Source organism: Xenia sp. Carnegie-2017, unplaced genomic scaffold, assembly GCF_021976095.1.
Source record: "Xenia sp. Carnegie-2017 unplaced genomic scaffold, XeniaSp_v1 HiC_scaffold_24, whole genome shotgun sequence".
NCBI lineage: Eukaryota > Metazoa > Cnidaria > Anthozoa > Malacalcyonacea > Xeniidae > Xenia > Xenia sp. Carnegie-2017.
This window is the reverse complement of record NW_025813487.1, coordinates 7,312,741-7,384,829: the sequence shown is the minus strand read 5'-3', so window position 1 is coordinate 7,384,829 and position 72,089 is coordinate 7,312,741. Positions and strand designations below refer to the sequence as shown.

Sequence of the window (72,089 nt, the reverse complement as noted above, 5' to 3'; positions counted from 1 at the left end):
TATTGTTTACAACTAAAGCAAATATTAACGATATTCGATAATAACGATATTAACGATATTAACGATATTTCGTTCGATATTAACGATATTACTGCACTTTCTAGAGTTCATTCATAAGATATCGAAGTTTTTTGAATAAGTCCGACTCATACAACTCGTGAAGTCATTCTGCATAATAAATCGACGCACACTTTCAAACATCCGCCAGTTTCCTTGCAAACTTTTGGTTGATACGATTGGGCAGTTTTCATGCGATCAATTCTTCACAACGAAGGGAACTCCGCTCCACTGACGTAACAAATCAGCAAATATACCTCAAAATTTCAAATTTTCATGATGCAATGTGACGTCACAAATTTTGCAAAGCGTACATTAACGACACAAACTACAATATCTTGAGAACGAAGTGTCATACGAATAAACGGTTTTAGAAGAAACGCTATCTATTTGAACGTTATGTTCAATGAAAATATAATCTAAATAGCACAACTTTCGTGTCGTGTGCACTTTAAACGCCTTAAACATGTAGCAAGATGTAACAACATGAAGTTCGGTGAAAAATTTGGTGAACACTTCACCAGACCAGACATGATGTTTACTTACAAGTTGCGATGCCTGAACAACAGCTTCCCCGTCAATTTTCTCGCGAGGATTTCGGTTCAAAGTTTCCACAGTTGAATCGACGACGTCGGAAAATCTTGGAATAACTGTAGAAGTTATAAATGTAAGCAATAATTAGTTTTAAATTCTTTTTAATAGTTGGTACAGACCTTGTGATCATTACAAAAAACAGACGATAGAGCGATTTAACAACTAACTTATCAACTGCACACTCGCAATCCAATTCATGATTTGGAATAAAAACGATTCCAACGGATATTATATAGTTGTACTGAAAGATGAAACTTTGCTATTTGAATGTATTCGTTCAACTCCAATTAGAAAAACAAACAGAAGTGTTAAGTTATGAACGCGCTTTGTTTTGTGCTAATTAGCGGAAATGCAACTTGTGCAGACAATTATCTGTTCATTTAGCCATTTGTAATCAAAGAGTCAAAAACTCGAACCTATCGATTTCATATCTCGCCAGAGCTACACATATCCCAGCAGAGCTACACATATCCCACCAGAGCTACACATATCCCACCAGAGCTACACATATCCCACCAGAGTTACACATATCCAACCAGAGCTACACATACCCCACCAGAGCTACACACATCCCACCAGAGCTACACATATCCCACCAGAGCTACACATATCCAACCAGAGCTACACATATCCAACCAGAGCTACACATATCCCACCAGAGCTACACATATTCCACCAGAGCTACACATGTCCATTGAGTTCTATAATAACTGGAGCGGCTATCTCAAGCGCGGCCTTAGATATCTGATGACGCCAAAAAAATGGCGGATTTCGTCCGTTGCCGCTGAGATTTACCGAAATTGACCGCTTTTCCGAAAATTTAACAATTTCCCACTCCCTCCTGAGGAAAGAGTGAAGAAAATGTATGTGTGTATTTGGGATTTGGCAAGCAATTTTTTGATGGAAATCAAGGTAAAAACCTTAAATTTCATAACAGCGAGTCAACTGTGGTTGTCAGTTATGTGCTCCTACAAGGATGCATTTATAACTATCGACGAAAGACCTATATGTCGGCTACACATGTATGAATGCAGATGTGCGTCGTTTTCTTACCAGCGTCAAACTTGTTTGATCGATTAAACTCTTTAGTCTATACAAAAAAGTATATCACAGTTCATCTCCACGGTTCACGAGGGAGAAGTTAGCTTATTTTTTATCATTGCTATTTTGCTTCTTTTCATGCAATTGGCAATGGCTTTTTTCGCCACAATTGTTGGATTTTTACTTGTTTCTTTAAAAAAGTAAATATTAAATCAATGGATATTTACGGATTTTCTGTAATTGAGTTTCATATGAAATTTCAAAAAGACTCAAGTCTGCATAGCTTTGGTAAATGAAAACAAACAATATTGTATAGAAATTACTTTAAGTAACCTTTTTGTGATGTTCTGAAGTGCAACTGCATCAAATACTTGTAAAGTTGTAGCACATGATTTTGTTGTATTGATATATGAATTGGGCAAAATGCAAATAATCATCAAAACACTTATGCTTCCAATGGTGTTTATAATTCATTTGTAGTTTTAATACTTCTACCCTTCTTTTTCACTTTGTTTTGTTTTTCCTATATTTTCAATATAAGTACACAATTTGAATGATTAACACAGTTTTCACCTCAATAATAAATTTCATAAGCAGTTGGTAGTGCATTTTTTTCTCTGAGTATCCACATCTGGTGTTTTGTTCATACAAGAATGATGAAGTGCAAGTAGATATGTCATAGCAAGGCAATATAACCAAATGAATCAAATACCTATAGTGTACTTTTATGCTAGAAGCTTAAAAGCTTTTTAGAAATTATAAAGTTATTGGATTATATTAACCATATATCATCAATCTCATGAAAAGAAATAAGAAGCAAAAAATAGGAAAGCTTTGAAAAGTGCAAAACTTTTCTTTAAAAAAGTAGCAATAATGCATATGATAAATTTCCATTCTGTACTTTACTAGGTAAATAAGCTCAAACTGTTTCTTAAAGCAAAAACTGTTATAATGAAGAAATATACAGTACAGTAACTTTAAAGGTTTCATCACTGAATATTTAATGCTTCAGTATAGTGCATTAGATATTAGTAACATTTATACAACACTCAACTAAAATATTTTGATAAAGATATGACATGATTTAAACATTAAGTTATGTAAAACCCAATGGCTTATACAGTTTGATGCTTCACATCTGCATCAAGTCATCATTAATCTCAGTACAAATGTTTACATAGACGCAAACTTTATGGCTTTCCCATTTTAAATGTTTGTGAATTGACAATTCATTAAGCATCAAAACACACACAACCTAATTGCCATCTTTCTTTGGTTTATGAACTTTAACTTCAAAGCATTCAAGGCATCCTTAGTGAATCCATTGTCTCCATCCATAGAATTTGACCATGATCAAATTAAATAACTCTGGATAGGGCAGACAATAAATCAATTATCTTTACAGCATTATCATTTTTTTAAGACTCTGCCTGGTCAATAACATCTTCCAGTCATCTTTACTCCTTGGTCTTCCCTGCATGTTGTCAGCAAATAGAACATAACAAGCTCTGCTCCAAATCATGGGTACTCTTGGGGCTGATCATTTCGTTTTGATACTTACTCACAGAGCAAAATGTGTGCAGGGTCTTTTTTGCTTTAGGGAAACTATTTTGCAAATAGATGGGTAAATTTACGACTTCATGCATAAAAAAATGACAGAAAATTATGCAGAATTTTATAAACAAAAACAGGAAAACATCAGTATATTTGGCGTTCAAGTCAGTCTTAAAAAATACGATCTTTAATATGTATTTTTATGGCTTTTCAAGTGCATGTATAATTGCTTTTCAATCGTTGACGGACTAACAAATCAAACAACTACCTCACCTGTGAGAAGCGATATGTACCTTTTTGTGGAAACTACGACATCCAACAATTGAACGATTGAAGTGTTGGCATTATAAAAGGAATGCCAAAAAAAATATCGTCACAGAATATGGAACTAACGATATCCATATTCTGTGATATCGTGTTTGTTTTTGAAAAATTTTTTATAATTTACTATGGACACCAGGGGGAGGTCGAGAATATTATTTTTCTGCAAAGCGATCATTTCAGCGGAAATACGTCCGTTGGCCGCCATTTTTTTGGCGACCTCGCCCCAGTAAAGATAGCCGCTCCAGTTATTATAGAACTCAATGAGACGGCAGCGTGACATTCATGATAAATCCAAGATGGCGCGGGAACCGGGCAAAAAACTTAGGGCCACTATTAGGCAATTGTTGTTTTTTGCAGTTTACTTCGTTTCAGTGTTTTCAAACTCCTCCAATCAAGTTTTATTGGAAACAAAGCGTTATTAATAATGTTTTGAAGCCATATTGGACAATTGTTATTGGAATACGGGCGAAAATATCGCTTGCGAAGTGTTGTGTAAATTGGTCGTTTGGTTGTCTCGAGCCGTTTGTCTACCAAAATAAACGGATTTTGTTTGCTTTAGCTCCCATACTGGTTCGTCCACGTTGAAATACATCATATTGAATACATACAAAAAGATGGGAAAATTAATCTTCATATTTTTTACATAAATTTCACTTCAAGATGCTACTCGTTCTTTCAATCTTCAAATGTGTGTTGACACTTAACAGACAGAGTCTTAATCATTTCCAAAAAGGATGACTTTTGTCAGCTTTTGCCGCTTAGATGGAGCTCCTTTACGAACGATTCTCTCGGAGTACACTTTGGAAAACTGGTGTAGAAATATTTTACTGTACATGTATGCTATTTTTCTGATGAGGATGGTGATATGGTCATCGCAAAAGCTCTCATCTAGTGCACGAGTTTCCTTAGAATGCTGCAATAGCGATTGAAATGCATTTGGCTTAGTTTCTTGCAGGACATCTCGTTGCATAACTTGGATTGTTTTTTCTGACAACTAACTCCACTTGTTGACCATTTTGCAAAGGGCTTTATCTGCTGCTTTTACTACTTTTACCAATGAGGATGGACTTGTAAGCTTGCCATAGGTCTTGAAAGATGTTAAGCTTGACTTTAATGAACCTTCATGACAGTATGAGTGGTCAGGTATGAGAGGTTGGTCATCATTCTCTATGGTTAAGGCAGTTGCACATTCAGCACACTTGATGCAACTTGTAATTTTCTTGGCTATGTGTCCACTGATATATGTCAGTACATCATCATGCCAAAGAGTGGAACTGTTTAATAATGCTGCAACTCTCCTATCAACATTTTGTGTCTCTTCAGCTAGCTTGCTTTCACTTACAACAGAGCAGTTGGCAGTTGCTGGAGCTGTCACTTCATTCTTTTGTATCAGTGCTCAGAGTGCCCACTTAAACTGTAGAGCATTTGGATTGTTATTCCATCCTATACGACTGCTTATGGGATGAAATAACAATCTTGTGGTTTATGAGCATGACTCAACAAACAAAGAAACTACTTTTTGACAATTTCAATTTAAGACAACAGTGATGCTTAGTGAGACCAAAAGATAATATGTAAATTCCTGCATTTTTTTACGGTAATGTTAGCCAGGACTAGGCTGCCTCGTTTGTTAGAGCAGAAAAACCATAGCTGTATGGCAATTTTCTTTACTAGTAAAATTTCATGTATTGAACAAAGAAATATCAGTAGTTTACTTATCTTTGTACGTAAGTGTCATAAAATGAACCAACTGAGCAGTATGATACAATTTTTGTCAGACGTCATTAGTTGCATGTTAATAATGTGATGCAATTTAGACATTTGTAGTTATAAAATTGTATTGCCATTGGAAACAACTGGTATCATAGATGGTGTTGTAGCTATAGCATAATAAAAACATATACTATAACTAAGTATGATAAGCATAAAAGTCACATATTTTATTCACAGCTATATCTTATAATAATCTCAGCCATAGCCAGCATTTTTATTTGGTCATGCTATCCCAAATTTGCTGTGTTCACTCACTGTAAAAACAATAGATTTCTAATGAAATAAGCAATCATGCAGTGAAATTTACATAGCAAGTGTAAAACATTCATTCTGGATATGCCACCGATGACATCCATATCAAATATTTCATAAGATAATATATAAATTTAATGAACACCTTAGCTCTGGTAAAAAAATACTTTATACAGAGCTTTATAACTCTCTCAAAAAAATAGTATTGTAACAGTATCTTGGGTTATGTGTTTGAATGTTATGTCAGATTTTGAAATAACCACTGGTAATATAACAAGCTTCTGAATATAAGTTCCTTCTCTTTCGTTGAACCACTTAGCTGTAAGATCTTGTCAGTAGATAATAGTGCTGCAGTGTTATGTATCTCCTTGCTCCTCTTTTCATTCATTCAAAGTCGGATGGCCTTTCTAAACCGTGTTTGAATCGCACATATCTCACATATCAGTACGAGTACAGTGGGAGTGCTTTCTCGAATAAGTCGCTTTTTTGTCAGAAATATTCAGATTGATTCCCCAATCTTTCTGTAAATTGTCAATATGACATATTACGATGCGCAACAAATCAGTATGGGAGTTAAAGCTGAAAAAATCTGTTTCTCTTAGTGGACAAACAACTTGAGACAACCAAACGACCAATTTACACAATATTTCGAAAGCGATATTTTCACCCGTATTTCAATTATAACTGTCCAATATGGTTTCAAAACACTTGAAATAAAGATTTGTTTCCAATAAAACTTCATCGGAAGAGTTTGAAAACAATGAGAAGAAGTAAATTGCGAAAAACATCAATTGCCCTATAGTGACTCCATGTTTTTTGCCCGGTTCCCACGCCATCCTTGGATTTATCATGGATGTCACGCAATATGGCGGCTCGTTAGCAATCTAGTCCTACTATATCTATGGATCAATACTTTCATTTTCTAGTCATCGTATTCATTGGAGAAGACGCCTTACGAAAATCTCGATAAAATTGTGCAAAGCATTTTCATCAAAAGGTAAATATCATGTATTAAGTATTTGTTGTTCGAATTTCAGTAACATAAGTAAAGTACATGGGAACGAACTCCTGAATTCGAATTCCAGTTTGTCACAGATTGATAAGATTATTCCCGTGAATATTCGCTATCTATATGTTGCTAAAAGTTTGATAAATTGTATGATTGATTGTAATCAATGAAAATTTACATGTGATCCCAAAGACTAGTCAATGTAAATCTATAGGAATAATCTATAGGATGCTGTAAGAACCTATAGGAATTCCTACAAGAATTCCTATAAGAATTCTTACAAAGTAATCCTATTGGAATTCCTACAAGTTTTCCTACACAAATTATTGCTATAAGAATTCTTACCAGATCTCCAAATTCCTATTAAAACTTCCTATAGGATCCTATTGGAAATTGGCCCATGAGCCTATAGGAACAACGTGTAGCATGCTGTAGGAACCTATAGGAATTCATATAAGAATTCTTACAAGAATTCCTATACGAATTCTTACAAAGGAATCCTATTGGAATTCCTACAAGCATTCCTATACAAATTCCTACAACATCTGCAATAAGACATCCTGCAAGAATTCCTATAAGAATTCGTATTAGATCTCCGGCGAAAATTCCCACAAAACTCTTAAAAGAATTTGTAAAGAGGCTAAACTATTGCTTACAGATTACAACAGAATCTAATCGGATTTTTTATAAAATCTCACGTGAATTGCTACATAATCTAATTGTCATGGGGAGTTCTTAAAACATACATAGGGAATTCTACATGATTTTAAATGACATAGTTTTGCCCCACAAGTTTCTATAAGACTCTCTAAAAGACTATAAATTCTTACAGGATCATAGGATTGATAAGTCATAAAAAACAGACACATTACTGTAGATGACCGTTAAATATAATACAGAAAACTCAAATAATTTAATAGAACTTAAAAATTTTAAAACTTGCATACGTTAATAAAATTGCAAAAATTACCAATAATACAAATAACGTATATGTATGTATAACTAGAAAAAAACATGAAAATTTACTATCAAAAATAAAATTATAAAAAAGAATCAGTTATCTGGTACGTTGTCACTTATTTTGAATTTTTTACATCTTTCGCTGTTGTTTAGCTTTGCCTTTATGAATCCTTTCACCATTTTTTTGTCAGGTAATCGAAATTTGTTTACAACCACATCTAAAATAGACAGAAATCTGATTTAAAAAATTAGAAATCATAGAGTATACCTGGTGGAGTAGCAAATTAAAATTATAGCTACTGAGCGGGACCGTATAATAACACTGTTTCGAGCGCTCATGTGGTAGCTACTTGGTACCTGGGGATTTCTAAATGTAGTAACTACTTTAGTGACCTTTATTGAACTGTCAGCTCTGTAAGCAGACGCGTTCATCTTTTCCGCCCCCAAACTTAGTTTTTTGTTGTTTTGAAACTGTCGGGTGATATCATGTACATAGTCTCAAATTTTTTGACTACACTATAAAACAATTTAAAGTTTCATATAGTTTTTATTGGTTTTTTGGTATATGTCTTGAAACATGCTGCAATTCATCTCAAATTTACTTGTAACTACATCAAATATTCTATTAAATGTTGTAGTTTTCTAAAGGACCTATATTAATTCAATTTGCATAAAGCCATCCCACAAAAAATCCTCAAGGCTGACCGTATTAACAAACCGTATTATACATCTTAAAAAAAAATAAAGGTTAAAAGCTTTACTTACCACACAGTGCAGCAACTTTTGAAGCATCCAATGAAGGCTTTGGTGTTTTATCTTTGTGAGCATTGGACGTTTTTCCTGTTAGGGAATGTGTTGCCAACACATCTCTGGACCACATCATGTCCATTAACGCATACGTGTAGTTCTTTGGATTTCCTTGTAAAGTCAAAAGATCCCTCTGCGAAGGCAAAATCGTAATACCAGGAGCCAGTGCTACCTAATAAAAAATTTAGAAGGCTTAAATTTCAAATGCATAGTGTTGAAAAAAGTTATATTACCCTTCAATTACGATTGCCATAAAGTGTTTTACTAAAACACGAAACACTTGACACTCCGTATAAAGTAAAGAATATTTATTCTAAACGTTTTCACAAGTGTTACATGTTACAAGGTATCATCATCAGTAGAAAATGCGGACATTTTGAAGATTACAAATAAAAAAAAAATTAAATAGAAATGAATAACGTTTGGAATAAATATTGTTTATTTTATAAGGAGTGTCATTTCTTTTTCCATTTAAATTTAATGCTTTTACCATTTGCTATAGCTATGATTTTTTCTTCACATGCACGAGTTAGGTTCTAGGTTCCGAAAAAAGAGAAAATTTAGCAAGAACAAGGTAATGTCTACAACGTACTACGACTCGACAATTCATCAGTTTTCAACATGATAACATGGTTTCCTGAAACATATCAGGTCGAATTTTAAACTGCAATGCCACTAGCAAAAAGAAATTGAAAGACAGCAACCAAGTTGCTCGCCTAGTTGGCTTCTCTACCTGTTGATCCAAAATAAATTTGTGAGATCCAGTTGAAGTTAAGAAGCATCTTCTGGATTGTTTTGGAATGCCTATCTTAAACAAAAGGCACTTTAATTGTGCTGTTAGTTGGCGTCTCTGACTACGCACAAAAATACCGATATGTTGATTGCTATACGGGTGTAGCTACCAAAAAAACTGAACAGTTAGGAAATTGTCGCTTAAGTAATCATATCCGCAAGATCAAAAAAGCTTTAGTAACACAATTTTTATTCTAAAAAGTTTGTTATTTACCAAAACTTTACCTTAAGATATAAAGTCTTATTTACTATTTTAACCAAGTGCTTTTGCAAATTTTTCACACTTACACCTTTAGCAGCGTTTTCATAACTGTTCCGTTTTTTTATACACCCTGTAGCTATATTCATATTCTTAAATTTCCAATACTGCATATAATGATATTTGCTTGACATTACAGATATACACCTTTTTTTTTACGGAACTGTGCTGAGGCATTGCGCATATAGACGACTTTTATTTTAACTAAGAAGGCACTATTCTTACCATCTCTTCCACTCCGTTGCCAGCATTATCATTTTCCTCAATCGTAGGTGCATCGCAAGAGCTTTTAAGGCATAAAGGGGACAGGTGTTTTGGTAAATCAGTGTTCACAGGTGGCGAGACTGAATGAGTACTGCTTGACTGGAGTTCATTAATTAATGTTTCCAGGCTTTTGACAATAATGGGTAATTCTGAAAATGAAAGAACTTACATTTCAATTGTTGAAGACATTGCCAGTTCTTGTCACTATTCCAACATTTACCTTTCACAGAATTCATCAGCGCAGCTAAATTTGTCGTCTGTATCTTTAAGTTTCTACATTCTTCGGAAAGTTCTTTTAAACGATTTTCGATTTTTTTTAGCTGTAAAAACGACGTACTGTCCTGTAAACAAAGCATTGTAGAAACAATAATTTAGGGCATTTATAATGACAATACCCTTTTACCAGGCAAATCTCGAATACGTTAAATAAGAAAGCAAAACTTACTCTATCTGGGCAACGTCAACTGCTAAGAACTGCAAAAAATTTGTATACTTACGGAACGATTCTCGTTTAAGTTGTCTTCTTCATTTTGCACTGTTTCAAACTTTTAAAAAATCAGTAAAACATTTATATTAATCATAATGCTTAAGATTCCCGAGAAGATTGCCCTGCTCTGTGAAACGAGTAGCGACAACATATACTTTTGTTTAACTTATTTTATTTCAATGTTTAAATATATATTCTCACTCAGCGTATGAATTTATCCAAAAAAGTGCATTACGAGTACTCATACAATGCTCGCCTAACTAAAATAACATATTTGAACATGAGAAGAACGCACATTAGCTGTAATCAATTGACAAAAGCTTATGAAACACGAAAATATTTCAAAACTCATTACTTCTAACCATCGTTGGCTGTAAATAGACGTAAGAATCACATCCAAAAATGGCCATGCTCCATTATCGAGAAAGTACTAAAAAAAGGAAAAACAACTTTTTTGCCAGCTGGCTTCTCGTCTGTGATTGGTCGATTTGATTGAACACATTGTTAATTGATCTTTTTGGAGTCGCGCGCTTTTTAACTCAAGGTTAAATGTCTTAACCATTGAGTTCTATAATAACTCAATGGTCTTATTGGAGTTATTATAGAACTCCAATAAGAGTTATTATAGAACTCCAATAAGAGAACTCCAGTTATTATAGAACAATGGTCTTAATGGAGTTATTATAGAACTCAATGGTCTTAACTCAGAGTTAGTTAGACCGTTGCTTGAACTCTACTTTCAATAACAAAATTTTAACACAGGATTAGCTAACCCTATGTTAGCAAATCAAACCCTAAGTTAGTTTTTAACATGAAGCTATGTCCCTTTAAAAAGCAACCGGTCAATGATCTTTTACTCCTCAGGACATATTAATACTAATGAAGCATCAAGTAATTAATACAATATGAATACCTCTGTTTGTTTATATTTTTCTTTAACCATGGAATATAAGGAGTTTTTCGTTTCACTATCTTTCTGGACTTTTCTTTTCTTTGAAGGAGGCTAAATAAAAACAATCATATAGACAGTAACGCCTTTTTAGTACAATATTTAGCAGTTTCTACAAAAGCTGGAATCTAAAAGTGATACCAAAAAGATTGTAATCTCTAATCACGATAAAAAACATACTTTTTTACTTATATGTGAACTAAACTGGACTTCATAATCCTCCTTATCGGAGTCGGAATGGTATTTATAATTCTTTTGTGAGATTCTTTGACCTTTTCCTCTTTTAGGAGTTGAAGTTTTTCCACTTTTCAGATACATCTCTAAGCATGAATCCATGGAGTCAAAGTCATCTAATAATAAAATGTAGAATGCTTTTATAGTTTTACGATTTTTATAGTTTTTATAATCCGAAACTTGTAGAGAAATTATAGATACTCATTCTCATGACAAAAAATGGTATATATCCAGCAATGCTTTTTTGAAAAAGTAAGTGTCCGCCATATTGTCACTTTCATTTTTTATAAATTTCGTTTATACAGAAACGATTATTCGAAATATTTATACGTTTTAAATTTATATTTTTGCAGTGGCATTTCAAAAATCAAAATCAAACGCCAACCTCCAAATTTTTTAAAATTCTTGCGGGACATCTTTCGCTTTCCGTTTTGGTTGTATCTACATCAATTTTTTTTCGCATTTTTCGTTTCGCTGCATTGAAGTCTATGGGCCACTTGACAATTATTTCGTGGGTAAAGAGCCAGGATTCGTTATCAAATGTTGTAGAATTTTTATCTTGTATCCATGATGTTTGGCCAATATCAAAAGTATTGTCTCCAAAATCGAAAATCGCAAACTTCATTCTTAACTTTCACACTTGGTCACCTTTTCACAACAGCGAGCTGCAAAACGCTGAGAACAACTTGAACTTGATTACTTGAGTGGCAAGGAAAGTTGCTTTGTCACCTTGGTGATGTGAGATCAGCACTTATGTTACTGTGGTAATGGCGGTAAATATCAATTGTAGTAATTTCACCGCTGACTTGAACAAACGCTTGCTGCTTTCGTCGTGAGCAGTTTGTCATGAATATTCTTCAAAATTTGTCAAAATTTAGCGTTTTGATAAAACTTGTATTCGCGGTTTTGTAATTTAAGCTTTTCTTATGGGCTCAAGAGGGCAATACAAACGATATGCAGTTGATTCCACTGTTGATCTTCCAAGAAGAACAAAATATAGACGACGAAAGCAGTTGCGTGCTACGATGGAGATAGATCAAGCAACTTCATCTGATATGGTATGGAAAATTTCATTTAGATATTATTTCTGGTAATATTGTTTTGTTAGTGCTTCAAAATTTTATCCCATACTTTATCCACACTATACAATTAAATGTGTCTCCATTCGCATATGTTCAGACATTTGTGTAACATACCTCTTGCCTTTCCTAACATAATTGGCATCAATACATTGCAATTGAAGTTTTAATTTTAATTGTATTTCATGATACACTTATATCTGTGCTTCAAAAAATAATAATGGAACTTTTGTCGGTAATTTTGCAGTAGACATTGTGCTTTGTAATTTTACTTTTGTGTAAACTTGTAGCAAGAATCAGGAGCTCCTTTAATGTCCAGTTATAATTATGTCTATTAATGAATTCATACAATCAAAAATGATGCGAAAGTACTTGTCAAATAAAATTTGCATGTTGAAATTGCATTTTTACACTTTCAGCAATTGAGTGCATTTAAAATGAAGTTTCCCTGCCAATTAACCAAAACCAAATTCAACGAAGCTAAAACTAAACAGAGGGTTTTCCATGTGTTGTATCATATGCTTGAGAATGATTGTATTCTATTTAATTCCCAGTGGTGAAAAATTTAATTTTAACATGAAGTTGTTATTTGAGGAGTTCATTAACTGGAAAGGTAAAGGGCCTTGCTATCTTGCTGTATTAGGAATCCCTGAAGGAATCGCATACCAACTATAACAAAGCAAACAACTTAATTCAATGGTGGTAAATCGAAAATCAATTCCTCTTCAATTGCATGCTGTTGGTGTTCAGTAATGGTTGTAAAACTCATTATCTAATGACTAAATTTCGACATGTTTTGTTGCTCTGCTTTGAGGAGTTTAATCAATGTCAGCTCGTAAAGCTGTTGTTTAATTTCGACATGTTTTGTTGCTCTGCTTTGAGGAGTTTAATCAATGTCAGCTCGTAAAGCTGTTGTTTAAATTCTGGTAAAGAATTCAAACATCAGCAGCCTTTGATTCAAGAGATGACATTATCATTGTCTTTTACACAACCACCAACTCCATACCCCTATATATTTCGATTGCTATATATGTTTTTCTAATAACATTTCCAGGAGAATTCCTATAGGAATTTTAATATTTGTAAAGGTTTTTAATTCCCACTATTTTTTTAAAGGATTTCCAGTCGGAATTGCAAAACAAATCACCATTATGGATTCCTATAGGATTTCCTACAGGAATTCAAATATTCTTATAGACTTTAAAATTGCCGCCATTTTTTAATATATTTCCTTTGGATTCGAATAAAATGAATTCCACTCTGCCTTCCTATAGGATTTCCTACAGGAATTTAAATATTCCTATAGGCTTTAAAATTGCCGCCATTTTCTTAATATATTTCCTATCGGAATAAAAATGAATTCCACTCTGCCTTCCTATAGGATTTCCTACAGGAATTTAAATATTCCTATAGGCTTTAAAATTGCCGCCATTTTCTTAATATATTTCCTATCGGAATCGGAATAAAAATGAATTCACTCTGCCTTCCTATAGGATTTCCTACAGGAATCTTATATTCCTATTGGAATTCTAATAAGATCCTATTGATAATTTTCGTAAGGGTATTTAGATAGTTAAAGTGTGAGTTTTGTGTGGCTGTGTACTTACAGTGTAAACTGATATTGTGTATTGTAAGGAAATGTAAGAAAGATTGTACAAGATATAAGGGGGGGGGTTAAGTAATGGGGGGAAATTTACCATGAAAAGAGCTGAGGGGGTCGTGCATTCTTCCCTCCCTCCCAACTATTCGAAAGACCAATTTAAGAGTTTTTAAGATCTGAAGAGAAAAAAGGGAGTTATAGATAGTTGCTTCCTGTAAAAGGGCACACAGCAAAGTAAAAAAAATAAACAGAAACTTTTGAGTATTGTAGTAAGTCTATGTAATTAGTCTGAGATGTCTTGAGTCAAGACGAAACGTCGCTTGCTTTTTTAAACAGATATTGAAAAAATCAAATGCTTATGGCTTTCTCAAACCCGATCTTTTAGGATCTTATCTTTATATTTAGAATTCGATTCACACCTGGCACCTCACTGGCAACATTGAAATTTTATAAATTCTTATTAATTGTTGTCCACTCATATTTACGATGTATTTGACATGTTTGACGTATTTTTTAGTTGCAAGCGATTGTTGAAATTCATATTCCATTGGAATCCTACAGTGGCAGTACGGCCCTACGAACGAACGATTTGTCTCTGAATCGAGACAGTAAATATCAATATGCTGTCCTCTTGAAGTGCTACAAATCCTACAGAGGTAATGGTTACCCCAAAGGATTGGGGAAATATGAAAAAACGACACAGTTGAGAGAACGTTGCTAAATCGATCAGCGTAGAAGGTTCGAAAAAACCTTTGGTGGAAATATGTTGTTTGACTTCCAATGATTTATCTAATGTCAATTTTTCACATGTTTGTAGATGTAGATCGTCCAGGTTAGTAGAGTCTTGAGAAGGAATGTTTTTGTTGTTGTTGACTGACGTTTTGACTTCCTTAGCAGTCGCAACCTTTAAAGTCAAGTTGACTTTCTCAGGACTCTACTAACAATGACGATCTACATCTAGAAACATGTAACGATACGTCTGGGTTCAAACCATTTACGTTATTACAGTTATTGATGTTGACTGACGTTTTGACTTCCTTAACAGTCGTCATCTTTAATGTCATGTTGACTTTCTCAGGACTCTACTAACCATGACGATCTACATCTAGAAACATGTAACGATACGTCCGGGTTCAAACCATTTACGTTATTACAGTTATTGATGTTGACTGACGTTTTGACTTCCTTAACAGTCGTCATCTTTAATGTCATGTTGACTTTCTCAGGACTCTACTAACCATGACGATCTACATCTAGAAACATGTAACGATACGTCCGGGTTCAAACCATTTACGTTATTACAGTTATTGATGTTGACTGACGTTTTGATTTCCTTAGCAGTCGTCACCTTTAATGTCAAGTGGAGTTTCTCAGGACTCTACTAACTATGATAATCTACATCTAGAAACAATTAACGATACGTACGGGTTCAAACCATTTACGTTTTTACAGTTATTGATGTTGACTGACGTTTTGACTTCCTTAGCAGTCGTCACCTTTAAAGTCAAGTTGACTTTCTCACGACTCTACTAACCATGACGATCTACATCTAGAAACATGTAACGATACGTCTGGGTTCAAACCATTTACGTTATTACAGTTATTGTTGTTGACTGACGTTTTGACTTCCTTAGCAGTCGTCACCTTTAAAGTCAAGTTGACTTTCTCAGGACTCTACTAACTATGATGATCTACATCTAGAAACAATTAACGATACGTCCGGGTTCAAACCATTTACGTTATTACAGTTATTGATGTTGACTGACGTTTTGACTTCCTTAGCAGTCGTCACCTTTAATGTCAAGTGGACTTTCTCAGGACTCTACTAACTATGATAATCTACATCTAGAAACAATTAACGATACGTCCGGGTTCAAACCATTTACGTTATTACAGTTATTGTTGTTGACTGACGTTTTGACTTCCTTAGCAGTCGTCACCTTTAAAGTCAAGTTGACTTTCTCAGGACTCTACTAACTATGATGATCTACATCTAGAAACAATTAACGATACGTCCGGGTTCAAACCATTTACGTTATTACAGTTATTGATGTTGACTGACGTTTTGATTTCCTTAGCAGTCGTCACCTTTAATGTCAAGTGGAGTTTCTCAGGACTCTACTAACTATGATGATCTACATCTAGAAACAATTAACGATACGTCCGGGTTCAAACCATTTACGTTTTTACAGTTATTGATGTTGACTGACGTTTTGACTTCCTTAGCAGTCGTCACCTTTAAAGTCAAGTTGACTTTCTCAGGACTCTACTAACCATGACGATCTACATCTAGAAACATGTAACGATACGTCTGGGTTCAAACCATTTACGTTATTACAGTTATTGATGTTGACTGACGTTTTGACTTCCTTAGCAGTCGTCACCTTTAAAGTCAAGTTGACTTTCTCAGGACTCTACTAACCATGACGATCTACATCTAGAAACATGTAACGATACGTCCGGGTTCAAACCATTTACGTTATTACAGTTATTGATGTTGACTGACGTTTTGACTTCCTTAGGAGTCGTCACCTTTAAAGTCAAGTTGACTTTCTCAGGACTCTACTAACAATGACGATCTACATCTAGAAACATGTAACGATACGTCCGGGTTCAAACCATTTACGTTATTACAGTTATTGATGTTGACTGACGTTTTGACTTCCTTAGGAGTCGTCACCTTTAAAGTCAAGTTGACTTTCTCAGGACTCTACTAACAATGACGATCTACATCTAGAAACATGTAACGATACGTCCGGGTTCAAACCATTTACGTTATTACAGTTATTGATGTTGACTGACGTTTTGACTTCCTTAGCAGTCGTCACCTTTAAAGTCAAGTTGACTTTCTCAGGACTCTACTAACCATGACGATCTACATCTAGAAACATGTAACGATACGCCCGGATTCAAACCATTTACGTTATTACAGTTATTGATGTTGATTAACGTTTTGATTTCCTTAGCAGTCGTCACCTCTAATGTCAAGTGGACTTTCTCAGGACTCTACTAACCATGATGATCTATACCTAGAAACATGTAACGATACGTCCGGGTTCAAACCATTTACGTTTTTACAGTTATTGATGTTGACTGACGTTTTGACTTCCATAGCAGTCGTCACCTTTAAAGTGGTTATATCACGAATTTTAGCCCCCCTTTTTTATTAGCTAAATTGAAAGACCTTGTTTCAGTGATTTTAAGTCTGCAATTTTATTTGAAATTGGATTGGTGAAAATGATTTTATGGACGTTCAAAGTCACGATTTTCAGCATTTTTTTTGCGAACTTTTTGATCGGTATGCTAATGACTTGTGACGTAGAAAGTTGAACACATATATCAACATGGCGTATTCTACTAGTAATCTTAATAAGAAACGCGAGGAAAACGCTGTGTTGCTGGCGGACCTAATCAAATTAGTTGCGCCAATGATTCAAAAACAGAAGGAATGTCGATGCATCTGTTTCCTAAAAAAGAAACAGAGCCGCAAAGACATAGAAAATGGGTAAATTTTGTGCGTATACCTAGACCGGGTTTTGAGGCTTCCTCTACCTCGTGTCTGTGTTCTGCGCATTTTGAAGATTCTTGTTTTGACCTTAATTTCAGCGTGCAAGTCAAGCTCAAAAGAAGGTAGAAGAAAGATGCTATCCCAACCATTGACGTGGCTGGGATTCCTGAACCATTACAGGACGAAATAACCGATCGAAAGCGCAGACAAGTAAGTTTACGCTTGTTTATGTTAATTTTTCTTTTGTCATATAAATTCGATATAAGTTTTGTAGATTATTCGACATACTCTCCATAAGCCATCGCTGAAGGAAACATGTTCTCTCAATGAGGAAGTACCACCTATAGTGATGGAGCTGAGCATGTTGAAGTATGCACTGGGGAAGCAAATGATTCACCATTTGAAGAAGAAATACATGCAGTTGGTGAAGATATTTGTGAATCCCAGTCTCCATGTAAATCGTGCCATCGTCTTAAGAAAAAACTTACATCTTTACAAAAGACTTTAAGCTGGTATAAAAATGTACTAAATGCAAAGCTCCAATGAAAGGACATCCTCAAGGTCAATGCTCCACTGAAAATGAATAAATTGAAGTTGGTAGATGATAGGGCAGTGGTCAGGCATTGCTTGGAGCCTGTCTGGAATGGAGAAGTAAGGCACCTTCTTCCCACCACCAGCCTGAGGGTTCACCTTAGGCAAGTGATAGTACCCTCTAGCCTCCCTATCTGGGCACTGATATACACACCTTTCCTGATGATTACAGTATTAATATAACATTGAATGGTATGTATACTTGTCAGATTGAAGATGACTATCTCACTCGATTTTGCAACTAATTAATTTTCATGAATAATTTTTTTTATTGTAGTTTAATGCTCAACATGCCCTTTGCGGATGCAGTGCACTCAAGTGTGAAGACCTTATACGATAAGTTCATGTGGCTTGCTATTTTCCATTTTTACATTTATGCTATGATTTAATTCCATATAATTTTTCTTTTGTCTTTTTTCCCAGACAGACATTGAAGAAAAGATTTTCTTTACCATATAGTGCATCCATGTATCTATGTATCCATCAGTAAATTTGGACGATTCTTACACGAAAGTACGTCTTCCAAATCGTAGATTAATTTGTGCTTTTCCGTTTATATGACATTTTACATAAATCATCATCAATTTTTCTGTTTATAATGACTCAGGTTTTTTGGAAACTGAAGTTATATACATAATTGAAGAGAGCTATAAAAAGGTATTCAAAAACGAAAACAAAATAATCTGTGATTTGGAAGCTAATTGTTCCTGTACAATTTTGCAAAATTCCCTGAAACTTTATTTGCTTGAACAAAGTGGGACATATTTTAATCCTATGTGTTTCAATTGCATTTAGCTTTGTCATTTTTGTGCGTGAGCTACTTCAAAAGCACTTCTCTGTAACATATTCCTACCTCTAAAAAGGTTATTATTTGAAACAGTTTTACTTAACTATCAGATTAAACATTGAAAGTCCAACTGCCTATTTCCACTTAAAGTTTTTACAAATATTGCGCGCTGATCAATTAAGCAAAGTTTTTCGTCACTGACTATTTTTCTGATACCCCGCACATGCATCTCATAGTCACGGCCACCTGGTAAACGTTGATTGGTGGGGGAGGGTGTGTTATTCATATATTCAATTGTGCCTGACTCATTTCTTTGAAAGCGAGTTGTTTAATTTCCTAAAGTGCCTATGAAACAAAAATTTTGCTATCTGAGTAGTACTTTTATTGAAGAGATATTTTAAAATGACAATGGACATTCTAAACCAGTTTATGCACATTACATAGTAATGTATGGAATTTTTATTAATGAAATGAAAAAAACATTTGCCTTTTCCAAAATCTTGCCTAAGCATTGACAATCAAATCCTGTCTTAAATAATTGATCCTCAACTCCTGAGTGAAATTAAAAGTTGCGCAAATATCTGCCTTCGTATGAAACATTAAAATTTGCATTTACAATGTTTTGCTTATGACTGAAAATTGAGTAATACATTGAATACACAGACTACAGCTGACACAACACAGATGCTACAGTACCATTTATAGCTTTGCTCTTAAAGGTGGTCATCCCTCTTTCATGGGTTTTTTCATAATTTTTGCCAAAAAAAATTCTGACATAAACATGCAAAGCACATTTGAATATGCCCTTAAAATCAATGCTAATCCTTATTTCTCGAATTTTTTGTCCTAATGTAAAAAAAAGAGTTGGGTAACATCTCACGAGTTTCAAGTAAATGAAAATGTTTTTGGGCCGCATTTATACAGGAGAGGAAATTCGAATATTGCTTGAACAGTCTTATATATTTTAAGTATCGCAAGCTGAAAACAGTGAGTCGTCTACTGAAGAGCTTAGAGAAGAATTCAATGAGGAAGCGACTATAAAATACTGTTTTTGTTGTGTTTATGAGTACAATGAAATCCTTGGCTTTTTATCGAAGCACCACAGTTGTAACATGAGTTACAGTACACTTCTCAGACGCTTGAAAGATTATGGTCTTCATTGTCGACATGTCAAAGATTCTCCCAACTTCGATAATACATTTCAGATGGTGCAGCCAAAAATAAGAGAATTAGTTAGTGGTCCAGAGAATTCCAAGGGCTGCAGAGCGGTTATGGCATTGTCTGCAAATGGAAGGACTGAACGTTCCAAGAGCCATTGTCCAAGACTTGCTTGAAGCAATGGATCCTAAATTAACAGAACCTTTCCTGTCTGTCACATGATAAATCAAAAGAATTCAAAAGAAAGTTGCTGGCATTAGGCAAGGGACATGCATTTGCACAGCCTAGAGTCTTTTTATGTGTCTATGAAATTAATATTTTTTTCAATTAATCAAAAATATAAGTATTAAAAATGTACATGTTTTTTATTGGTTTGTTGAAAGAACTAATGCATGCAGCTGAAAATTTTTTAAAATTCCTCAAAATGAGATAACATCATTTCAGGAAAACTCATTTTAACCGATTTGTATTAATTTAATGTTTTCTTAGAAATAAATACTAGTGGCTTCCACGCCTTATTTAGGAAAATGTTCGTTGATCTTCCATAGAAATAACTCAAAAATTAGTCTGTCTCAAATGAAATGCTACCTATGAAAAATTGTTTACTGCAAAGCATATATTTAAAGTTTGTAAAAGTCTTTAGCTGGCATTGTTTCTTTGAATAATCTATAGCATAAAATGCAATAACTTATTTAAGACTTATATATTTTGAGTAAATGTTGTTGAGTTTGAAAGCTACGGAATAAATTTACATTCTAATTTATGTTTAAAACAACCATGAATCAGATAATTTTATAAGAGGTGATTTAATTACATGAAATTGGAGTGAAAAGACCATTGAAATATTGAAAAAATCAAGTTCCAAAGTTCTGTGTTAACCAGCTAATAGTAGTGATAGCTAACCATAAGCTTATCTTGATTCTTTGCACAAATCATGATTTTTAGCACAGCAAGCAACAATCATGGAGGCAAGCAATACAGTATACTTGAGTGAAGCTTATAATTTTTACATGGTGATAAAGAATAACCTATTAGGCTTCTGTTTATACACCTTAACTGACGATTCTATCAAAATCAACCACGCAGTCTTCTGTTGAAACTTTTAGCTTGAAATAAGATTTTTCCGCTAATGAATTTGAAGTGGGACGTCAAGACAAAAGATAATGAATTTAGCATTTAAGACCTCGTTTTCGAATAAAATTTACATAATTTTATTACGATTTAGGCTTGTTCCATTCTGCTCATATTTACGCACGTTGTACCAATGTACCAGATGACACTGAAGGCCAAAGTTTGTCGTTCTGGATATCTTTGTTTGAACTAATTGCGTGTTTTTTGTAAACTACCGGTTTCAAAAAACGTTTTCACAAGAAATGTGCCTTCTGCCATTCTTAATTGGAGCCACTGCGTTTGTAAAGCATACGATACAAGGAGAAGTTAAATTTGGATTAGGTCTGCAGTGATGATTAGCATTTAAAAGCCTTATGGTAGTAAATTTGAAAAAAAATGGAATTCCCACTGGCGGAAAATTGTGATTTTTATGAATTTTATTTGTAAAGAAATACTACTTTATTTCACAACTGAAAGATTCGTACTACATGTCTTTTGAAAGGTAAATAAATAGACTTAACAAATGTGCATAGACCAAAAGATTTTTCCAAGTATATTCTATGTTGTTGAACCCCAAATTTGAATTGAAATTTTTTGATACACCCTGTACATAATGGAAAATCTACAAAATATAAGTTCGCATCAATAAATTAATTATAACTTCAGGTGATTAATTTGTCATTTATCAACCTCGTGGTTACTATTTTTTAAGAAAACCTTCCCTTAGAGTTTGAATGACCATGGTTTAACTGAGTGGCTCCAATATAAGAGCCTTGGTATTTCAACTGTCAGGGGGAAAGTGAATTGAATTTCAAAAGAAATCAGCAGGGCACAACTGAATATATGAATATACACCCACCTCCAATTAATGTTCTAGTTACGCCTCTGCCAGTTGTAATTCTCAAATAAGGCCAAATTTGTTTGATTTTCAATGTTATGCGTATAGTTATTAAATCAGAATATTGTAAAAGTGCTGAAGAACATTCATCTGATGATAAGTATTAAATCTTTTCCATTTGCCAAAATCATTTAACGCTTGGCTGAATCCCAAGTACCCGGGATCATGTAAACAGCCCTTAATTTCTCATATATATATATACAAACTTTGTATATATGTGTACAATTAACGGGCAACTTGTAAATATATCATTCTTTCTGATGATGGTTTTTAAATAAAACCGAAACATTGCCGCGTAATTGTCTTGTTTTATAACTTTGTGGTTACATTATGAGTTACACTAGGTTACACTATTTGAGAATACAAGATACCCTTTTACGGATTATGCTTATTTTTAACTTTTTGGTTCCAATTAGTTTTATATGTCTCTGTCGACCATTTTATCATATATATAGTTGTCCAAACTCTTAGGCTCCATATTCAAGTCATTTATGTCTAAAGAGTTGCAGCAGCTAGGACCAACATATTTAGTGCTTGTATTCGATAGAAAAGTTTGGTTTTAACCACACTAACTTTCACGCCCTCTCTTAGCTTATGGACAGACCTTTGTGTTAACTATTCAATAAAAACACAATTCAATTAGCAGAATTTTCCTTTTGTGGCAACTTATTAAAGTGCCATAATCACGTTTGCTGATGTGGAGGTTTCAAATTGACGTACGTTTCTAAGGAGGAAACAAATGTTTCCACTCGGTGTACTTTGCAAGATTTGCAGATGTTCAATTAAGAAATAAAAGATGTTTATTGTGGAAATATGAAAACCGATGAGACCGTTTGGAGTACTCGAAAGCAGATCAGGGCAAAAACGTCTTTATATTTCTTTTATAGAATAATAATAATGTAATAAAGATAATTTCAAAGCAAAGGTTTTAATATTTCCTCTAACATGTATTCATGATTAATTAGCAAATACTCTTTGATTGATTAAATTGATGATGCTCAGCTATCAACCAATCAACGCAGGCGTTTTATTGCTTTTATTTTATATAATGAAAATTAAAGTTGTCAGTTGTCATTCGGGGAAGAAAAGAATACGAACTTGATGTATTTCTTCCACTGTTATATTAAAGTGAAATGAATAAGGAGTGTTTCGAGGAGAACACACTGAAAACTAAGATGGAAACCATTTTGACGTAATTTATTATTATAGAATATAAGATTGCTAGTTGAATTTTCAGGCTTGCATTAGCAAGTTCTGGTAGAAACGACCGCATGTAGTGCTCCTGTCTTCACGAATAATTTATATGTGTAAACATTTCATCGTGGCTTGACATTTTTCACATGCAGACTATTTAAGTGTTATACGATATCCAGTTCTATATGTCAAGGAAATGCTAAATACAAATGAGAAGACATAATTTCGGAGAGTTTAGATCAAATGGGTGAACTACAAATGTAAAAACAGCTGTCCATTTGCTGAAATCCACTGTTTGTAATTAAATATTTTTCTTGGTAGCAACAGTTGCTAGTAGCATAACTAATTACTTGCCAACGAATAAGATTCGTTCAATTTTATCAACATTCCTTCTATCTTAGCAACCTGCATTGTTTGACTGTGACTCTAGATCTGCTATGATAAGGAGCTTCAAAAATTTTAAAAGTAATCGCATTGAAACAGATAGCATCACTTTTCTCAAGACGTTTTACGGTATATTGACAAATTTCTGATTTGAACAAGCTCTTCACTCCTCTCGACACAGGTACGTCTGATTTACACAAATTTTGCCATATATAAGTAGAGGCGTTTGTTCAAAGAACAATTTTTTTAATTGTTTGGTTTCTGATGTCTGATAAAATGACTAACAAAGCGTTCAAAAATATACTGGCAATATTGCCAAAGTGATTTTTGTTGCTTTTATAAAGCTACTAAGTTCGTCTATTCTAACTAGGTAAGATTCGTACCGTTTTAAATGTCACTATTTTCAGACATGGGATTTCTTGAGAAAAACTGCTGGTATGTGAGTCATAACAGGTCCCTGTTAGTGTTGTATATTTTCTATCAACCGTAACTTGTACTTAACTCTCTAAGGGCCATATGTAGTGAAATGCATCATAATATAACTACTCCATGCGGTCTGCGTTAAAGAACCCGAGATTGACAAACTTTTAGGCGGACACACATAATGTGTGTAGCATCGTGTTGTGACTCTCTTGGGGCCAGATGTTTATTCAACTGAGTTTCGTTTCGTAATTGTTGCTCGCGCAAGCAATGGCCACTACCAGGTTGAATTGTTCGCCATGGCGGATACTAAATGAAAAATGCAGAAATGTAAACAAATAGAGAAAAGGGAAGCTGTTGAGCATTTTCCCTACAAAATTTTAATATACAAAGTAGAGTTTCAAAAAAATATTCACCAATCTCAGCTAGCCCATGTCATAGATCCATACTTGTTGTACAGCTCTATGCAAATTGCAGTATTAAAGGTGCTTGCTCCTGCATATAGCATACTGTAACATCTGCTTAAGAAATTGCATAAATTATACTGCTTTATTCAAGCTTACAGGCATGGCTGCATAAAATATTCAATTTTCTGGGACCAACAGGCCAATAAAAAAATTTTCTTCAAGAAAACGTCACATGGGAATTATGACTTATCCAATACAAAGGAAATCATTTGTATCAATCAATGGTGACATAGCTAGACAGAGAGCCAGGCCCCCTGGCAAAATTCTAAATTATATTGTTTTATTTACATTCATTACAACGACGGTTGTGGCTCCCCTTCCCTTTTATCTCCTCCCATTTGAGAGAAAATCCTGGCTACCGCAATGATATATCACTGCTGTTAAATACTATAGATGAAGGAATGACTAAGAAGAACTGCAAAGATGACTTCATCTTACTACATTCTGACTTTCCAGGCTGCTGTCGAGATTGGGATTAGATTAGGATACTAGGATTAGCATCAAGTTGTAAGCACTTTTGTCCAAAATGCATAGTGGGGACTTCTTTGAGCAATTGAAAAAGCAGCCAATTGACCACAAGCTCTAAAGTTTCCATTCTGAATATTGTATATTGAGCCAATTGGTGTTCCATTGGGAAACATTGTCGAATTCATTTGCGAGATTGTTACCACGACAAACACCATGGTACATGTACCAATTCTTCAATCCGGACGAAAATCCTAAAATCGACACCCCACTAAAATTGCAATGTCAACATACTTCTAACTTTAAAGTTAGAGTTTCGCAGGTTTAAACCTGTAAAGCGTCGAGTTTTTGATTACAAAAATGGCGATTTTGAAGGCCTTCGTTCTACTCTTTCTCATACTCCATTCAATTTGTGTGTCACTGATGATATCAATGATCATTGGTCAGCATGGAAAGACCTATTTCTTGCAGCAATCAAAGATCATTTTCCTACTAAAACCATTACGGACAAAAATACTCCTCCTTGGATTGACAAGGATGTTTGCCATTTGATACACAAAAAGTATACTATTCGGAAAAAACACCGTCAGAATAAATTTGAAGAAAGGAAGCGAAAATAACGAGTAATTAGCCAAAACATGTTAGCCAACACAAATTTGTATTCAACGGGATTTGAACCCCGTTGAGTCACCTGAATTTTTCAGGTTCATGAGACAATTGCTTAAATTGTCCAACAAAGTGCGAAGATTATATCTACATTTAACAAATGTGTATTGTCATCGTGAATTAGTGTCAAGTGAAATGTTTTTAGTTGTGATGTGTGATTTAGGTGTGATATTTTTAGTTGTAATGTGTGGGTGTCAATTGTGTATTGTCATTGTGAATTAGTGTGAAGTGTAATGTTTTTAGGTGATCGTTTGCTTGTATTGTGAATAAGTCGTTTGTAAGGTGCCGGTAATTGCTGTGATCTGTTCAGGGGGGTTTGTTTCAAGTTGGTATACCAATTTTTATTGTAAGCCGTTGTCTATAAACAGTACTGTAAGTAATGCATTTTGCCGAATCCCAGTCAATGTTGTGCTTTGTGATTCGGTGATGTTCGCAATGTGATTAGTTTTGTCTTGTTTCTTAGTAGCTCGTTTGTGTTCAGTAAGTCTTCTGTTTAAGTTCCTGCCAGTTTCCCCGATATAGGAAGCGTGGCAATCGGAGCAGTTTACTTTGTAAACTGCACCTTGTCGTTCGTTTGGTTGTAATTTGTCCTTTATGTTCCTTAGTCCTTGTCGGAACGTTGTGATTGGTTTATGTGCGACACGTATGTTGTATGGTCGTAAGATACGCGAGATAGTCTCAGACGTACCTTTGATGTAAGGTATCGTTGCTGTTGTCACTGAGTTGTTCGTTTCGTTGGGTTTGTTGTGTTTGTAAGTGTTGCGTTTGATAAAGTCAGAGTTATAGTTGGTTTTGTCAAAAACACGTTTGAGATAGTTGTTTTCGTTGTGTAGAGCGTCCGGGAACTCACATATGATTTGTGCACGTCTTGTTAATGTTCTGATTGTGGTGGCTTTGTGTGATGTAGGGTTGTAAGATGATTGGTCTAGTAGTCGGTCAGTAGGTGTTGGCTTGCGATAAACTGTTGTTCGTAGTTTTTGATTGTCATGTTTTACCAAACATTCGAGAAAAAGAAGAGTTCTGTTTTCTTCGACATCTTTGGTAAATTGTATGTGGACAATTGACACCCACACATTACAACTAAAAACATCACACCTAAATCACACATCACAACTAAAAATAAAAATATTTCACTTCATACAAATTCACAATGACAATACACATTTCATGTACACACAATACAATGACGTAAGAACCAGATAATAAACACGGCTAACCTGACATTTACTCCTCATTTGATTCTGAAGATGACTACCGTTAAGATTGTGGAAACTTCAGTCATCAACAACAAAAACAGTCCTTCTCAGGACTATACCAACCTGGACGATCAACAAAACATGTAACGATACTCCCGGAATCAAACCATTTACATTCTAATTATTGACAATAAGCTGCATGGTAATGGAAAGCAAAACCTGTTCAAAGGTATGGAGAGGTCAAATAGCACACTTTTCCACGGAAAAAATGGGAATCTGTGAAAATTTATGTGGGGGGAATAGCATGTCCAATCATGCATCACCTCTCTTTTTTACCGACGCCACTTTTGACTAATCTATGTTTGTCTAACAAGATGTTGTTAATTGTATTGAGCAAATCATTCATTTTTAAAGTAAGAACATTTGTAAAATAAGCAAAGGTTAAAAATAGGAAAAATGTATTTACACAGAGAAAGAACGCAACCGATTCTATTTTTGTGAAATGTGGATTCATGTAACACAGTGAGCTTTTAAAATTTCACTTTTGATCATGTTTGTTTTAACAGTTTTAAGATATACTTTTATTACAACTTACTGTTGTAACTGTTGTATCTACAGTGTCTTCATTTATCATACGTAAATATAATTGCGTGCAGTTGATGTTTGCCCATGTATTCATAATTTACAATGGTTTATTCAATAACAAAGATTTTTTTATAATACGAACTGATTTGTGCAAGAATATACATGTATGGAATTCTTGATTAATGAAGGGAAAAAATCCATTCACAGTTTCGAAAATCGTGTCTTAACCATTGGCATTCATATCCTGTCTTAGATAGGTGATTCTCTGTTCCTAAGTTAAAACTTGGGGAACTTTATAAGATTTAACACTAGTCCTTGGGAATTTGACTAATCTCAATGTTATTACGTACTCTGCATGAGGTTCTTATTTATGTATTTTTATTTCTATAACAATGGTTTTTAGTGAGTGATGTATACTTAGTTATATAACTAGAATGTTCTACATAGACATCATTAATGTTTTATTATACTGTTTGATGAAGTAGATGTTGATTCACTCTTTATTTTCGCTTGCTATTTAAATGTGCTTATGTAATAAAACTTACATGGATAAAAGATTGATGTAACAATAAGGTATGAATTATGATCACCATTTTCGACTGAAATGTATGTGGTCGCGCGGTTTATCTTAAATCTCTTATCCGTTTGTTGAGTATGTGACATGTAAAGAACTAAATCAAGCATAATTTTGTTTACACAATCTTCTTACTTCTAAAACGAAGGTAAATTTAGAAAAATTAAGCGATATTTTAGAACCACATTACCGACATAACAAATTAGCTAAAGCAGCATCTCGATAAAGTATGACTAAACATGAATGAGAAATCATATCTAAATTGATATACCAACTTTCTAACTATTGACTAAATACTGCATGGTAATGGAAAGCAAAACCTGTTCAAAGGTATGGGAGAGGTCAAATAGCACACTTTTCCATGGAAAAAATGGGAATCTGTGAAAATTTATGTAGTGGGGGTAGCATGTCCAATCAAGTATCACCTCCATTTTTTACCGACGCCACTTTTGACTAATCTCTGTTTCTCTAACAAGATGTTGTTAATTGTATAGAGCAAACCATTCATTTTTAAAGTAAGAACATTTGTAAAATAAGCAAATGTTAAAAATAGGAAAAATGTTTTTACACAGAGAAAGAACGCAACCGATTCTATTTTTGTGAAATGTGGATTCATGTAACACAGTGAGCTTTTAAAATTTCACTTTTGATCATGTTTGTTTTAACAGTTTTAAATATACTTTTATTACAACTTACTGTTGTAACTGTTGTATCTACAGTGTCTTCATTTATCATACGCAAATATAATTGCGTGCAGTTGATGTTTGCCCATGTATTCATAATTTACAATGGTTTAGTCAATAACAAAGATTTTTTATAATACGAACTGATTTGTGCAAGAATATACATGTATGGAATTCTTGATTAATGAAGGGAAAAAATCCATTCACAGTTTCGAAAATCGTGTCTTAACCTTTGGCATTCATATCCCGTCTTAGATAGGTGATTCTCTATTCCTGAGTTAAAACTTGGGGAACTTTATAAGATTTAACACTAGTCCTTGGGAATTTGACTAATCTCAATGTTATTATGTACTCTGCATGAGGTTCTTATTTATGTATTTTTATTTCTATAGCAGTTGTTTTTAGTCAGTGATGTATACCTACTTATATAACTAGAATGTTCTACATAGACGTCATTAATGTTTTATTATACTGTTTGATGAAGGAGATATTGACTCACTCTTCATGTAACACTCTTTATGTAACAAAACTTACATGGATAAAAGATTGATGTAACAATAAGGTATGAATTATAATCACCATTTTCCGACTGATATGTATGTAGTCGCGTTGTTTATATTAAATCTCTCATCCGTTTGTTGACTATGTGACATGTAAAGAACTAAAGCAAGCATAATTTTGTTCACACGGTCTTACTTCTAAAATGAAGGTAATTTTAGAAAAATTTAGCGATATTTTAGAACTACACTACAGACATAACAAATTAGCTAAAGCAGCATCTTGATAAAGTATGGCTAAACATGCATGAGAAATCATATCTAAATTGATATACCAACTTTCTAACTATTGACAATATACTGCATGGTAAAAGAAAGCAAAACCTGTTCAAAGGTATGGGAGAGATCAAAACAGCACACTTTTCCATGGAAAATATGGGAATCTGTGAAAATTTATGTAGGGGGGGTAGCATGTTGAATCAAGTGTCACCTCCATTTTTTGCCGACGCCACTTTTGACTAATTGATGTGTGTCTAACAAAATGTTGTTAATTGTATTGAGCTCACTCTTCATTTTCGTTCGCTATTGAAATGTGTTTATGTAACAAAACTTACATGGATGAAAGATTGATGTAACAATAAGGTATGAATAATGATCACCATTTTTAACTGATATGTATGTGGTCGCGTTGTTTATATTAAATCTCTCATCCGTTTGTTGAGTATGTGACATGCAAAGAACTAAAGCAAGCATTATTTTGTTCACACGGTCGTCTTACTTCTAAAACAAGGGTAATTTTAGAAAAACTAAGCTATATATATATATGTGGCAAGACACTTAATTTGCAAAGATGAGCATTTATACACATTCATCCTTCACCCATACACATTCATCCTTCCCCATTACAAAATACACAGGTAATTTAAAACCAAATCTTTTATATTAAGAATTATACATTAAAATGATCTAACTGCTAACCAAGCTACAGGAACATTGTATTAAATGGGTAAACAGAAGAATTTACAAAAGGAATGATATCTGAATCATGTGGGATATTCACGATGAATTATATAACAACACTGCCAATTGACCAATAAATATACTAGCTTCATGTTTTGATATTTGACTCATTCATATTATTTTTTCATGCATACAACATTTGTGCTTACTTTGTACATGCCATGATGACATTTAGAATTACAACAAAGGTAACGAATGAATAACAATAAAACCTTCATAGTTGCTCTATCACAAAAATCAACTTCTTTGCTTCTTTATTTCATATACTTCGTGTTTTATTACAATAGAAAGCAGTGAAAGGTTTTACCGAGCTACATTTAAGTACATTTTGGTAGTATTATATTTATAAATTTGACCTCAGTTTAATGACACGTTTATTTACATCTTTCCAAACTTTTAAAGCTCATGTGGACAATGCTTTCTCGTATTAATTTAAGACTAGGTACTTAAACAAAGAATTTATCTTTACTAACTTCAAAAGGTTAGGTAATATGTAATTTGGACGTCTCGTATGAAATATTTCTTAGCTCTCACATATTAACGCAAGCGATCACAAAATATCAAATTTATCTCTTCCAGCGATCAGTACTAGGAACTTTTACTTAGTAGAATGTACTGTCTGTTTGGTATATAGTCCAATTTGAGTTGGGATAAAACACGCATGTGGGATAAAACACGGATAAGGGGATTAAACACGGATCTTCTTAAAATTTTACTGCTTTTCATGTGGTTGTGTTTAGCAAAATTATCTTGAAAATGTTCCATGTGCCAAATTGTATAAAAGTAAGACCAAAATGTTTTAAAACATCAATCAAAAAATGCTTCACAAAAAGTTAATTCACATGTGAATATAGTTACCATATAAGCTCTGTACCAAGGACATTATCTATACCTTGTTTTTCTGCCTGAAAAAGTGACCCTATGTCTCAAGTTGCAGGTTAAATGTAGCGGGTAAAATGAAGTAGAATTGCACTTTTAAAAGTTGATGTTCGTAGAAAAAGTTTATGTTGAATTCTCGGGGATTCTTTTTTCTGTAGATGCACACTTAAATGTGCATTATGTTCTCTAGGAATCAACGTTCTCTGCTGTTAACACTAAAATATATTCTTTGCGCTGAAAATTCATGATTTGCGTTTGTTATGCACATAGGCCCGTTCACACGATCCGATTTGTCGTATCCGATTGTTTCTGTTCCGACTTTTATTTGGTTTATTGCTCAGACTGTCGGATAATTTTGTTGATATTTATGTTCGTTTAGATATTTATATTTGTGTTATCCAGAACATTTATCGATATTTTCTTGTATTTTGTTCTTGTCTACTTATCTTTCTCAAATCTATGTAATTTGACTAGTCAGTTTTCTTTGATCTTGATTGATGAAAATAGAGCAAACTCTATTTTCACACGATTTTTTAAATGGACGAATTTGACTGTCGGAGGCTCACTTTTTGTGTTTACAGGATCCGTTTTTTAGGATCCGACAATTTTTCAGTAAACTATGTAATAAACTAATAGTTGCACCGTTACTCTACTCTACTCTACTCTACCATACCGTGCGTAACTTTTAGCCATTCAGATACGCTGTCTTTCAAACTTATCCAATCAGCGATTAGGTTACGATTGCTCTTAGTAACGCCATCGCGTTTGGGTTTGGCCATTGCAATGATTTCGTACTGAAATCATTAATGTTTCAGGATTGTGCTTTTCGTGTTTGGTACTTACTTTCTTTTTTTTTATCATGTTTTGCGGGGCAAAAGTACCTCTTCGCAAGGCAAATAAATCTCTTCGGTAATCAAAACAGTCTCTTTGGGGATCAAAACAATTTCTTCGGAGATCAAAATAATCTCTTCTCAAACAATTGGCGAAACCTTGTCTCATTTAACAGCAATCCAATGTGGACCGTGCTCCATTAACACGTTTCACGTTAATCGTTCGAATTACGGAATGAGATCATACGAGTATATATCACACTTTCTTATTTGTTTTTGTTTGGCAAACATTCGGACATGCTACTGATTATTGCGAATGTTGTTTAAGAAAATTTTGATGTTTTCGACAGTGAAGAGCACGTGAAGAGTTATTTATAGGATGATATGTATTATCACATGAAAATTACTCCGGTATCAAACTCCGAATTAACAAAGTCTATAGACATTCTAAAGTTTCTCTCAACCTTCAAACGGTTAATTGCGCGAATGGGGTGACCAAGCAAATTTTACTCCGACAGTGGAACGACGTTTGTAGCTAGAACAAGGATATTAAAAGAAATTAAGCTCGACGAGAACTTCAACGACTATTAGTTTAACAACCTATAGCAATTCAACTTTAGCCGAGCTCCATGGTGGGAAACTCAGTATGAAAGGTTGATTGGTCTGATCAAGCAGGTCTTTTACAAATCGATCAGCAACGGCCGTCTGACCTGGGAAGAACTCGAGGAAGTAATTTTGGATGTGGAAATCACGTTAAAAATCTATCCACTTGGATGCATCAAAGACGACAATCAACTCCCTTTTTCTTACTCCGAATTCAATGCACTTTCGACAACCAAACATTATTCCAGAGCAGCAAGAGCAGCGAATCGAGGATAGCAACCTTCGACGCAGAGCAAGGTATATACGGCGCTGCAAGGAAGTGTTATGGAAACCGTGGCAGACGGAATATTTGAGAGAAATACGTGAGAGATATAACATGAAATATAACGGGAAAAAAGGCAAACATCAGCATTGGTATCGTTGCGAATATAAAGGGCGAGGAGAAGAATCGACTCAAATGGACATTTAGAGTTGTGGAGCGATTAGTAACAGAAAACGAAGGTGTTGTACATGAAGGAAAGCTGCGAGTTGCGAAGAGTATAATTGAACAACCCCTCCAATTACTGTAACCTATAGAGTTATCTTGTGACGTAGCCAGTAAACATGAGACTATCCTGGACACGGATATGAAGGTAGATGCCCCTGAATTCAAACGAAGGAGAAATGCCGCAGCTGTTTCAGAATGTCAAATACAAGACCGAGTAGAAAAAGAAGAGTAGGAAAATTAAGAAAACAAAGTAATTTCAATCATTAGAAAATTAACATTTCTTAATATTAATAATTTTATATTGTTTGTTATAATGGTAGTTTTCTAGTAAATGATTTGTATCTATATTCGTTTCCAACGGAGAACGAATAGGAGGAGAGTGTAAGGAAATGTGACAATTTGAATTACGTAATCATATAGTTAGTCATTAGTAAGATAAAATCACGTGAAAACAGGGTATATTATAGACTGTATTCAATAGAGATAGGTAGTAATTTTGAGCCTTTAGTCGATGTAAAGCAGTGATTAAATAAAACATAGCAAAACTTGTGAGTTAGCTGGGGCTGTATCCAAATACAACCCAACAATAACGGACTGTTCCCAGGAACAGCCTATCAATACCGGACTATATTCAGATACAGTCAGCAGGAAACAGGGGGTCACATGGCTGTATCTAAATACAGCCCGTGGAGCATCAAGAAAAAAGACTTTATCGTGCAATAACATTATATATATAGGTGATTATATTTGTACTCGCTCGTTTTTATCCATGCACATAAATAAATCCGTTTTATGACAGGAAAAGAATGATAGGAATGGAGCCAGAAAAAGATTTTCTATAAATTTAATATCGATATTCATGATACATATGTTTTTATAGAAACATGACGACGCGAGAAAAATTAAAGTTGATTTGAAATCTTCAAGATTGAAATTATTGCTAAGTTATTGTATCGTAACAAGTAAATCAATTAAGTCAATGATTAATATGAATGTTTTATGCAGTGCGGTGTTTTGAAATTAAATGAGATATGATCTTCGCACTTAGCTGGACAATTTAAGCAATCGTCTCAGGACCTGAAAAAATCAGGTGACTCAACGGGATCCCGTTGAGTCACCTGATTTTTTCAGGTCCTGAGACGATTGCTTAAATTGTCCAGCTAAGTGCGAAGATCATATCTCATTTAATTTCAATGATTAATGTTGTATTTTGTACATACAGTCATTGTTGTGTAGTATATACAAATGAAAAGACAAAATTCTGCACACAAATGCGGAAATACATGTTCGACTTGCTGTATTAATGGCTTTTTTTAATTAGTGTTCAGACTTACCTACCTTCATTGTTACAACAAGATTAAATAGAGGCTTTTGTCTGCTATTCTTTCTTCACTGGTTGTCTAATAAGTTTACATTCCTGCTGCTAGAGCTATCATTTCAATAACTTTTACTTTTTAGTACAAATGTTCCATGGAAACTTTACAGTACTGTGGTGTGTTGCAAATGTTTGTATGAGTCAGTCAGTACATGTCAGTCGTAGTGTAAAGCTTCCAATGGGGTGTCTAGCATCAACGCTCATTTTATGTTTCATGATTTTTTAGAGATTTGTTATCAGTGCTTAGAAATATCTAAATGCGCACGCACTAGTTTTCTGCAAACTGTAAAGGCTTACAATAGTACAATGAAATTGCTACAAACACGAAACGTTGTAGAACATTCATTTATCCATAAAAATTTGCACTTTAACTATAACGCTTTTCGTTAGTGCTGGCACCATGTTAACTACCTGAAGTTTTTGTAAGGCTCGAGTTTAGAATGTTATCAATTCTGGATTGGCTACATTCAAATACCTCGCGTTGGTGAGATGATCATGGACATAGGACAGCAAAATTAAAATTTCCGCAAACATCTACTTTTGTATGAACTATTAAAATTTGCATATATAATGTCTACACTGATGCTACAATACCATTTGTAGTTATGCACTTCTCCCTTTCATGGGTCAATGGTCGGTCATTGTGTGTTGAGAGTTGTCTATCTTGTCAAAATATAAGACGTTTGACCCAAATACGTGGAAGTCACGCGAGATCACGCGCGTGACCCACAATGCATTTAAATAAGGAACTGCAGCCTGCTGTGAGAAATATTTAAAATTCTTTATGTTATCATCCACATCAACGTTAAATATTTTTCTGGCGATATATGATCATGATATCAAAAAATATTCCTTTCATCCAATAAAATAGTAAGATAAAGATTTTTGATTGGTTTTCTTTTTACAATTTTTTGCTGACCGTTTTTTATGGCTGTCACGACTTTAGCTGACTTCTTGACATACTTAGCATAATAGTTACCATGTTGGCCCTTCACCCCAATAATAATTTTTTGTTCTGTGGAAAATCAAGCTTTACTTCAAATAAGTTATAGATAGCTGCTCATTCTTTTAATGTCATCATTACAGAAAAATGTTAGCTTTTTAAAAATTACAAATTATAAATAACATCGTGATTAAACGTTCATTCACGTCATTTAAATTAAATCAATAAATAATCAACGGAAAATTGTTAACTCACATGACGTGCGTATTCCATGGTTCAGTGGAGTATTGTTAAGATGAATGTGATAGGGGCCTTTGAACAATAATAACAACCAATTGTTAGAGCGATTAATAATTTTTGTCTTATTGCGATTGGTTTAGACGATCACAATAGATTTTCCAGAATTGCAGTGGTGGTTCTGATCGTAATTTTTATCATGCTTTAGCAAAATACTATGAAACGATAAAACAATCAATTCCAACAGTAAGCTTGACTGTGTTAGCTCAGTTGGCTATAAGTCGAAATCGGTTAAACTAGTCGCAATAAGACAAAAATTTAACGAATCAATTACACTATTGACCAATGGAATGGCTCAAATGAGCGTTCTTAAACTGCCTTATCCATCAAACCAGTCGAGCCACCTCACTTATCAGTCAGTCAGTTAATATAATTCGAGATATGTTAAAATCCACAGATCTGTTTACCAACTAGATATTTATTTAGGTTTTCAGAAGTAAAACAGAATTTTGTCAATGTATTTCCAACGATAATAAATCGGGAATTAAAAGATCACAAGAAATTGTAATCATTAGATTTGATAAGTAATTTTTGAACTATAAGCATCAGTCGCGTGACTGATTTGAGAAAACCTAGATCTGTGCCCTTATTAATTTATAATAGTTTGGTTGTAAATATTAATATTTCATGCACCAAACTCTTCTTTAAAAACGATGAATTTGTATCATTAAAGTGTAAGCTGCTTTTGGCTTTAGATGTTGTGATGGCGTCAGCTTTAAGGAAGGCGGAAGAGAAAACTAACTGGATTAAGTTGATGGGATTGATTGTTGATTGTGGTGGAGAGGCTTTAAGAATAACATTGAGGAAACAACTGTCAGGTACTGATTTATTTAATGTTTTAAATGACAGTAAAAATTATGATAAACTTTTGTTGCTAAAAGATAAGCAAATAAAGCAACATCAATGGGATTTACTGTATCCTCATCCTCCAACATTACCAAATGAAAATGAGTTTGACATTACTTTACTTTGTCTTCTCTTGCGTAATATTTGTGGTATGAAGCCATCGCATGATCCAATCTGGACGTCAGTAAACGATCCCAATGATCCTTCAACTGAAGCAAATATTACTCGTATTAGGCTTTTTCGTAATGCGAATTTTGGTCACAATCCTAAAACATCAGTAAGCTTTGAAAAATTTGGAAGTTTATGGTTGGAAATAAGCAAACCATTACAAAGTTTAGGAATAAGTAAGGAAGAAATAGATAGAATAAAGAATAAGTCATTTGGTAATGAAGAGTGTGAAAGGATTTTGAAAAAATGGGATGCGTTCAAAAGCGATTTGACTGATCTTATTCAAACTCATCAGAAAGGTGTTAAGAGAACTGTGGATGGTTTAGAGAAAGAATTGGAACAAGTAAAAGATAGCGTCTCAGTAATTAAAGACGAAGTGCATGAAATACGACATCACTCTCACTTAGGTCCAGAAGAAGATATGTTGACAAAAAAACTTGTAAGTTGTAACTTTGAAAGTGAAATAAAGCATCACTCTGAAAAATTTTTAGAGGGAACACGGGAATGGGTTTTTAATGAGTTTTTAGCTTGGTTTGAAGACGATACTTCTCAAAATCGCGCATTTATTATTTCTGCTGTTGCTGGTATGGGTAAGTCTGTAATTGCAGCTACTTTATGTAGACGTTATCCTCAATATTTGTCTGCAGTTCATTTCTTTCAACACAACAACAATCGTTACAATAAAGCCAATGTACTTCTTCAATCTTTAGCGTTGCAAGTTAGTCGTAATTTTCCTGCTTACAAACAACTTCTTGTGAAAAAACTTTCAGGTCAACTCTCTCAGCCTTTGAATAACATGAATGTTGAAGGATTATTTTCCCTTCTTTTTACTGAGTTGTTTTATAATATCTCAGAACTTCCCAAGCGAATGTTAGTTGTGCTGGATGCTCTTGATGAATGTGGTTATCTAGAAAGAGATGACCTTACTAATTTGATTGCCAACCACTTACACAAACTTCCGCCTTGTTTTCGCTTTGTAATTACCACGAGACCTAACGAAGTTGCTTTGAATAAGTTCGAAAAATTAAATCCACTGTTCATTAATTGCAGCGATGATCGCAATTTAGAGGATATTAAATTTTTGATTGAAGAAGGAATTGGCTCTACTGACAGCCTTCCTAATTTTAAAAACATTTTGGTAGAAAAAGCTGACGGACTTATATTGCTTGCTTCGCTTCTTAGCGGTGAAGTGAAAAATCAGGATTTGTTGAATGGTTCCATACCAAAAGATCTCAATGAATATTATGAAATTTGCTTAACAAGATTAAGTAAGGAATTATTAGATTCGTATAATATCAGTGAAAAAGCATTTCTATTAATGTTAAGTATTTTGACTGTAGCTAAAGGACCTCTTCCGTGGCAAATAGTCGAGAATATACTTTGTTTTAATTCGAATCGCACCTCAATTGGGGTTAGAAAAATTATCTCTTGTCTGTTTGTTACCAATGAAGAAGGATGTGTTTCTTTTTTTCACAAATCCTTAATTGATTGGTTGTTGGATGATCGAACACATGATTACTCAGTAGAAACTTCACGTGGTCATCGAGTTGTTTTACAATTTTGCTTAAAAACTTTGGATAATCTCAAATTTGAAGATGTAAACTATGACAAAATTAATCATGTGACAGTGAGGTATTCAGTCAAGTATTGGTTGCATCACGCGCTGGAAATTTCCAATAACAATGATTTGGCTCAAAATGTTGGTAAATATCTCATTGACTTAGAAATTTTACTTGCCTCTGTTTGGATTGATGCAGGTCTTACTTTGGAAAATTTTTTCTTGATTAATGAGCATGCCGTGTATTTTGATCTTCTTGAGAAAATTCGATCATTATTTAATGACATTTACGTTGTTCTTACATGGCATTTTAATGGTGATGATGAAAAGGAATTTTTGCAAAATGTTATTAATAAAGTTAATGGTCTTGCGTCACAGGCTTCCGATTTGTTTAAAACACGTTTTAATGATCACCCATATCGCGAGAACATCAACACAGGTTTTGTCAAAGCTCGGCTTTCTCAACTTAGAGCAAGAGTAGTATCGTTCGATGTTTCTAGGAAACTTGATTACGTTGTTTGTGGGTATCGCTCAAACGTTGTGCAACTTTTTTCGTTGAGCACAAACAGCTGCTTATGCATAAAAAACATGAGAATTCAGTTAAAGGAAGTGGAACACATCAGGTGTTGTGTTGTCTTTCATCCATTTAAAGATTTAATTTTTGCTTCTCAACTAGACAAGGTGATAGATTTTAAAGGGAAAATATGCCCAAGTCCGTTCCATTGTGATGATTTTACTTCGAAGTTGTTTTGCAACAAATGTTTTTCTAAGGATAAGTACACACTGGTCACTAGTTACAAAGATACTTTGACAGTATGGGACGTTAAAAAGGAAGAAAAGAAGCAAAGTTTTACATTGCACAATTACATAACTTCGCTCTGTTTTAGTAAATCCGAAAGATTCTTGGGTGTTACTGAGGAGGAAGAGGAGGACGAGGAGGAGGACGAGGAGGACGAGGAGGTGGAGAAGGGGGTGGCGTTTCGTATATACGATTTATCGAATGGTTATGAGCCATTCGTTTTCTCGCATAATTTGCCTACTGGTCTTCGTATTATGTCCAGTATAGGTGATAATTCTTGGTGCTGTAAGTCTGGTAAGAAATTATTCATTGTAAATCCCAATGGGGAAGAACTTACTAATTTTGCTAGTAAGAGCTTGTATGATTATTTGTTTCCTATTGATCCTTTTGATAACATCATTCCAAGTTCTTTTTTCCCCAGCAAATACATCAAAAATTTTTTTTGTTTGTTAAATGACGACAATGTGCTCGTGTTTTCCAAGGGAGTCTTTCCTTTTGTATTTTTAGTACCGCGCACACACTTAACAACTGATGTTAAATGTGGCAGTAAAATTTGCACCAATGGCAATTTTCTATACCAGTTTAATGACTTTGAAGAAAGAAGTCAAGGAAAATCAAATTTGATCATTAAAAATCTGAATACGGGTGACACTTTTGTAAGGAAATGTCTTCTTAAGAACATGTTAGCAGTAAAAAATGCAGTAATTTTGCATAGAGAATATGATATTCCAGAGCTTTGGAATAATGACGTGACAAATTTGCTGTACAGTTTTGATGAACTGAAAGGAACCAAGAGAATTTTGAGTGTGAGTGATGTATTAATTGCTTGTCAGACAGGTGAATCTTTTGTGTTTTTTAATATCGAAAACAAGCGAAAAGAATTTGCACTAAAGTTTAAAAGACGTAAGCATTTCTCGGTATTAGCATGTAGCGTTAAGTTTCATATGTTTGTAATAGACTATGTTGAGAATAAAGAAACTTACTCTTTGTGGTGTAGAGAAAATCTTGTAGATGGTTGGGAAGACATTTGTCAGAATCAAATAAGAAGTGTTGATCATGCTGAATTTTCCCCATTGGCAGATAAGTTGTTGGTGTTACGGTACCGCGATTTTCTACACGTATATGACGTCAATGACAAACAAATTATTTATAATGTTACAGGAGATCAAGTTGAAGGTAGCATTGACTTTGTGGATAGTAGATACATAATACGTGTATATTCTCCTGAGTTATGGTTGGTTGATACTAAAAATAAAACAGATTGTTGCCGTCACGAACTTTCATTTCTTGACGTGTATGCACATTTCTGCCGCAAAAGCAAACATGTTTATACCTTCTTTGACGATAATAACGTTTTGGTTGAAGGATTTAAAATCAACTTACCTCAAAAATAATATGGATCATTCAACGCAATATTTTTCAGTTTGTTTGATCGATGATGACATATTGCTCTTATTCCATGACCATGTTTCTAGTTTCTATGATAGCCAAGAAAACCCATGCATGCATTGATGTCATTTTTTTCAAACGTCATATTTTCAGTGATTGTAATTTCATTTCATTTTTTCAGGTGATCACTATTTATCATGCCATTTTTTTTATTAGGAACGATTTCATGTCGTTAGCCATATGTCACAACCAAAATTTATAGCTACATATGCTTTTTGGATTGTTTTCATTTTTCATTAAAGTTAAATATGCTGTATCATGTAAAAGGAATTCTTATTTTATAGCAACATAATGACAGTTAACTGTTACTGTTGCACATTTCTATTACATAACTGTGATCAAATTCTAAGATAATGTGAGGAGGACATGAAGATATTAGCCAATGGAAACGTTTATTAACGTTATTGTCAATATTGGCAAACAACGAAACACTAATTGATTGAAATCTTGGGACACAGTGTGTTTTGTTTCATTCTGTCTCAATCAATAAGTGATATGACTGTTCTCTTTAGTCTCAGTCAATAATTGCTAACAACAAAAAAACATAAAACGACTTATTCCACATAAGGTTCAACACAATAAATTTCGACATATTCTTTAACAAACTCTCAGCCCGAATCGGTCTAATTGTTTGTAGAAGAATATGTCGAAGAATATGTTGTCATAAATGATTAAAATAGTGGTATTTCGTTCAATTATTATTATAGGATTTTGGGTTAAGCTTGGCAAAGATCAGTACGAATGTATTCAATTTTTGCACAATTGAGAGCGTTAATTAATTATAAATTTTAACAATAAGCATGGGCAGCGCAGTGTGTTGTGTCTCGGAAAGATCTTAACTGGATTTATTTTGAAGAAAGTAGAGCATTTTTGAAAGCCAAGCTCATGTATATGCGGTTAGGCAAGCTTGTGTTGTTAAAATTTATAGTTAAAGAGGCTCTTATCTATGACATTACTGTCTAAATAATTTTAAATTCACTCTATTATTCATTTTGTACTTTACACTGTCTTTTACTACAAAACTTTGACTAGTATGAATGCTGAAGTAAATTTAAACAAGAAATATTAAAGCAAATATATAGAAAACCAAACCAAGTGCACCAAAAAATTTGAAGAAACATGTGAAGCAGTAAACTTTCAATAGAAATCGACTTCATAATGGACATTCAATTTTGTGATAAACAAGTGCCCATTGATTCTAAACACTCCACATTATGTGTGTTATTGGTCCAAACTATTACGAACAAGAAAAGTTAACAAAAGTTGTAAAGAAATTTGCAAATATAAAGAAAGAACAAAAGCTATAGTGCTACATGTGAAAGGATGTTCGAGGATACATCAATGACTTTTACTGAGAAATTTTAAATCAAGAATTTTTGTTCTGTGAACACCTGTGCTTTGTGAATAAATCATATTATTTATGGACTGCGACAAAAGAGAGCTTTGTATTGTTGGAAAAGCGAAGCCCAAGAACTTAATTAAACTGTATTTGTAATAAAAAGTGTTAAACAATTAAAAGAACACTATCCACTCAAAGATTTGTGAGCATACTGGAAATGGATGTACAACGAGACTTGAAATGTATTATTTCATAGCATATTGAAAATTTTCACTCTCTTAATTCAAACCAAAAGAATGACTAATTTATCTACAAAAGCACTTTGTGGCACAGTTTTCTACTTTTCTCAAACTATGAAATTTCATCTGCGAGCAGAACTGGAAGACAAAAGATATGTGATTTTACTGTGATGTTGGTTATTGACTTTGTTGACAACACTTTTAAAACATGAAAGTGAAAAAATGGTCATCCACACAACCGTTTTCAAGGGAATTTCAAATCTCGTTAAAAAACTGTAAACAATTGAAGTGAACGAACATTTGTAAGAGAGAATAGAAGAAAGTCACATGATTACAAAGGTGTTGTAGCCAATCAGCTATCATTCAGCATTTTTGTTTTTTGCCTCAACCTGGAGTGACAGTTTCATGCCTACTTTGTTTCATATAAATAGTATGTCTAGACTACAGTAACATCAATATGTAACGTCAATCTACAACCATGAGAATTATGCGATACTTTGAACGTTTTTAAGGTTAAATAGTTGGAATGTTATTAAACAAAAAGAATGATAGCACAACGCTATAACCAACAACTACAAACAATAACGACCTTATCTAACAACATTTGAGAAATTAACCTCCCACTCCTCTTCCTTGTAAACCAGACAAGTCTACTCAAAAGCAGAGAGCCTATACGCTACAAGTTTGTCAGGGCAATGATGTATTGTCTAACATTAACACCGGATTATGTTACTGATATTTAATATGGAATTCGAGCTTTGTCCATATGAACTGTTCAACATGCTTCCAAACAAAAAAATGAGCAGGAATATTCAGTTGATTAATCTATGATAAACCTTTCACCTTTTAACTCTGCTATACCGGTCACAAGCCCGGGACTTGTAGCGTATAAGGCTCTCTGCTTTTGAGTAGACTTGTATAGTTTACAAGGAAGAGGAGTGGAAGGTTAATTTCTCAAATGTTGTTAGATAAGGTTGTTATTGTTTGTAGTTGTTGGTTATAGCGCTGTGCTATCATTCTTTTTGTTGAACGTTTTTCTCAGGAAGTTAAGTTTTTTAAGGATTTTTCAATGGTTATTTTTAAAGTTTTCTATGGATTTTTTATATGTGTCGTCAATAAATGTAGTGTAGCCAGTTTACTCATTAAGTGTTACTGTGCAAATTTATAAATTGAAAATTAATTCTACAGAAAGAATGATGATGATGCTCAAAAATTCGCATAGCAGGACTAACATGAGTGAGCTAGTTTCATTATCAGTCAATGATTTATTGTTGTATGGAACTATGTGTATATGATACGACTACCCCCTTGAAGGAAATGCAGTAGGACACTTTGTAGGACAATAGCAGGCAGTTGATATTTGTGTCAAAAACTTGGCAAAAACATAATGGAATATTTTTATTTGATTTTATTAACAAGTATTTCCGTGACTTTTATTAATTTTGCAATGTAATGTAGGATGCAGTTGTTGTAAAGAAATCTTTTTGTTGAAAAATTATTGCGTGTTGTGTGTGTGTTTGAATTATGTGACTCCAGTGATCCCTGACGTAAAATGCTGCTATAAATTATTTCATATTTATCACTAGCGGCAGTTAAACCAAAAGACGTGCTATAAAAAAGAAAATGATCTTATTTTTATCGACGTCGAACTTTTGGCATTTTTCTAGATAGGACTGAGCCTTTTTTACTTAAGAAATATTAATCTATGTCAAATGTCTCCAACAAAAACAGCTTAAAAGTTTTGTTTTTATACACAAGATAGAAAACAATAAAATTTGAGTGCACGTTCCATATTAACTAAGGGAAATATGACTATGCTCTATCCTTCCCCCCTAACTTTCTTTAAAGATGTAAAGTTATACAGTTGCAGATAATAGGTAGAAATGTGTTGTTCGTTCATTGTGTAAAGCTTCTATTGTTGTTCTTTCTTTTTATAATCAAGTAGTCTGTGCTTGTGGTTACTAGTTCTAGCAGGTTTGGCTTTGATGGTGTAATGGTTTGCGCTGGTAAAGATATTTTAACGCTTTTTGCAGTCTGTCGTGGTAAAGGTCTCTGCGATCATTGTTCTTTTGTCGTTTCTGTAAGTGGTTTGGGAGGGGGCATGGATTGCTGCTTATTGGTGAGATTTGGTTGAAATTATTTTATCCAGTGTATATTTGGTCATCATGAACAGTTCATTAGCATTAGTGCATATGGGTTTATGCTCTTCAAGTGATGTTAAATAGTGAAAAGATTTCTGCTCTTCTAGTGATTCTTTAAATCTGTTAACTTTGGTGTGATGTGGATCGTGTTGCAGAACTTTGATGACGATGATTACAAGTTTTAATCCATTCTGTTGGAGGTGGCCCTGTTTGGTTTTTATATCTAATATCCTATGTTTTTCTTGTGTGTTTTGGAGCGTTAACGAAGGTGAGACTCTTGGATGTGCTTATGGCAGTTTTTTAAAGCCTCTTCTTAAGTCTGAGTGTACAATACTTATGTTTTTTCATAGTGTTGCTCATAATTTGTTTAGGCAAGCCATAAATCAACAGATCTTACTCCACACTTAATTTTCAACTGTCGCATTAATTTTTTTCTTGGGTGTTATACTAATTGTAACCAACTAGGTTATCATTTAAGGTACTTCACGGAAACCAATATTGTCTTTTTTGTGTTTTTGCTTATCTATGTTATCTACAGTGGAACAAGTTGATTGTATTTACGACAATCATTCACCGTGTGGTAATTTAAGTGGGTTTGACGTTTTGTTCACTGTTGGTCTTCATTCTTTGTGTTTTGATTGGAATTGTCGTTTTATGACGACGCCTTTCATTTTAAATCCCACTTATGAGGAACTTCCTGACTTAGATCCTCTTCTTCAATTTTCACGGTATCCTTTCGATCTTTTCGATGACAGCACATCAAGCTTTCCCTTGAAAGATAATGCAGGAATGTTTTATTTTATTTTGTATAACGACAATGTTCGTTTGTTTCATTACGGTTATGACTTTCATCTTTGTTTAATACGGCGTGAATGTTTAACTAACAGTTACAGTTTTCATAACCAGAAATTTTGCTCAAATGAAAAAATTTTGTATCGGAAAAGTAAAGAAAACTCGAAGGTCAATATATACAATCTCAACAAATTAGACTTTGTTATCAAGGAATGTTTTGTTAGTTACATGGTTACTGTAGAAAATGAAATTATTTTGCTTACGGTGAACAATATTCCAGAGCTTTGGAATAAGGATTTGACAAAACTTGTTTATAGTTTCGATGAACTAAAAGATACAAACAAAATTTTTGAGGTAAGTGATGAATCATTTGCTTGTCAAAAAAGTGATTCTCTTGTGTTTTTCAATATAAGAAACAAGCGAAAAGAAATATCAGTGAATTTTGAAAATTATCGAAATGTGCACGTGTTTGCATGTAGCTCTAAGTATCATTTGTTTTCTAAAGTTGAATTAAATGATCAAATAATTTACTGTATGTGGCATAAAGGCAAACTAATTAATGGCAACATAGCTCAGGAAGTAATCGCCACAGTAATCAAGTATGAAGACAATGAAGACACTAATGAAGACATTGAAGACATAGATGAAGACATTGAAGACATAGATGAAGACATTGAAGACATAGATGAAGACGTTGAAGACAAAGATGGAGACATTGAAGACATAGATGAAGTCATTCAAGACATACATGATATTACTGACTGTATTCATTACGCAGATTTTTCCCCTTCAGCAGATAAATTATTAATGAGTGGCAAAAGGTATGTGAAATTATTTGTCGTTAAAGACGTACAAATTATTTATATTTTAATTACGGCTTCAGATGTGCCTAGGTTTTTCTTTGTTGATGATAGATTTATAATTAGTAATTGCTTGGCTTTGGTTGATTTGAAATATTTAAAGATAGTACAATTATATCTTCCAACTGTGACAATGTTTCATGCATATTTTTATTTCTGTCGTAAAAGCAAACTTGTTTCAATATTTTCTTCTTTAGAGGTCGCGGTACAATGCGTAAAAATCATCTTGTTACGAGAATAAATTCGATCTTTGATAATAAAATTTTTCCGTATGTTTTATCATGACATGTCAAATACATTATAATGTCATTTTGTTCGTATGGCATTTATCATAAAGGAATTTTATTTGTAACAAAATATTTTTTACAACTTGCGCTCTTTATTGTGCATAAAAAATAGCATTAAGTTCACATAAATTATTCAAAAATACAAGTTGAAATTTCAATAAGACATATGTTAGTGAAAAGTTGAGACCTGACCTGACGAATCACGAGTTCACAAATTGTCTGCCGAAATGCAGAGTGACAAATCTCTAAAATAGTTTTTTCTGAAACTTTGGGTTTCTCTTAGTTTTCTTTTGAGAGATTTTTTCTGTTGTCTCATGGATTTCTTGGGGTTTTTTGCGTTTTTAGGACAATCAACATGGCAATTACGCTTTCGAAGGCAATATTTAAATTGGTCACCTCGACAAAGTCTCTGTTTTGTTATCTCAAAAGAACCAGTGTTACCAATCAAAATAATATGACACATTGTTAGTCTACGTACTTTTATATTCACAATATTTTATGTAAGCTTTATCCATGGTAAAAAAAGAGGTTGAGCGTAATTTTGTAAGCTGAATATTTTGGAATCGTACAATAACTGACACTACACTTTGTGTCAGTGACAAATAATTTTTTAGTGAAAGTTAAATTATCGTCTTAGATGAGAAAATTATTTTTGTTCTCAATAGTTGTTTTTTAGTATTGTATCTTAAGCTTTCATTAATTAATTTTAGTTCTAATACATGATCTCTAAAAATTTTTTGAAAATTCAACTACTTTTGTCTGCAATAATACGTCTGTCTAAGCGTACGATTTCATGAAACTATCTTTGTTTTGCTTCGATTGTACTGTACAGGGACTGCAGTTTGACGATAATGTCGAAGATTTTGGACATCATGTATAAAAACATGAATTTATCAATCAAAGAATGAAATTTAACAACAACAACAAAGAAGACCTAAGAACTTAAATGACCTTTAGGTCTAAGTTAAGAATTTTAATGAGAAAACAAACTAACTTTATTGGCTTTTATCTTACACAAAACACATAAAAATCAAACTAGTGTTAGTTATTGCACCATAAGACAGAATATATAATATTACACAAGGGTCACTTGTTTTCGAGCCTTTGATGTTTTTGTCCTCATACATGTGGTGTCGCGCATATCGGCCGTCATTACTCTGGCAAGACATTTTGGTTTTTTTACTTGTTCTTAAACACTAAATTGAGTGAACATCATTTCTTTCTGAAATATTTTCGATTTCATGAGGAAGAAATGACGTCATGTTGCTGCAGCGGTTGAAAACAAATGAAAAACCCTAAGTATGCTTCTTGAAAATGGTCGTCATGAGGACTGTGCACACTTTAGTTGCCCTTTTCTATATTTAATGTTCTGTGACCATAAGTTATGTTTTGTTAATACGTCATGCAAACACGATTTTCATTCAAATATATTCAGTGCAGGATGGTTTTAATATTGCACGTTGCAGGTTTTTTGATACTATTTTGAACTATCAATTAATGCTATCTTGCACTAAAATAAATTTTTGACACTATTTAATTATTGCATTATGATATAAAAAATATGTATACATTATGTTGTTTACAGAGAACAGGAGCCCGAATGTTACTTCTGTTGTATGAATTCGAAAATTTTCCTTTTTATGCATCCCTTTGATACAGGGGCGGATCTAGGATTTTTCAAACATTAGTCATAAAACGTCGGAGGCGCTCCGCACCTGGGGCGTCTGAGGCATTCTCCCCTGAGAAAATTGAATTTCAGAGCCTTGAAAATGCCATTTTCAGCGTTTTGCAGCAATACAAAATGTATTTTTTGGGCATCGTTTTTGCGTAAGAACAACACATTTTGCTTACGTTTTTTTCAAAAAAAAAATGAAGTGAACAATACTTGAATGTTTTGCCAAATATTTAGGCTCATTATCATGCCAAATATATGGCTCATTAGCATGTCCAGGAACGTAAAATTTATTTTACAATAATGCTATTCAAAAACAGATATTGTCTTTAAAAATTTCTACCAAGTTGTCAGGCATAGACCCCCCTAGAGACCCCCATTCAAACCTCTATGTAATGAGTTTAGTTAAGTTAGAAATTTGGTACTACAAGTGATAGTTCATAGATATAGAAAAGCTCAGACTTCAAACCATTCAAGTTTATTGTAACCCTTTACCCATCTCCACATCAGTGCCAGCAAATTCACCTTTTGAGAAAAAACTCAAAATTTTTTTCTGCCAAAGGTTAAGCAAAAATTATCAGAGTGAAAATTTGCAGTTAAGAACAGCTTAATGTCATAAATGTTTATTAGGCATTTCACTATACTATTATCTTCTGTAAGTATATGCAAGGTGTGCTATATAGGAATCACTAGTAGCATTGTATTTGCAAATACAAACAGAATGTAACCAACATGTCTTTAATTATATAATTACATGAATGTTAAAATTGGTTCATGTGTCATGCTTACTGGTTATGATAAATATCTTTTCATATGATCAAAGCTTGTTTAAATGTAAATCAGAAATAATTTAGTTTGGAAATTATAATGATCATCAGAAAAATTACCTAGTGAAAAATACTTTGCTGTTTTGCCAAATTTCAAGGTTTATCTGCATACATAGAAAGACATTTTTACTTTATAGAAATAGCCCTTTGGAATTTATGGCAAACAATCTGGTATGAGCCGTAGATTAACACACCTTTACATCTCTACATGAGGTGTTCAGTTAGAAAAGGGGACAATATGTGACATGGGACAACATTCCATGTATGTGAAATACTCAGGTTTAATACCATTCCAGTCAAATTGTCAAAATAAAAGCTTCATGGATCAGAAGACTCAAAATCACAGGTTATAGTAAACAGCTTCTCATGTAATCAATGTTAGTTTTCTCAAATCTTAAACAATATGTAGTATAACTGTCCAATGATTGAATGATCAATGATCATAAACTGAAAACCCCAAACATTTGTTTATGATAAAGTAAATAATAGTATGGCGCCTTATGGCTACAGATTTTTGTCCATTGAAATATATTTGCAGGAATGTAGGATTTCGCTGCCATATAACGGCCACGATTCCCCAAGCACTAAAGAAATCATAGCTAAAAGTCCTTCGTCAACAACAATTTTAGAAGCATCAATCTGCTTACCATACGCCATATTGACATAAATCGCATCACACACTCGCATAATTGACTTTGATATATTACATTCATGCATACACTTCACTTGTCCTTTACTTACGATTTTGATGTAAATTTCTGCTGATAAAACTCAAAACAATGTTGGCTTTCTTTTGAACATCAATGACTGAAATGTCGCTCGCGAGATCGTCTTTGCCAAGCATTTAAAATTTATCCATAAATTTCCACCCTCTTGAAAAATTCACATTTTGGACAGCAGCATTCATGTCAATATATGAATTTGTAAAGATTTCCATAAATTCCATCTGATTGTAGTTTAGTTTCTATCATGCTTATAAAAATTACTATAAAACGATCAAACATTCAATTCAGACAGTGAGCTTGACTATGTTAGTTCAGTTGGCTATCAGTCGAAATCCGTCAAACCAATCACAATAAAGCAAAAATTCAAATGAACCAATTGTAAGATAGCAATAGGACTCCCTTATACGTCCGGCCACCCTTATTATCAGTCGAGATCATTCCAGACTGTCCACTGATCTGGCTATTGACCAATAAAATAAGCGTTTTTGACGTTCATAGACTCCTTTATCCGTCGAACCAGTCAAGCCACCCCGCTTATCAGTCGGTTATTCCAGGTCAATTAAAATTCAACTGATCTGGTTACCAACGAGATATTCATTGGATTAGTCATTAGTTTTCAATAATAAATAATGCGGGATTTTTATTACGAAGTAAATGCGATAAGAAAATAAGAATAATTAATGAATTTTTAATTAATATGAATAGGTAATTTTTGAATTTCAAACATCAGTCGCGCGACGGATTTGATATACTCTAGATCCGCCCCTGCTTTGATAAACGTAAATTTAAAATAAAAATTGTTAGATTTGCTAAATTATTTTTAGCAAAACTAAGAATTTGAGCAAACCTTGTCACTGATTGTTAAAAAGTAAATTGTAAACTCCATAAGAAAATGACTTCATGATTGACGTTCATCATCGTGATAAAGAATTTAACCTTTGTTCCTGAGCACTCCAAACCATGTGCTACTGTACGAACAGAAAAAATCAACAAAAGTTAGAGAATGTTTTGCAATATAGAGAGAAAGAAACTAAACGACTGTGGTGCGTATAAAAAGATTTTTAATGACACATTTTCGACTTTTAATGAAAAATTGATGTCAAGAATTGTTAACGTTGGAACACTTTCATTTTGTGAAACGATACTTTATGGAAATTGTTTTTTAACAAAAGTCATCTCAAACATCATTGGACATACTGCGAGCTACTTTGCCAAACTTTCACATGTTTATGGCTTATCTATAAAACTTAACCGTCCACTATTAATTTAAACGATAGTACAAGGAAAAGCATTTTTATTTCAGAAAGTGACGTAATGAAAATTAAGACAAATTTATGCACCATGGTTCTCTCTGGATTTATTGTTGTACTTTGTAACGTCACCCTGGTCACGTGTTTATTGAAATATCGTCTGTGGTCATAATTGGAAGATATGAAATTTTACATTTTTAAAATTGCAAAGCTGGTTGTTCACTTTGTTCACTTTTTAATAAAACTGAAACAAGAAAATTATCATCTCATGTGGACGATTTGATGTGAACATAACGGAGAAGTAATCATGAGAGTGTATGAAAAAAATTGGATTTTATTGCATTGCGTATATTGGAATATGCTAAAGGATTTTTGGAGTTGCATCATTAATTGAATCTGTTTTTCATCCAAAGACACTGCCAACGTAGAAATTATAACTGTTGATCACTTTTGCGCATGCTATGACATATACATGTACTTATATATAACATGTGTGATATGAATGAAGATCGTAACAACAACATGTCATGAAAATTTTAAACAAATCTCAACTATGGATGGTTGTAGAATAAAATTGATCAGTTCACGTCACATGAATGGTCAACCAATCATTTAGAACAGAAATAAATTTGACATGTAAGAACTACATCAAGTTACGAAAATGAAAAGTTTGTAAAAATTTCATTGTCTTTCTTTTTCAAAATATCACATTTGTAAATCTGCTGTGTTTTATTTCTTTCATTTTGAGCAGTTGTATATTTAAATTTTATTTCATATTATTGTGTACATATCTACGTATAGTGAATAGATATCTTTCATAACATTTCATAAACGGACATTTAAGGTAAGCAGACATTAGGTCGTGGTTACAAAGATGTCCGTTTACCAGAGGTTAGACAGTATGCAGACTTTTCATTTCTACACTCTGTATTTACGTTTCTAGATTTTCGTTTTGCTTTTTCAATTTTAAATGCTAGATAAATGAATCCTAGATACCTCAACACCAATTTTTAGACTTTGCCAACTGCCATGCGAAGAATGACGTCACTCGTGCTTTAAAAAAGGAGTTATCGTATACCAAACCTTCATTGAGACTCTCGGGGAACAAAACTTGCTATTTCCCGGGGAGATTATATATATTATTTAGGAAAAAAGTGTATAGATTTCGACAACTCATCAATAAAATTAACAGTTTCTTGGGAGATTCGCAGGTTAAATTTCTTTGCAAAATGCTAAAGGTGCCCACAGCATTTTAGGTCGACTTCCAAGTGTTTTCTGAATTCTTTTTTGAATTTATTGTTGATTTTCATCGCTTAACAAGCTTGAAAAATGATTTTTTAGTTTCAGGAACTATATTTTGGGATGAAGGCTTGTAATAAAACAACAAAAGAACGTAGATAGCACTTAAAAGAGTTGATGTTACTTAAATTGAAATTAAAATATATCACAAAAAATACTATAATCTTGAAGAAAAGTTACGATTATATTTTTTAGTAGGCACCTTAAACTTCATGTAATTTCTTTTTATTGGGTGAATGGTTAATTAAATTTGTTTTGTTAATCTTGATTTCAAGACTTTCGTACCGGATTGAGGACCTGGGCAAATGCCTGTTGTTCATCATGGTCATTTTACCCAAAAAACAGTAGAGATTACTTCCTGTAAATGAAGTGCACACATACTCTTATATTGGTTTTTGATATACCACCATACCATGTTTTTTGTCTGATTTTCTAATTATGGGTTTTTTGTCTGAATTTCTAATATTGACTCTAACTGAAATGTAACAAATTGGATGTTTCTTAGTTTTGCCATGAGAGTTTTGCTTGTAAATATCCCCTCCCCCCTCTTTCTCCCTTATGCATATTGCTCAGTTAGTTTTGCTCTTGTCATGGGAGTGTATGTTAACTATACAAAAGTTAGGAACGAAGACTGTTAGCGACTTACAGCGCAAAGCACTGAGGGTGGTATATCGATTACAGCCGTGGCTCTAGGCCGTTAATTGAAGCCTGGTTCACATATTACTGAGACTTGACTTAGGCATACTTGTGACGATGCCTGCGTTGCTCTTAAGGCAAATGTGAACACTAATCGCTGACAAACTAATGGTGTTTCAGGTAGTCGTAGGAGTTACCTGCGGTATGCCGCCGAAATGCCGTAGAAGTTGAGTTGAGTTCAAGTTTCCCAGCGGTGTACGGAACTTATTTTGGTTATTTCTGTTATATGTGAACACTTCTCCGATTGACCGGCGGCAGTATTTCCCATCACGCATTAGGGTAAAAAGATGGCGGATGAATTTTCAACACAGGACATTAAACCAAAAAAAGACTCAATGGAACAATCCCAATCACTTTACGATAAAAATAAAAACTCATGGATACAACTATCGGGCTATTTATGATAAATCGTGTCCAGTGTACGAAAAGCAAAAAGTAGAATCCAAATTATTCTCTTTTTTTCCAACATGCTGTCCCATCTTTGATATATTTGAAATGACTGTTAAAAGGCCGGCCTAATTTGCTAATTGTTTGCTATTTTCAAAATACGAAGCACTATTTTGTCAAATTCTTATGGTCTTACTGAGACAACCATAATACCTAAAGCTCTTCCATATAGTACATCTCACAGTAGCACTTTGGGTCCTTGTGATGTTTCTTCTATTTCATCTTCTACCTTGCAATTAACAGATAATAAAACTGCAAATGCTTATTTGTCTGGAAATTCATATGATGTTGGTTTTTATCGGGAAAAAGTGGGAGATATGGAAATTCATGAAATTAAAAAACGTGAAGAATGTATTCGTACCTGATAAATGTTATGAATATCCTAAAACTGTTGATGTAAATGGTTGCAGTAGGTCCTTTCGACATAATTGGATGAAGGATTCTCTTTGGCTTTCATATTGTCCAAGTCTAAATGTGTTTTGTTTGGTGATAGGTTTCTCTCCAAAAACAATCGAATCAAAATTTTTTTCTGAGCCATCGACACATTGGCCTGATGCTAAAAGTGCATTTAAAAGGTATATAAGTACATCATCAGGTCCTCATGTTCACACTGCTGCTCTTCTTAAGGACATATTGGATCAGAATTCCAGGAAAAGCCACCCAATAAAAGTCATGATTGACAGTAGCTTAAAGAAAAATATTTCAAACAACAGGAAAAAATTAGTTCCAGTAGTTGATAACATCATTCTTGCAGGTCGCCCTCAGTTACCACTTAAAGGTCATCGGGATGATTCTCAGGATCATCCTGAAGTTGGTGAATATTCTGAAAAGCATGTTGGTAATTTTATTGAAGTATTAAACTTCCATATTCGTGCAGGGTACACCATTTTGCAAACCCATCTTAAGCATCATGATAAAAATGCCTCGCACATCTCTAAATTTACTCAGAATGAGTTAATTAGGTGTTGTGATCAATTCATCACTGAGCAGCTTCTAGTTGAAGTAAAAAAGAGCACGTTTTATGCATTGATTGCAGACGAAACATGTGTTATTTCTAATAAAGAACAATGTCTTTGGTTTTGCGTTTTGTTGTCGAGGCGTTCAACATAAGGGAAGCACTGTTTCGTTTCATTCATTGTAGTGAGGGTATGTCTGGGAAGGACCTTGCATCTTTGATGTTGAAATGTTTAAACGAAGAGTTGAATTTTGACATTCAGGACTGTCGTGGGCAGGGGTATGATGAAGCAGGTGCTTTGTCTTGGTCTTGCTGCAAGGATTAAGAATTTGAACGAGAAAGACATTCACACACATTGTTTCAGTCACAGATTAAATCTTAGTATTTGTTAGATTGTGCTGTTCAATACGTAAGAAATGTTTTGGAACATGTGAAGGAAGTTGCTAAATTTTCAACTCTTCTCAGGGCAGACAAATAATTTTGAGAGCACTGTACAGATTCTGAAAAAAAAAGAGATTGAAAAGTGCTTGTAAGACAACATGGGTTAAACGTCTTACTAGCTTAGATACTTTTGAAGAACTGCATGTTGCTATTGTCTTTTCCTTGGAAGAAATGAGTTTCAACGTTGACGGCAAGTGTAATCGTGAAACCTCTAGTAAAGCTTCCCCTCTGCTACACCTTTTGACTAAATTTGATTTTATTGCAGCACGCGTAATAACTAGATGTATTTTTAATCTTACACTTCCAGTTACTCAGTTACTTCAGTCTTCTAGTAATGATATTGCTGACGGCTTGAACTTGATTGAGGCATTAAAAAAATTGTCGAGAACTGTAAGAAATGAAGTCGATGTTTATGATGCTAACTGGTACAATATTGCATTGACGATGGCAGAAAAGGTGGGTGTTGAACAGAAAAACCTAGAGTTTGTGGTCGTCAGACATTTAGTAGTAATGTTCCGTCAGTATCTGTATCTGATTGCTTTAAGAAAACAATTAACATTCCCTTAATTGGTCACTTGTGTTCTGAGTTCAAAAAAAGGTTTGAGTTAGAAAAAAGGTTTGCAACTAGCATAAATAATGGCTTGTTTTTAGCTCCATCCAAGTTACTTTTGTGTCTTTCTCACGGTGTTTCTTGGAAGGAAAAATTTTATTCATTTTCTTCTTTGTTCTTGGATGATCTTCCATATCCAATGGCTTTAAATGGTGAACTTGATCTCTGACAGAAATACTTGGAATCGTCTTCTTCAACCTGTCTTCCTGAAAATATCTCTTCTACTTTAAAGTCGGTCAATTTCCCAGGTTTTAAGAATATAAAAGTACTGTTAAAGATTTTAGGTACTATTCCAGTCACTTCATGTGAGTGTGAGAGGTCGTTCTCTGCTTTGTGAAGGTTAAAGAACTATACGAGAAATACTATGGCTGCTGAAAGGTTAAATGGTCTTGCTTTATTGTATATTCATCTGGGCATTAATCCAGACATAAAAAAATTATAGATCTTTTTGCAAAAGACAAAAGAAGAATTGAACTAGCTTCCTAGTAAGGAGTGAAAGTTTTTGATGTCTTTTTTAACTCTTGACCGTAAAGATGACTGCCGCTAAGCTCAGCCAATATAAACACATACAATCGTGCTTAGGACTTTACTAACCTGGACGATCGACATCTATAAACATTTTTTCTGCTTTTTTTATCAGCAACTTCATTTGATTAATTGATATAAAATCGTTTGCATAATAATCAGCACATAGGTATGACTAGCCATTAAAGTAAATGGTTTGAACCCGGGAGTATCGTTACATTTTTGTAAATGTAGATCGTCCAGGTTGGTATAGTCCTGAGAAGGACTGTTTTTGTTGTTGTTGACTGACTACTTAGCGGTAGTCATCTTCAGAGTCAAATGAGGAGTTAACGTCAGGTTAGCCGTATTTGTTATCTTTTCTTACGTCATTGTATTGTGTGTACAGGAAATGTGTATTGTCATTGTGGATTAGTGTGAAGTGAAATGTTTTTAGTTGTGAAGTGTGATTTAGGTGTGATGTTTTTAGTTGTAATGTGTGGGTATCAATTGTGTATTGTCATTGTGAATTAGTGTGGAATGTAATGTTCTTAGTTGATCATTTTTTTGTATTCTGAATAAGTCGTTTGTAAGGTGCCGGTAATTGCTGTGATCTGTTCAGGAGGGTTTGTTCCAAGTTGGTATACCAACTTTCTAATGTAAGCCGTTGTCTATAGTCAGTACTGTAAGTAATGCATTTTGCCGAGTCCAAGTCAATGTTGTGCTTTGTGATTCGGTAATGTTCGGCAATGTGATTAGTTTTGTGTTGTTTCTTAGTAGCTCGTTTGCGTTCAGTAAGTCTTATGTTTCAGCTCCTGCAAGTTTCCCCGATATAGGAGGCGTGGCAGTCGGAGCAGTTTATTTTGTAAACTGCACCTTGTCATTCGTTGGGTTGTTCTTTGTCTTTCATGTTCGTTAGTACTTGTCGTAACGTTGTAATTGGTTTAAGTGCGACACGTATGTTGTATGGTCGTAAGATACGCGAAATAGTCTCAGACGTACTATTAAAGTAATGTATCGTTGCTGTTGTCACTGAGTTGTTCGTTTCGTTGGATTCATTGGGTTTGTAAGTGTTGCGTTTGATAAAGTCAGAGTTATAGTTGTTTTTGTCAAAAACACGTTTGAGATAGTTGTTTTCGTTGTGTAGAGGGTCCGGTGAATCACATATGATTTGTGCACGTCTTGTTAATATTCTGATTGTGGTGGCTTTGTGTGATGTAGGGTTGTAAGAATAATAATAATAATAATAATAATAATAATAAGAATAAGTATAAGAATTGCTTCCCTATCGACGATGTAAGTTTTCTTTTAAGAAAAAATTGTTCTTTATTCCATATTTGTTGAGTGACTTACTGTAATCCAAGAAAACAAAAGTATTTTAAAAAAACTTTCTCCATTACAGCTTTACCATGTCTCCTGCTATTAATGAGATAACCACTATAAAACATGGACAGATTTACTGAGGAGGGGTACAGGGGGGCACGCAACTTTAGATTTAACTCCCAAAAATAAATTGTACATCCCTGTCGTAAACATTTTAATTCCCTCAATTTTTAGTAAAACAAGTCAGTAGTACAGTTGAACTGAGTTTTTCTGGGCAATGTTTCAACTTTCTTTAATATCTTTGTTGGCTGCACTACCAGACCTCTACTAAAATCTACACTTTTATTGTCGTCACTTCTTTACCAATTGACTATTAAATTAGCACTTTAAACTTTAGTATTTTCTTGCGTGTAGCATTTACTGTGAAATAAAAAATTTCTCTTCCGAAGTCTTATGCTGTATATTGTGGAATAATTCTTGTGAAAACAAAAATTCTTTTATCAAATTGACTAATTTTCGTCAATTATTAAAAGAAAAAAGGTTAACTAGCGTGAGTTTATACACATGATATTTAATCATATAGTATTTCTAGTCACGCAGAGATCATATAACATTCTTCTTGAGATCAATACTTTCATTTTCTAGTCATCGTATTCATTGGAGAAGACGCCTTACGAAAATTTCGATAAAATTGTGCAAAGCATTTTCATCAAAAGGTAAATATCATGTATTAAGTATTTGTTGTTCGAATTTCAGTGACATAAGTAAAGTACATGGGAACGAACTCCTGAATTCACAGGGCCTGCCTTAAAGTGATTCTGTTATTTTCCTTTAGGCTTGTTTACGATATATTCCACTATGACTTTCACGAGTCAATAGATTGGCTGTCTCTCACTACATACCGTTCTCGACTACACTTTCAAACAAGTAAAAAACCTTTTTACTAATTTCTATAATTTCTGACAGAGGAACCCAACGAAGTTGATGATGCCAATTCACTTCAGGAAACAAATCGAGATGAACTAAATGGACTTGAATTAAGACACCTTGAGGTCTGCAATCTCTTTGAGGACAGCAGGCAGAATATGGACTGTCATTTTGATTTTATGTCGGTTCCTCCAGAGCTTTGATGACTGTAATTTGTTATGGCATGTCGAAATACGATTTGTCTTTTTAAAACCATTGAAATTGTTATAATGATCATAAATTTTACATCCATATGCAATTGTTTAGCAACCTCAATATTTGGGGGAGAACGTATTCATAAATGTATGTTCTGCAGAATTAAATTCTTTTTGAAATCCATTGTTTTCTATAGATTAAGATATGCATTCAAAAATTTCAACCCTCCCACCTTCCTCATCAACGAGTTTTGCTACGCCCCTGTTATGGAATAGACAGAATAAATTAGAACATAAATAGAAAATTTTTATCATTAGTCCATAGTAAAATGTAGACTTACTCAAGTAAGTTAATTAAGGTTCAAATATCGTCACGTCCAAGATTATGCCAATGTCATTAACAGGAAAGTACATACAGGTTAGAGATATTATGGGGAAAAAGAACTTGATATTTTTTTGTATCCAATAATTTCTAGTCAAAAAGGAGAGGCACCCTATCTGTTGTAACCAAATAACTTTTGTTGTCAATAAGTTGTTGGAATTTTCAAGGTTAGCCGAGAAGTTCATTAAATATTCAAAAAGTAACAAATTCAATAACCATTGGGAATAATCAAGCATTGTAACTGTACAATAACTTTATTCGTAAGTATGCTTAACATATTGGTCAATGGGCAATGTGTAAATTGGCTGTATTCAACGAAATTTTTTGTCCCTCTTTTTGTTTCTAAGCACAGTAGATGTGGGATTCATTGTATATATTAATCACATTCTGCTTCTCCTAGCCTTGATAACTTTCTTATGTAATCAACACCTAGGTCCTTTGGGCTATTAATTCTTGGAAAAAATGTTTTGAAAAAAATATTTTCTAAGATGTTGCTATTTCCGTAGAGCAAGTAATATAATGACTTTAAAAAAGTTATCTATAAAATGACTATTTTCAGCCTTCTAGAGATCTGAGTTTTCAAAGTTTTCTCATGATTTTGCCTCCTCAGATCATTTGCTCATCTAATCATCTAGAGCATATATTTCTTGAACTAAAAATTTCCATTGGAAAGAAAAATATCATGTATCACAACTTCGTAGAGCATTGTAAACCTTCGTGAGGGTCTGAGGGGATGTTATAGTAAAATGGCACGTGACATCATCAATGACATGCGTGGGGGCGATTAATGTGTGATAAAAATATGTCAATATAGCGTCGGCCTAGGGGCTTTATTTTTTTTTCTCCTCGCTTTGGCTTTGCCAATTGACCAGTAGCTTTAGACTTTGTACTAGAAATTAGTTTTTTCTTTTACAAAGAACTTGCTGTCCTATTATTTTCTTCTCACATTCTAAGTAGCCTTATGTCATTGTCGTGAGTTACATTAAGATCTGACCACGCATTTCACCAAAATATTTGACTGCTTCGAAATATGGACGAACAACTAACAAGCAATCATCGAAGGCAAACCCAGGCAGATTTTCGTGTACCTTTGACTTCTTCGACAGGTTTGGATGATTCATGAACTTTCTCTAAAATATATTCTTTTGAATATCTTATGTAGCGAAAATATTTTAGCATTTCGATATGATGTAAAGTAAATGGTTTGAACCGGGAGTATCGTTACATGTTTGTAAATGTAGATTGTCCAGGTTGGTATAGTCCTGAGAAGGACTGTTTTTGTTGTTGTTGACTGACATTTCGACAACCTTAGCAGTCGTCATCTTCACTTTGCAAACATGTACCAATACGATGTGTTGTTTGGAAACATCGAACTTGCGTAATAGCGTTGAATTATACAAGCATAGCTCATAGCCGAACCAGTTCTAGTTGTTTAGTGTTTGAATCACATCTTACGCGCTTTGGATGTATTTTGAAAGCAAATTTAGTGATATTCACATGTGAAAAGAATTATAATGTATTTCCGCTTGTAAAAGAAAACATCAGCAAGAAAATTCGTTTGCGGTTAGCAATATACTGAATATAGTGATGTTGTTCAATATTAATCACAATAATGGATGTTTGTTTAGGGTTTTGAGACTGGATGTAGTTTATGGCTTTGTTTTTCGTGGAGTCTTACTATCCTGTGTTTAAACAGTAGATCCAGGTGTTCCTATTGTAACAACTAGTAAAGGTTTATCGATTTATTCATCCACTTTATAAACGTCTTGCAAAGTTTTTACGTCGTCGTGTACACCATGTGCCATGTGTTTCGGCTTTGGAAGCCAACAACAATATTTTTGAATTTTGATTTGAATGCTATAATTTTAAGTCGTTCGAAAGTAATTTACTAAATTGGTGAGTGAACTATTGCCGTAAGTTCGAAGCATAAAATAAAAACTGTAGACGAGACTTGGGCCTGTTTCATACGTCGCATTTTACATGAGCCAAATACATTCAAAAGATAATGAGGAATTTTATCTCATTTTCTTTTGCCTCTAATGCATTCGGCGCATGTAAAATGCGATGTATGAAGCAGGCATTGGTATCTCATAATTCTCACTTGACAGCACGCTGAAGCACGAAAATTTTTTTTAAATCTTGTAAAAGTATGTCTTGTTGTCTTGACTCTTGAGGAAAAGTTTACTTCTTTAGACCCAGGTGAAAGTACGTAACACAACATACTTTTTCTTGACTGACCAAATTTTATAATGAAAAAATGGTGGCCACTTTTTAGGAAGTAATCAAAACAAAACGGTCTAGAAACTATGTTAGTAACGAATAAGTTATAGAATCAAAATTATTTTTATTAAGAGTTTTTGAAAAGTTCCATGAACTTTTGATAAATTATTGTAAAATTTCAAAAGTCTAAATGTAACAAGTTTAAAGCAGTAGAAAGTGAAACGTTTTCACAAATTATGTATTTTAAGCTGTGAACAAGCGGTTTATTGGTCTGTATCTAAGATACCGCGGTAGAAGGGGAGGGTCGGGGGGGCATACCATCACTTCTTCTATTTTCAAGTATTGAATTGGGTAAAATTCAGCGTCCTTTCAAGTATTGTATACTCTTGTGCTATTTAACCCCCTGTCTCTTCTCTCTCCACTTGAACAAGCTTTCTTCATGAAGGAGTGGCTGGAGTCCGTTGTTAGGTCAGTTTCAAACGTTGAACTTTGCATCAACCGATGCATCAAAAAGAAAAGAATGTGAGATAAAATTCTAATTGTCACGTGTTTTAATATTAAATCGTGCGAGAAAAGTTCTTACTCAAGCTATGCGCATTTGTTCTAAATATAAGTATTTTATTATAATTTTTGTTGATTTTCTTACACTACACAAAGCAGGAATGGCAGCCGGAGATGATTAGTCGTGCTATGCAAATATTTGTGTGGTTATTATTATATATACATCATTTTATACATGAATTAGATAAGTTTGGGTTAGCTTCATGGGGCTGACAAATGATTTTACATACGCATGTAGAAGTACCTACGCGAAAAAGATAAAGAAACCATCATATGTAGATTGCATTTTCTTAAAACATTGATATAATCACAATTAGTTATATAAAGCATCAATAAACATTAGATTTAAGGTCACAACATAAGTTTTTGAAAAAATTATTATAAAATTTAACTATCATAATTCATGCAATGAACGATTAGTTATTATCGTAATATTACAAAACTTGAAGAATACCTCAGAATCAATCATGCAAGTACTTTTTTGAATGAGCGTTATATAATCAGGCACAAATGATAACGAATGTTAGGTCTACAAACGTTTGTACGAATCATTGAAGTATATGCGTCAAAAATTTCACCACCATATACAATTCTTCTTCTAAATATTTTTTCGTCATATCAATGTAACAATTTTACAGTTCCTCACTTTCCTGGATTGGGAGAAGTGAGTTTATGGCAACATCTTGTTCAAAATCATGTAGTTCCTCACTTTCTTGGATTGGGAGAAGTAGGTTTATGGCAACATCTTGTTCAAAATCATGCTGTTCCTCACTTTCCTGGATTGGGAGAAGTAGGTTTATGGCAACATCTTGTTCAAAATCATGCTGTTCCTCACTTTCCTGGATTGGGAGGAGTGGGTTTATGGCAACATCTTGTTCAAAATCATGCTGTTTCTTACTTTCTTGGATTGGGAGGAGTGGGTTTATGGCAACATCTTGTTCAAAATCATGCTGTTCCTCACTTTCTTGGATTGGGAGAAGTGGGTTTATGGCAACATCTTGTTCAAAATCATGCTGTTCCTTACTTTCTTGGATTGGGAGGAGTGGGTTTATGGCAACATCTTGTTCAAAATCATGCTGTTCCTCACTTTCCTGGATTGGGAGAAGTGGGTTTATGGCAACATCTTGTTCAAAATCATGCTGTTCCTTACTTTCTTGGATTGGGAGGAGTGGGTTTATGGCAACATCTTGTTCAAAATCATGCTGTTCCTTACTTTCTTGGATTGGGAGGAGTAGGTTTATGGCAACATCTTGTTCAAAATCATGCTGTTCCTCACTTTCCTGGATTGGGAGGAATGGGTTTATGGCAACACCTTGTTCAAAATCTTGCTGTTTCTCTCTTTTCTGGATTGGGAGGAGTGGGTTTATGGCAACATCCTGTTCAAAATCATGCTGTTCCTCACTTTCCTGGATTGGGAGGAGTGGGTTTATGGCAACATCTTGTTCAAAATCATGCTGTTCCTCACTTTCTTGGATTGGGAGGAGTGGGTTTATGGCAACACCTTGTTCAAAATCATGCTTTTTCTCGCTTTCTTGGATTGGGAGGAAATGGTTTAAGGTAACATCTTGTTCAAAATCATGTTGTTCCTTGCTTAACTGGATTGGGAGGATATGGTTTATGGTAACACCTTGCTCAGTTGCGAAATTAGAATCTGGTAGATGAAGTAATCCCAAATCATGTGGAGGGATTAACATGTAAGGTAGATGGATGAGAATGAAGAGCTGTATTGAAATCACTTGAATTCGAGTCCATCGGATCAGAATCTTGTGGATTAGGAAAGTTACTTTTAAATATGAATCATAAGATAGAGCTGATAAATCAAAATGTGATGGATTTGGTGAATCAGAATGAGATTGATCAGGTGAATATGCTGAATCTGATTCAAATGAATTTGAATCCAATTCTGGTGGATCTAAATCAGTATCACATGAGCATGGCCAATCTGTTGAATGCAACACTGATGAATCAGAATCTAATTGATCTAATAAATTGGTTGTATCAGACTCCAACGAATCTGAATTGGAAAAATCTGATGAATCAGAACCAGATGCTTCAGGCACATCTTGTGCATCTGATTCAGGTTTTGAATCAAAACTGTTCACAGAATCAGACGAATCATTTGAGTTAGAAAGCGATGGATCTAAAGAATCAGAATCAGATGGATATGATAAATCTGATTTAGATGAATTTGAATCTGATTCTGATAAATGTAAAGAATGAGAATGTAATGCATCTTGTGGATCTGGTGGCTCGGGTGAAACTGGTGAATATGGTGAGCCTGATACAGGTGAATTTAAATAAGATAGACATGGCAAGCTTCTTGAATCCAAATCTAATGAGTCTGAATTCAACAAATCAAGGGGATCGGGATAAGATGAATATGGTAAATCAGAAGCAGGTAAAATAGTAGAGTCAGACTTCCATGGAACATTTGAATCAGAGTCACGAGGATTTGGTGAATTAGAATCAGGTGAATTTGATTGAGATGAGTTGGATAGAAATGAATTTGGATGAGAACTTTCGCCAGAATTTGAAAAATCATTTGAATTGGACAAAATATTTGAGTGAGAATTAAATGAATATGTTAAATATGGATAAGATAGATCAAATGAATTAGGATTGGATGAAACAGTAGGATTAGATTCCAATGAATCATGTGAATAAGTATCAGATAAATGTAGTGAATCAGAACCAGGTTGATCTGGTAAACTAGAATCAAATATATCAGGTAAATCTGATTCAAATGGTTCAGATACCAACAAATCTAGTGATTGAAAGAATTCTGAATTGGAGAGATTAATTGACTTGGAATCAAGTGAATGAGGTAACTCAAAATAAGAAAGGCAAGGTGACCTGGCATGAGACTGATTTAGTGTTTTGAACTTGGATTGATCCACAGACTCTGAAACAGTTGAATCTGATTCCTCAGAATCCATTAGATCAAGTGACTTGGGAACCTCAATATTACACAACTCTGAATCCAAAGTTTGGAGTGAATATGAAACTGATTGGTTGTTTGCATCCAAATGTGAATTATGTGAAAGATCAAAAGACATAGTATCTGATTGATTTGGTGAATGAAAGTGATTGTATGAGTTGGATTCTGATAGATTCAATTCAGAAACAGAAGGAAAAAGTGACTTGGATTTGCATATATTTGATGACTTAGAATTTGATGGATCATCCCTCTCTTGTATGTTTTCAGGCTCTTTTTTACTTGGAGATTGCAGAAGATAAGGAATTGTGCTGACAGTGTCTTTGTCATCAATTTGGTCCAAGTCGCTTGGACATGAATTGAATGCTTCAGTGTCTAATGTTCTGGACAACTGAAAGTCATATTGATGAGTTGGTATAAATGAATCACAACTTTGAAGTTCATTGGATGACACAGGAGTAAGTGAATTTTTGTCTATATCAATATGTTCATCATTGTCTTGAGTAGCAGTTCTAAAATGGAACCCACTAACTTGGTCAAACTCCTTCTTTCCATACTCTTCTCCATCTTTCCATATAGTATGTGCTGTCGGCTGGATAGAGTGATGACTGTCCATATTATTTCCTTTATCATCATCATTGTCCAAGTCATATGGGCAAGAATTTTCCCACTCATATTCAGGTGGAATGCTTGAGTTCAAGTTTGATGAGTAGAAATCTGTTGAAGGCAGTTTCAAATCAGGTTGACCATGTAGAATCAAGTGATTCAGTACAGAATCAAATGGATTAATTGAGTCAGCTGTGTGTGAGTGGCAAACCTCTTCAAGTGATGTTGGTGTGTTTACTTGACACAAATAAAAATTTTTACCAGTCATTGTTGATTTGCATGTTACATCATCAACATATTTCTTCATTTCTACAGAAATATATAAGGTCTCAGAGTCTGTTCCATGTCATTTACAGAGGCAAATACAATATGAAATGAGCAATTAAAGATGAAAATTAAAGTTGACCCATGGTTATTGGTATCTCCAAATAAAATTTCAAGGTATGTTTTTCTATCTTGAGTCCTCTTTTAGGGGAAAATTTCAGAATAGGAAAATTGAAGAAACCGCGCCATTTGTAACTGCAATGTGACTCAATAACCAAAACAATTGTTAATAACATCCTATCGACAAAAGCAAATAGCATTTTTAAAGATACTACGAAAATTCACCTGAAATTCCCCTTTTAGTTTGCGATGTCAATTGCATTAATAAACTTGTTAAACAATATTTCCCCACACATTTTTGAAATTTTCATGAATTATCACATTGAGCTCAGTATTTATTTAATCATTTACCGGCAATAAAAAGTCATAATTGAAAAATAAAGTGGGCAAATCGTGAGCATGATAAGATTAGATGACGCAATTTTCAGTACTACAATATATACACTAAAATCGTCCTAAAAGTTTGAACTCCAGCTGAAATCAACTTGATATAAGGTAGAAAAGCATTTGTTGTGTGATACTTTCGTCAATTTTACAAGTTTGGCAGATATTTTGAACGGTTTACGGAAATTTACGTAAATAGAAATTATGTATTGAAATTCACAGCCCGAATGAGCGGTGAATCAAGTTTCTTACCTTAAATGAAGTGTTACTCTACTTTTAAACAAAATTCGAATCCTGGCTTCGAAGCAATGCCAACGTTAACGAGCGATCGATGAAATCCTTTGAGATATGAACACTCCTTTTAAAATAATTTTGACAAGCAAAATGTTATGCTCCGACAGCATGTAAGACCCTTGTACCTTTAAAGGTGGGTGGGTCATGGAATTGATCATAGCCAATGAAATGCACAAAAAATGAACTATGCAGCAAGGTTTGCTTTCGCGAGTATATCGAGAAGAACTATAAAGAAAATATCTTTTTAAACTGTGTTGGAATTTGTTTTTAACATTATTGTTGGCTGGATTGTAATATGTTATCATATGTAATAGAAGATTATAAGTAAGGTCAATTGTTTTCTAATTTAAGGTGGATCACTACTAGACGATTTTTTGACGATCGTCTTAAAAATTCGCTGCGCCACATCTGCAGTACGAATTGCAAATTGCAATTTGAAATTGAGAAAATGGGGGGTGTGAATCAAACTTTAATGCATTTATTTACTTCATCGAAGGCATTTGATTTTACTTACTGATCTGATAATAGACTGGATATAGCTTTTACAGGTAGCTAAAGTGAAGCAATTATATATGCAAAATTCACTTCCGATAAAAAAAGTGACTCATCTCATTACTAAAGAGCTGAAACGTATACTAGATCATAAATGTCTCAGAAATTGGAAAGCGAGCAGTGAACCATCTTGCATTGGCAACGATGGGACAAAATGCATTCTCGCATGTACAACTTTCAAATCAACACTAACGTCGATATTTTACAGCAAAAGGAATCATTTTGCTGTCAAATCGATTCGCATAACCTTTTTTATCCATGACTAATACTTGAGGTTAGTAAGGAGTCGCGAAAGGTCTTAAATATTCGAAAATCCATGTTTGTAAACGTTATCCGCCATACATTTCTATAGTAATTTGTATCTCGCCGTGGTACACGGAAGTGAATTTTGCATATATAATTAGGCTTCACTTTTGATACGTGTAGAAGCTATATCCAGTCTATTATCAGATCAGGATTTTACTTAATGCATATAGAGTAAGATCCATGAAAACAAAGCGAAAACCACCAAGATTTTGGATACGTAAACTGTACGAGGAAAGAAATGAGAAAGGAGAGTACAGTTTGCTGGTTAATGACTTGCGATTATACGATCATGAAATGTTTTTCAGATATTTCAGGATGTTACCTGACACTTGAGACCGACTGGGGTATATTGCCCCGATGATAAGTAAGAAAGAGACAAAAATGCGAGAACCGATAAGCGTAGACCAAATACTTTTAGTCACTCTGCTCATACAACTATCGCTGCCATGTATAGAATGAGCTCAACGACTGTTGGCCGAATTATCTACGAAACATGCAACGCACTTTGGGACAAACTAAAGGAAATGGGGTTCATGAAAACACCTTGCACTGAAAGTGATTGGAAAAAAGTATCTAAAGATTTTGAAGATCGATGGAACCTCCCTAATATGCTGAGAGCAATTGATGGAAAACATGTTCAAATGTTTGCTCCTGCTCGACAGGCATCAAGGTTTTTAAATGCAAAAAGACTCATAGCATTGTTTTGTTGGGAGTTTGTGATGCAAATTATAAATTCACACTGGTTGATATTAGTGATAGTGGGCGGCAAAGTGATGGCAGCGTGTATGCCAAAAGCAATCTTGGCTATGCTATTGAAAACAAGCTTCTCAACATGCCCACAGATGGCAAGATTACCCATTTAACAAAAGTACTGCCCCATGTATTTTTAAAAGGAAATGACATCACATTGTATAACTCTTAACTAAATTGTTAATCTTGTGACCAACTTACTTGTTGTTCCGCGAGAGAAGATAGCACATGTTATGTTATGTTAAAATACATTTTCTCAATTGTTATGTTGTACGGTTGTATGATTCTATCTGCCTATCAGTAAGAAACCTCTTCTAACAGGTTATGGGCCCAGGACACTAGAACGTCTGGGTAGTATCGAAGATTTGAGTTTAAAGCAATGAAATGTTTTAAATAAGTGAGACTGAAGCGTGCAACAATATGGCGATGTCCCCGACTTTGTATTGAAAATGACAAAGCTGAATGGGACAAACTATCGCGACTGGGCATTTAACATGCGATTACACCTCGAAAGTTTAGATCTATTTGAACATGCCGATGGATCTGCAGAAAGTCCTGCTGATGATGCTCCTGAAGCCGTTAAAACGAAGTTTATATCTTCCGCGAAGAAGGCGTGGACTTACATTTGTTTGGCCGTTGAGCCTGAACAACAAATTCATGTCCGGGAAACGAAAACAGCGAAAGAGGCTTGGGACGCCATAAAAGCCCAATTTGCACGAGAGTCAATTTTGCTGAAAATCAAGTTAAGGCAGCAGTACTTTTCCTGCGAATTCCAGTCTGAAAGTAATATGTTGCAACATATCAATCACATGCATTCACTTCATGATCAAATGCGAGAGATGGGGATAAGTGTAAATGACAAGGAATTGGCGATGACCTTGTTGGCAAGTCTGCCTGATGAGTACAAACCTCTGATTACCGCATTAGATGCTGTTGGGGAAGATAGCTTAACGTTTGAAAAAGTCAAAGGCATGTTGTTGAATGATGTGGACAGAATGGGTGATGAAAAAAGGTATGAGGATGCCTATTCCGTTCAAAGAGGTAGATTCAACAATGACAAGTCAACTTATGGAAAAGGGAAAGAACGAAGGGATTATAAGACACAATTTAAAGGAAAGTGTCACAACTGTCGTGTAAGAGGGCTTTTGCTCGTGACTGTCTAAAGAAGAAGGTCCTCGACGACAAGAACAAGAAAAGTAATGAAAGAAAGAAAGGTGAATCAGCTAGCTGTGTAGAGAAAGAGGATGATGATAATATGGTGGAAGACGAAGCATTGTATACCTCGAGTTCATGGAATAATGACTGCTGGATAATCGACTCAGGTGCCACACAGCACATGACCTATAATAAGAGCAATTTGACTGAATATGTTCAATTTTCAAATCCATCAATTGTTAATCTTGGAGATAACAGAAGTATTCTTGCATATGGTAAAGGGGTTTGCCGTATTATTGCTGATGCAAATGAAAGACCTCAGAAGATAAGTTTGCAAGATGTGTTGTATGTACCAGATCTTGGTAGGAATTTGCTTTCTGTAAGAGCCATGGTCAAGCTTGGAGCATGTGTTACTTTCAGAGATGATCAATGTGAAACCCTTAGAGGTACAAAGTTGTTGGCAAGTGGTATAATGCTGGAAAAACTGTATGTATTGAAAATCATTGAAGGTAATTATGTGAATGTTGCAATAGATGATAACTTAATGTTATGGCATTATCGTTTTGGTCACCTTGGAATGAACAATGTTTCAAAATTGCTGAATGATAGTATGGTTATTGGCATGGATACTACGCCTAAGGAAGAATCTCCATGTGAGGGATGCATTATGGGTAAGCATCATAAATCCAAGTATCCCAAAAAGGAAGCAAAGCGTGCAACTAAATCGTTTGAATTGGTGCACAGTAACGTTTGTGGACCGATGTCAACAAATTCACTTGGTGGTTAAAAGTATTTTGTTCTTTTTATTTACGATATTTCAAGGTACACTTATGTTTATTTCATTAAGAACAAACATGAAGTATTGGAGAAGTTTAAAGTATTTAATGCAATGGTTTTAAACATCACTGGTTGTTCAGTTAAAGTTTTACGGACAGACAATGGTGGGGAATATTGTTCCAAAGAATTTAAAGAATTCCTTAAGCAGAAAGGAATTACACATCAACTTACTGTGCCGTATAATCCAGCACAGAATGGTGTATCGGAACGAATGAATCGCACACTTGTAGAATCAGCCAGATCAATGTTATCACACAGTAATATGCCGTTACAATTTTGCGCAGAAGCAGTGAATACAGCTGTCTATCTGAGAAATCGAAGTCCGACAGTATCACTTAATGGAGTTACGCCGTTTGAATGCTTGTTCAATAAAAAACCAGATGTTTCTAATCTGAGAGTATTTGGATGCCTAGTTTACGCTCACATGCCTGCAAGTTAACGAAAGAAATTTTCAGAGAAATCAAAGAAGTGTATTTTTATCGGATATCCTGAAGGGACGAAAGGCTACAAATTATTTGATGTACTCAGTCAAAAGTTTTTTCGAAGCAGGTATGCTGTTTTTCTTGAGAAAAGATTTTACGACTTGAAAGGTAATGAAAACAAACAGTTCTGTAACTTTTACACTCCACTAGAAGAGAAGATTGATGAACCACATGAAATACCAATAGAAGAATTTGCTCAAGAAGAAAATAACGAAATTGAAAACCCAGTTCAAGCAGATCAGCACCTTCAACCAGTTGGAGTGACATATGAAGAAAATTTTCTTAGAGAAACTCAAAGCCTTCCAGAAAAAGAATGTCTAGACCTCCCAACAGATTTGATGAAGAGAATTACTTCTCACAAAGCTTGACTGCTGACATCAACGCATAGTTTCTAGAGGTTGGAACCCACCCCTACATAAACATACCCACCCCAAATTGGTAACCCACCCCTACATTTGGGTCCAAAATTTCCTTACCCACCCCTACATACGAGCCGAAAAAAAATTCGTTTTTTTCTACGGGAAAGCTGATTTTAGACTTATTTATGGTCTCTCTGTGCATACTATATACAACACTGATAAAGTCTATGTATTCACTAATATTGTCAATCAAGCAAGTTCACCAAACTCGCCAATGGCTGATGCAATCAATGGCTGATGCAATAACATGTTGTCAAATTAGGGAGATATTTTTGTTCCCTTATAGGGTAATATGAAGATAGATGATGCAATAACATGGGGGCAAAAATTGAGTAATGTTGAACTTTGAAGTTATTAACTTTTTTTATCATAGATGCATTTCATCTATTTTTTAATTTTTCTAATAGGGAAAATCTCGGAACCCACCCCTACATAGACATACCCACCCCTAGAAATTCAAAATTTTTTCGACCCACCCCTAGAAGGCATTTTTGAAAATTCCAAGACCCCCCTAAATTTAGGGGTGGTAGAAACTATGCAACGAACCATGTAACATCCAAGAAGCTTGGAATGGTGAAAACAGCAACTATTGGCGAACAGCAACCGATTCAGAGTATCAATCATTATTAGATAACCAGACATGGAAACTTGTTCCTCCTCCTGAAGGGAAGAATATAGTAGGATGTCGTTGGGTATTCAAGGTAAAGCGAAAGGAGAATGGATCTGTGGAAAGATACAAAGCAAGATTAGTGGCCCAAGGTTACTCTCAATCTGAAGGTACCGACTATGAAGAAGTTTTTTCATCAGTAGTTCGTTATGCATCAATTAGATTATTGTTGAGTGTGGCGAACATACACAACTGGGAAATTCACCAAACTGACGTAAAGACTGCCTTTTTGCAAGGTAAGCTAGAAGATGAAATTTACATGAAACAGCCTGAAGGTTATGTTGATCAAGAGAAGAATTATGTATGTCGATTGAAGAAAAGCATATATGGTTTGAAACAGGCTGCACGATGTCGGAATTCTGAAATCGACAAGTTTCTGTTGTCAAATGAATATCGAAAAAGTAATGCAGATTCGTGTGTCTATATAAAGTCCATTAAACGAAAGAATGGTAAAATCGACTTTGTCATATTGGCCTTGTATGTGGATGACATACTGTGGTTTTTTAATTGTACAGATATGTTGACTAAAGAAAAGAGATCTCTTGCTAAGAGATTCAAAGTCGAACATGTTGGTGAAGTAGGTTACATTTTGGGAATGTCAATAAAGCGCAACCGTCAAGCTAAAACGCTTAGTATCAGTCAGTCACAATATTTTCTTGGAGTACTAAAGAAGTTTGGAATGGATGAATCAAAACCAGTATCAGTACCACTAGATACGTCAAAGAAGTTTGTAGCATTATCTGATAATGAGAAGCCAGTAGATGTTCAGAAATATCAAATGGCATTAGGTTGCTTAACATATGCAACTGTTGCAACTCGTCCAGACTTAGCTGCCGCCGTCGCAACTTTATCTAAATATATGTCCAGACCAGGTAAAGATCATTGGCAAGCAGTGAAAAGAGTGTTTCGTTATATCAAAGGAACGATGGACTATGGTCTTTTGTTTACTGCAAATGGAAAAGATTCTGATTTGTGTGGTTTTTCAGACGCCGATTGGGGTGGTGATGTGGAGACAAGACGTTCTACATCAGGGTATGTTTTTCAGATTCAAAACAGTACGATAAGTTGGTGCAGTAAACGACAGACATCTGTATCAAGATCTACAACTGAAGCCGAATATATTGCTTTGAGTTTAGCTTCCTAAGAGTGTATCTGGCT

The 72,089-nt window shown here is 34.2% G+C and overlaps 5 protein-coding genes across 6 annotated transcripts in view; 2 read left to right on the top strand and 3 right to left on the bottom strand.

The window, feature by feature from the left end:
* LOC124452052 (catenin alpha-1-like) overlaps nucleotides 1-167 on the bottom strand; it is a 1,865-nt gene extending 1,698 nt beyond the window's left edge. The window contains exon 1 of the mRNA XM_047002646.1: nucleotides 153-167. Coding sequence (XP_046858602.1) covers nucleotides 153-167 — 15 coding nt within the window. The remainder of the gene's footprint in view (nucleotides 1-152) is intronic.
* Nucleotides 168-7,488: 7,321 nt separating this feature from the next.
* Nucleotides 7,489-11,129, bottom strand: LOC124451352 (BEN domain-containing protein 5-like). The gene is made up of 6 exons (XM_047001961.1): nucleotides 11,087-11,129; nucleotides 10,184-10,231; nucleotides 9,907-10,006; nucleotides 9,648-9,835; nucleotides 8,330-8,543; nucleotides 7,489-7,782 (listed from the first exon to the last, which is right to left on the bottom strand). The coding sequence occupies exons 1-6, from the start codon at nucleotides 11,114-11,116 to the stop codon at nucleotides 7,658-7,660; spliced, it is 705 nt and encodes a 234-aa protein (XP_046857917.1). The 5' UTR covers nucleotides 11,117-11,129; the 3' UTR covers nucleotides 7,489-7,657.
* Nucleotides 11,130-18,680: 7,551 nt separating this feature from the next.
* LOC124452051 lies at nucleotides 18,681-39,255 on the top strand. The gene is made up of 4 exons (XM_047002645.1): nucleotides 18,681-18,685; nucleotides 25,554-25,556; nucleotides 36,348-39,131; nucleotides 39,236-39,255. The coding sequence occupies exons 3-4, from the start codon at nucleotides 36,356-36,358 to the stop codon at nucleotides 39,253-39,255; spliced, it is 2,796 nt and encodes a 931-aa protein (XP_046858601.1). The 5' UTR covers nucleotides 18,681-18,685; nucleotides 25,554-25,556; nucleotides 36,348-36,355.
* Nucleotides 36,408-42,416, top strand: LOC124450607. Of its 2 annotated transcripts, XM_047001238.1 has the most exons (3): nucleotides 36,408-36,470; nucleotides 39,112-39,317; nucleotides 39,531-42,416. In XM_047001238.1, the coding sequence occupies exons 2-3, from the start codon at nucleotides 39,278-39,280 to the stop codon at nucleotides 40,415-40,417; spliced, it is 927 nt and encodes a 308-aa protein (XP_046857194.1). In that variant the 5' UTR covers nucleotides 36,408-36,470; nucleotides 39,112-39,277; the 3' UTR covers nucleotides 40,418-42,416. The 2 variants fall into 2 exon arrangements, with proteins under 2 accessions (XP_046857194.1, XP_046857193.1); XM_047001237.1 differs by having other exon boundaries at nucleotides 39,112-42,416.
* Nucleotides 42,417-61,683: 19,267 nt separating this feature from the next.
* On the bottom strand, nucleotides 61,684-65,841 carry LOC124452050 (dentin sialophosphoprotein-like). The gene is made up of 3 exons (XM_047002644.1): nucleotides 65,722-65,841; nucleotides 62,945-65,010; nucleotides 61,684-61,689 (listed from the first exon to the last, which is right to left on the bottom strand). Exons 2-3 carry the CDS (start codon nucleotides 65,006-65,008, stop codon nucleotides 61,684-61,686), a joined length of 2,070 nt encoding a protein of 689 aa, XP_046858600.1. The 5' UTR covers nucleotides 65,009-65,010; nucleotides 65,722-65,841.
* Between the last annotated feature and the right edge of the window lie 6,248 nt (nucleotides 65,842-72,089).

What these genes read in the sequence shown, in the direction of transcription:
- LOC124452051 (XM_047002645.1), top strand. Translation starts at nt 36,356, where the DNA reads ATGGCGTCAGCTTTAAGGAAGGCGGAAGAGAAAACTAACTGGATTAAG. An exon ending in TAAATCCGAAAGATTCTTGG is followed by an intron (nt 39,132 to 39,235) that starts GTGTTACTGAGG and finishes AATGGTTATGAG; the next exon opens with CCATTCGTTTTCTCGCATAA.
- LOC124452050 (XM_047002644.1), bottom strand. Translation starts at nt 65,008, where the DNA reads ATGAAGAAATATGTTGATGATGTAACATGCAAATCAACAATGACTGGT.
- LOC124450607 (XM_047001237.1), top strand. Translation starts at nt 39,278, where the DNA reads ATGTCCAGTATAGGTGATAATTCTTGGTGCTGTAAGTCTGGTAAGAAA.
- LOC124451352 (XM_047001961.1), bottom strand. Translation starts at nt 11,116, where the DNA reads ATGGTTAAAGAAAAATATAAACAAACAGAG. An exon ending in ACTTAAACGAGAATCGTTCC is followed by an intron (nt 10,007 to 10,183) that starts GTAAGTATACAA and finishes TCGTTTTTACAG; the next exon opens with CTAAAAAAAATCGAAAATCG. An exon ending in AAAAGTTGCTGCACTGTGTG is followed by an intron (nt 7,783 to 8,329) that starts GTAAGTAAAGCT and finishes TGTCTATTTTAG; the next exon opens with ATGTGGTTGTAAACAAATTT.